The sequence below is a fragment of the Odocoileus virginianus genome, unplaced genomic scaffold, assembly GCF_023699985.2.
Source record: "Odocoileus virginianus isolate 20LAN1187 ecotype Illinois unplaced genomic scaffold, Ovbor_1.2 Unplaced_Contig_25, whole genome shotgun sequence".
Taxonomy (NCBI): Eukaryota; Metazoa; Chordata; class Mammalia; order Artiodactyla; family Cervidae; genus Odocoileus; species Odocoileus virginianus.
The window spans coordinates 258,778-330,866 of NW_027224342.1; the positions used below are offsets into that span (position 1 = coordinate 258,778).

Here is a 72,089-nt window from a genome sequence, read left to right on the forward strand (position 1 = left end):
TGTAGCTTAGTGGCTGACAGGAAGTAGGACTTGCCTCCTGCTGTTCTGTCATTGCACTGTGGGTGCCCAAGTCACTGGATGTGGGGTACAGATCCCGCCAGCTCTCCACACATTTATTTGCCACTTTGTCAGATATTTCCCTTTCTGGCCATGCTTTTTATGTAGAATGTACTGTTCAGGCCCAAAGTGTCTTCTGGGAGGAGAGAAAGTTTAGAGTCACCCACCAGTAATCAGACCTTTCACAGTTTCAATTGTCTAAAACAGAACATCAGACCTAGGAGTGTGTGAAAAAGTTCTTCAAGTGGCAAAAAACTGTCACAGGTTTCTGCAACAGGAGCACAGAGCCTCAAGCCTTCTCTCAGATAATTAGTTGTAAAATAAACTAGGAGTTTAATACAATCATATACACAAATTGAAAAAAAGCAGAAAGCAAAGCTATGAAAACATGGAGCTAGTGGTAAAGAACCTGCCAAAGCAGGAGACATAAGAGACATGGATTTGATTCCTAGGTCAGGAAGATCCTCTGGAGGAGGAAATGGCAACCCACTCCAGTATTCTTGCCTGGGAAATCCCATGGACATGAGGAGCCTAGTAGTTGCTCTAGTAGTTGCAGTCCATAGGGTAACACATAGTTGTACATGACCAAAGTGACTTAGCATACTAAGCTGTGAAAAGGAAAAAAGAAAAGAGCTATGAGAGTTAATGCATCTTTGTCTAGAGTTGCATAGAAATCTGATAGCCAGAGACATGATAGATAAGTCTTTTCATACCTTTAAGTCTCAGTTTTCTTATCTGTAAAATGGGATAAACCTACCTCATGAAGTGACTGGAGGCATTAGAATGCTTTCAAAATGCTTGTGTACAATAAAATCTTATCACATTGAAACAATTACATGTGTTAAGAACACCATATGACTTGATAATCTCTGAATATACATGACCCTTAAGTAAACAATTGCCTTAAGTCATGAAGTAAGAATTAAATATATTCTGAATAATCTGTTTAAGAAAGTGGTCGCTTGGTGAGGGGAAGTAGGGGGAAGAATGCAGGCCGTATTTTAGAAAGATTTCCCTCAAAAGTACTTGTATATATTGGAACTTAGTGCATTTTAGTTACCTCGGTAATTCACATTATGGAAAACCTCATCTTCAGTAATGCTGAATAAATGAAACATGGTTGTATAAATATACTCCAAGATCTCTGATCTCTAAATCAGTCTTTGGAAGACTTTAGTGCTATCACTGATAAAAACCATTGAAAATCATTTAGCCAAAAAAAGTTATTTGAAACTGGGTCTTTTTTTCCTTGGTATCCATGTAAACATAGGAAACCAGGACTGTTTTAGCTACAAATTGTAGCAAATACTTAAAATGAAAGTGTAAGAGCAGAGCTCCATAATGGGCACCTTTCTAAGGTTACCTTAAAGTTGAATCCAAAAAACAATGTTGACCACCTGCCGTTATTGCACGTTGGAAACATGTATGTAATTGCACCTTCCCAAAAGTGGCCACCATGGACTTCCCTGGTGGCTCAGATGGTAGAGAATCTGCCTGCAATGCGGGAGACCTGGGTTGGGAAGATCCCCTGCGAGGAGGGCATGGCAACCCACTCCAATATTCTTGCCTGGGAAATCCCATGGACAGAGGAGCCTGGTGGGCTACAGTCCATGGGATCACAAAGAGTCAGACATGACTGAGTGACTAAGCACAGGAGTGACTAAGCACAGAATTGGCTAAGAAAAAGTGGATGAATAGAATGCAGAAACACACTAAGTAATTAAAGAATAAAAGCCCTATGTGATTCAGCTTCTAGCAAGCACATTTCTCAGCTTCTCTCTCATCCGTGTTATTCATTAAAATCATCTAAACTGATGTTCATGCAGGTCATCCAGCCCTGCCATCATTCTCCAGTGTGAGTTCTGTAGACAGTCTGGCTATATAGGAAGACCACCCATATATAAGTTTCCCTAATCCTGAATATGTTTTTATCTTAGAAACTTAAGCAAATTTGTAATCTTCTGAAACAAGCTACTCTGACTTTCGATTTAAAAGCATAAAATTAGACTTTCAAAGAGTGAAGAGTATGTTTTGTAATTTTCCTTGGGAGGCTTTCTGGGGGTTTTCCATAAGACAATTGCAGTGTTACATACATACTCAGACTTCAAGGATTTGGTTTTTTTAAAAGTTAAATATATCATTAATATTTTAATATGAAGACATATTGAAATTAAGATATTTGGGGTTGAATAAAGTATATGGTTATAATTAATTTCGCCTAGTTATGCCTCCCTTTAAAACTAAGGATACTGGAAAATTTACATATGCAGCCCACATTTATGGCTTGCATAATATTTCTGTTGGACAAATGGGTCTAGGGAATGATAAGGTTGGCTCACCCTGGTTCCCTGTATCGAGTCCTTTTAGGACTAAGAAACTAAGAGCGAAGAGTGAGAAATGGGAGACACTGGTCCTAGACCAGGCTCTGACACTAACTATGCCAGTCTCCCCTGTGCCTCAGAATCTAGATCTGTGGTTTGAGGTAACATAACCTGCCATCCACACCTCACAGGTTGGCTGTGAAGATAAAATAAAATCATGTATGAGAAAAAAGCCATTGGCACAGTGCTCAGGGCTATTGATCTCATCTAGAATACTCTCAATGCAAAATAGTTATCAGCAGGTTTTCTGAGGCTACTTGTCTTCCCTATTCCAGACCACAGAGGACATCATATTATGTTCCCTTTTACCTGGGAACATCACACTACATCCACAGCTCACATTTACTGTCTGCTTTGTATAGTGGGCATTGTGTGAGGACTTGATAAACATTAGCTCATTTAATCCACAAAACCAGCCTATGAGATAGATACTGTTATTACTGAGCATCAGAGCTGTGTGGCGTTTAAGATGATGGGCTCTAGAGCCAAACTATTTGGATGCATAACTGAGACCAACCACTTAATAGCTGTATGACGTTGGGCCAGCTACTTAACCTCCCTGAGCCACAGCTTCCTCATCAGTATGATGGGGAAAATAAAAGACTGTATTAGTTAAGGTACTTTGTCAACAAAGGTCCATCTAGTCAAGGCTATGGTTTTTCCAGTGGTCATGTATGGATGTGAGAGTTGGACTATAAAGAAAGCTGAATGCCGAAGAATTGATACTTTTGAACTGTGGTGTTGGAGAAGACTCTTGAGAGTCCCTTGGACTGCAAGGAGATCCAGCCAGTCCATCCTAAAGGAGATCAGTCCTGGGTGTTCATTGGTAGGACTGATGTTGAAGCTGAAACTCCAATATTTTGGCCACCTGATGCGAAGAGCTGACTCATTTGAAAAGACCCTGATGCTGGGAAAGATTGAGGGCAGGAGGAGAAGGGGATGACAGAGGATGAGATGGTTGGATGGCATCACTGACTCAATGGACATGGGTTTGGGTGGACTCTGGGAGTTGGTGATGGACAGGGAGGCCTGGTGTGCTGTGGTTCATGGGGTTGCAAAGAGTCGGACATGACTGAGCGACTGAACTGAACTGAACTGATATAACCAGCAAAATCAAATGGGCTCACATATTTACACATGTAAATGGGATATTCCAAGCAGGGATCCAGGAATACAAGCTTCTCTATTTCTCCTTAAAATGACTTTCAGAGTCACTGAGCTTGTCTGCAACAAGCTGTAAGAGGAAAGAGTATGAAAGATTTTGTATGGCAGGAAGCTGAGGTTCAGAGAGACGTGTCCTAGGTCTTACAACTAGGCAGTAGAGGCTTTGATATTGACACTTTGCTCTATCTAGTTCTGGAGCCCATATCAACTGCACAGAGCATAACCCTAGCACTGGGGACACCAGATTGATGTGCACAGAGCTGAACTATCACCTGAAATGGGGGCACAGTTGACCGCTTGCCTTAGACTTTACATCTGACAAGATGGAGAAGGATCTGACCTACAGCTCCACTGGCTTCACACTAGAGGATAGAGTGGAGAACGTGCTCTGCTCAGAGAGTAGAAATTGGACACCATTGCTGGTCCTCCTGGGCATCGCCACTTTTGTTGCTACCATTACCACATCCTTTTTTTTTTTTTCTCATTGCCTGCCTTCACTTCCTTTTGGAACCATTACAAACCTTTCATGAGCTTGATAAAACAACTCCTAAGACAGAAACAAAAACTATTCACAGACACAGTTCTGCAAATGAACTGGAGGTCAAGGGTTCCAGTTCTAATTCTTGCTCAGTCACTTACCAAGTGTAGTAGATTTCTTCATAGCTCTAATTCTCCACTCTTCATTGTATCCGTACTCTTTGCTATGTGTTTTTGTAGTTCCTATCACTAGTAGCAGAGAATATATCCCTGTCCTGTCAGTGTTGGACTTGGCCATGATCCTTGATTTGGCGAATGAGCTATTAGCAGACATATTGCAAGCAGAGGCTTGAAGTATGCTTACATCATTAAGCTTGTTCTCTTGCCTGCCTTAAATTCTCCATTAGAAGAAGAAACTCTGGCTAGCCCACTGGTCCAAGGGATGTGAGACACATGGAAAAGACTTGAATTCAACTCACAGTTTGGAACCTAGCCCAATCTAAATCAATCAATCCCTGGTCAAAGAAGAGTGAATGTTTTTTAAGAGACTAAAGTTTGGGGTAGTTTGTTACACTCATTGTTTTGGTAATTGCTGACTAATAAGGGCTTCCCAGGTGGCAAGGTGGTAAAGAATCTGCCTGCCAAAGCAGGAGATGCAAGAGACCCAGGTTCGATCCCTGGGTCGGGAAGATCCCCTGGAGGAGGAAATGGCAACCTGCTCCAGTATTCTTGCCTGGAAAACTCCATGGACAGAGGAGCCTGGCAGGCTACAGTCCATGAGGTCACAGAGTCAGACACGACTGAGTGACTGAGCACATACATATCAACCATGAGTATCCTCAGCAAGTCATTTCTCTCTGGAACTCAGTTACTTCTCTGTGCAATGAAAGCATTGAACAAGACACCCTAAAGCCCCTTTCAGCTGTCCTAAAGACAAAGGCAAGCTATCTTGCCACATTTTTCCCTAAGGCTTTGGGTTTAGGTATAGAAGTGGGACTCTTAAGTGAGTATCCTTTAAATATGATAATTAAGCAACTCTAATTATATTTTTGAGCAGTATCACATTAATTTATTTTCATATTTTAATGAATAGAAGCAGATTTCATTAGTTTTCAAATACCAAAAGCTGGCTTTACCAGCCCCTTCTCCATAACCAGCAGGACTGTTTCTGTGGCCCTTCTGGTCGCTCAGAAAGAGCCTGGAGGGTGCTGAGTGGTGGCAGGTGGCCTCCATTCAATCTCCAGCCTTGAGGAGATAGAAGTATAACTTGAAAGCTATTAGAGACATCCAAGAAGTTGTGAAAAGAGGTTATGTCCATCCACCCATTTTTCAAAGGTGCTTATATTGGAGAGAGGTCCAAGGAGATATACAGCCGTGGAATGTACATATGTGCCTTATTGGTCCCTCAGAAATCTCAGTGACTGTGGTAGTAGATTTATTGTGCATACCACAGGTCAAAGTTCATAGGTTACTTTCCAAATATCCTTTTCATGTGTCTGAGAATTCCTAGAAAGATACACTGTGGCACAGAATACTGTTGAACAAAGTCAGATCACTACTTGCTCCAGTTGGAGCCCAAATGAAAATAAGATAAATGTTCTCTCTGGGGTCTACAGGTCCTGATGAAGTTTCTGGCACTAACTTCCAGGGCCCAGATGGGCTAGAACTCTATTCTGACTGGAGTAGATACATCCGGCATTCTGTACCTGACATATTTCTTCTGACACTTACTTATGCAGCAAAATAAACTGAATCTAGTCAGCTTTCCATTTGATTAAAAAGAATGGTTTCTCCTTGCACCCATACATAAAAGTACATTCCAGGAGAAACATTTTAACCTTAGTTTCACAAGCCAAACACTAGAAATGACAGAAATCTCCACCAATAAATGACTAAAGTAGCCACTGAAGTGGTCTAGGGTAGTGCTTAATATGAAAATACCTTAGGTTAAAGACCCGAATTCAGATTCCATAGTGTTGATTACACATTTGGGATACAGGGCTAGTCATGTAATATCTCTGTAGTTCAGTTCCTCATCTGTGAAATGGGAATGGTACACCTCTATGAAAAATGTTTGGGGTTAGTGGGAATTAAATGATCCAAGATATGTAAGGCACTTAGAACAATGCCTGGAACATAGTAAACATATAAATATATGTTAGCTATTATTATATTGCTAAAAAGAAAAAAGTAGATTTATATACACTATTGAAATGGATACTCACCCCAAAACTTCAGTCAGTTCAGTTCAGTCGCTCAGTTGTGTCCGACTCTTTGCAAGCCCATGAATCACAGCATGCCAGCCTCCCTATCCATCACCAACCCCTGGAGTTTACTCAAACTTGTGTCCATTGAGTCGGTGATGCCATCCAGCCATCTCATCCTCTGTCGTCCCCTTCTCCTCCTGCCCCCAATCCCTCCCAGCATCAGGGTCTTTTCCAATGAGTCAACTCTTCGCATGAGGTGGCCAAAGTATTGGAGTTTCAGCTTCAGCATCAGTCCTTCCAATGAACACCCAGGACTGATCTCCCTTAGGATGGACTGGTTGGATCTCCTTGTAGTCCAAGGGACTCCCCAAAACTTTGTGGCTTAAAATAACAACCACCATTCATTATTTCTCGTGATTCTGAGAGTTGACTGGAATCAACTGGGCTGTTCTTCTTCTCCATGGAGTAACAGCTGTTATCATCTGAAGGCTCAGCTGAGGCTAGAACATCCAAAATGACTCACTCATGTTTGGTGCTGGCTGGGGTTCTTGTCCAGAGCACCTTGGATATCATCTCCATATGACTTGGGATTCTCAACATGGCATCTGTGAGAATTTCTGAAGTGTGAGAAGATGGAAGCTGCAAAGCTTGTAAGATTCAGCCTTGGAATTGACACACAGCTTTGGGAGTTGCTTCCCTGGTAGCTCAGATGGTAAAGAATCTACCTGCAGTGCAGGAGACACAGGTTCAATCCCTGGGTCAGGAAGATCCCCTGGAGAAGGAAATGGCAACCCACTCCAGTATTCTTGCCTGGGAAATTCCATGACAGAGGAGCCTGATGGGCTATAGTCCATGGGGTCATAGAGAGTCAGACAAGACTGAGAGACTAACACTTTGGGAGTTGCACACTTCTGCTGCATTTTATTGGTCAAAGCAAGTCACATGCAGGCCCGGATTCAAAAGAAAGGAAAAAAACTCCAGCTCTTAATATGAGAAATGGCAAATAATTTGCAAGCATCTTCAATTCATCACATATTGTTAAGTAGAGGGGGAAATGTAGAGAAGGTGTGGATGTGTTACTATTTATATAACAAAGGAGCTTTTATACATATATATGTACATGCATATACATAAAGTAACATATAAACCATACCTAAAACAACATATATGTCCACATACATGTATATGAATTTGTATGTGTATATACTGCATTGAATAAATATATTTTGACAGATATATGAGAAACTGGTAACTAGGGGACTAGGAAACTGAACTGCAAGATTGACTTAATTTTCCCTGTGATGTGTGCACGCACACACACACACACACACACACACACACACACACACTCTCTCTCTCTCTCTCTCTCTCTACTGGTATTTTTTTAAAACCGCCAGAGTAGTTCATGTGTCTGTCAGGTTTTCACTCAGAATCAGATTACTGGATATTTGAAAAACATTTTTCCATTCCAATTAAAAATGATCATTTATTTGTGACTAGCATAACATCTCATTTGTGTTTGAAATTGAAGAGCAGAATGACTCCACCAAATCGGGAATCTGTAAACACAGTATCATATTTTGATAGACACATAGCTGTGGATTTCAGCGTCATTGTTTGGTAGCTGTGGTTTTATGCTAGTTCTCTGTGGTATTAGATGGTTGCAAGGAGGTTTAAATTCTTCTCTTACAAGGGAGTAAAAACAGAAAGTAAAGGCACAAATTCCCAGCCATCTCGTGTGCTGCAGTAAGGAAGGCCACAAAGTCATTCCAAGGTGACGGACAGGAATGTTCTGTCTACTCTGCTTCTTGCTGTGTGAGTCCCTCTTGTCCTAAGAGCTAGCTAGTGATGCCACTGAGGTAGAAAAAAGATGATTCCTGGCTCCACAGATTATGTGCATTTTGTTATTATGATGTTTGGATTTTCATTCTGGTCATGTGCTTGCCCGTAACAGAATCCATTGCATTTCATTTTTAAAAATCTTATTCTAAGTTTATGGATTTGGAAGCAAGTGTTGCATATATGTATATATATATATTTGATCATGTCATGTAGCTTGTGGGATCTTAGTTCTCTGACCAGGGATTGAACCCGGGCCCTTGGCAGTGAAAGTGTGGAGTCCTAACCATTGAACCACCAAGGAATTCCCTCACTTTCATTCTTAATTTTTAAAAATATCCATTTGCACTTCCATTTGTGACCCCATTTAGCATGATCTTTTGAATCAAGGTCAGCCAAACTGAACACTAGTGAATTTCACCCACAAATAAATCAAGCAAGGGCCAAAGTGCAATTCATAGAGAATTTTAGAGGTCAGATTCACTTTCTCATTCCCCCTTGCCTTTAAAAGGGAATTTGGGGGTATTAGAAATACTCAGCTTCTCTGCAGTCAACAGGATCATTATTCAGGGCTTACAAATTATGTGACACAGTTGTACTTATAGACTTATAACATTTTGAAGTTGAAAGGGGCCTTAGAGGTTATAATGAAGAAATACAAGTTCATAGAGGTCTAATGACATGCAATCACATAAGCAGTTAATGAAAACTTCCAGATAAAACTTGCAGATTTTACAGCTTGGAACCCATTGCTCCTTTTCCTGTACCATGATGTTATAGTTATTATCGTAGTGTTCAATGTCGCCCTTGCCTTCAGCATGTTTACAATGTTGTGAAACGCACCAGGAATTGGTGTGCTATTGGGCCATTGGGCAAGACTAGGGTAAAAGTGGGGAGGGGATGATTCTGTAATGAAGCTTCACCAAAAACCATGCTGCTTACATCCTTATTTGTATGTGCTTCTGGCTAAGATTTCATTGGAAGAAACAGTTCCACGACTAAAGCATTTGGAAACCACATCAATAGCCCAATTCAAATATAATGCAGGGTATAGGTTTAATAGAACATGTATAAAGCTTGCATACGAAGTGAATTAACATGCCAAAAGAAGTCAGGTTTGTGACTGGGTACAGTTGTGGATCAAATCAGGGTTCTAAATTAAGTAGGCAAGTCCTTTTTCATTACTCTAAGTTCTAATGTCCTCTTTCTCTTCCATTTAATTCAGCAGTTTGCAACCAGAGGGTGATTTTGTCCCTCAGGGAACATTTGGCATTGCCTGGGGGCATTTTTGGTTATGATAATCAGGGAGGGGTCACTACTGGCATCTAATAGGTAGAGGCCAGGGGTGCTGCTAAACAACCTACAGTGCGCAGGACAGCCCCCCTATAACGGAAAATGTCTGCCCAAAATATCAGCAGTGCTGAACTAAGAAATCCTGGCCTAGTTAAACCCTACCTATTAGGCAGAACCAGCTCAAAGCCCACTGCTCCTCTTTGATGTTTTCCTGGCCTCTACCAACACTTTCTGCTCTGAGATTTTATGGTTTCTACTCCCCAGCTTAGCAGTTAGTTGTTTACCTTACTTGTGCATAATCTTTCAAGCCGAGATTAGTCATAGCTGTTCAACTTGGTTATAAGTGTCTCGTGAGAAGAGAGAGTGTTTTGTGAATGTACTTGTTCTGGGTGCCTTATAAGCACCTAACCTTAGCCAAACTTGTAGGAAATGCTTTTCTGGGGGAGATGCAACAGGAGAAAGTTCAGAAGAATGTCTCAGATGCCCAGAGGAGCTACTTAAACAAATATCTAGAATCACTAGTAAAGAAAGTCAGTATATTTTTCTAGTTGGTGTGAGAGTATAGAAGAAGATGGTGGCAAAAAGCAAGAAGGCATGGGGAAGAAGATGGAGGAAAATGGAAGAGGAGTTTGAAGTCCACAGAGGAGTTGATGATAGAACAGGTAGATAAAGGGAACCTCTAAAGATTCATTCACCATTCATCCATTCAACAAATACTTATGGAACATCTTTGAGGTATGGGTACTATTGTAGGCATAGTAAAAAGCAATGAACAGAATAGGGTGTATGAAGGCTGATATACCTTATGCTGGAGAGAGGGATAGATCATTAATAAACTAATGATGTAACATAACGTCTCATCTGTATACAAACACACATATGTGCATGTGTGCATGCTAAGTCACTTCAGTCAGTGTCTGACTCTGTGACCCTATGGACTGTAGCCCTCCAGGCTCCTCTGTCCATGGGGTTCTCCAGGCAAGAATACTGGAGTGGGTTGCCATTTCCTCCAGGGGATCTTCCTGACCCAGGGATTGAACCCATGTCTCTTACGTCTCCTGCATTGGCAGGCAGGTTCTTTACCACTAGTGCTGCCTGGGAAGCCCACACACATATATACAGCTTATACAATGTAAAAGCCACATAAATTATATAAATCTAGATAGTAACAATCAGCACTATGCTAATAAGGGATAATTGCTGACTTTAGAGGTAGGGAGAGCCCAGATTTATAGTGTTTGCCAATTTCAATGGTATAAATACTCTGACCATAGATGCTTTTAAACTACAAATGTGAGGTCACTGAACACAGAGTTGGGAAGAGATGTGTACAGTACTATAAAGAAGATACAACGTGGGTCTGAGAGACAGAGGATGACAAAGACGGTATTTTCTTTTCTTTAATTGAAGTATAGTTGGTGTATAATATTATGTAAGTTTCAAGTGTACAACATAGTGGCTAACAGTTTTTAAAGGTTATATTCCACTGGTGGTTATTACAAAGCACTGGCTATATTCCCTGTGTTGTACAATATATCCTTGTATCTTATTTATTTTATACATAGTAGTTTATACCTTTTAATCTCCTACCCCTATCTTATCACCCCCTGCTTCCCTTTCCCTGCTGGTAGCTACTAGTTCATTCTCTGTATCTGTATGCTTCTTTTTTGTTATATTCACTAGTTTTTATTTTTGTTCTTTAGATTCCAAATATGTGATATGATACAGTATTTGTCTTTCTGTCACTTACTTCATTAAGCATGATTCCCTCCAAGTACATCCATGTTGTTGCAAATGGCATTATTTCATTCATTTTATGGCTGAGTAGTATTACATTGTGTGTGTGTGATAAAGAGGATACCATATCTTCTTTACGCATCCATATGTTCATAGACACATCAGTTGCTTCCATATCTTGGCATTGTAAGTAATACTGCTATGAACATTGGAGTGCATGTATCTTTTCAAATTAGTGTTTTTGTTTCTTTAGATATATACCCAGGAGTGGAATTGCTGGGTCATATGGCAGTCTCTCTTTTTAGCTTTTTGAGAAACCTCCACACTGTTTTCCACAGTATGCAGTAGACTGCGCCAATTTACATTCCCACCAACAATGCACAAGTGTTACCTTTTCTCCACAAACAGGGATACTATTTTCGATGCTTCAGTTATAGAAAATCTCTGAGGCTGTGACATTCGAATAGTGTGGTTTTTATTCAAACTTGTGACTTTTGTTTTATCAATATATTTACTGACTCACAATACTACACCTATTTCACCTTCTCCCTGAAGGGCTGTGAACATGAGGAAAATTATACTTCTGTCAGATCTTCTTTCTGTCCCTCAGAGGAGCAGCTAGTGAGATGCCTCAGAGGAGAAGGCTGAAAAGAGCTCCCTTTCCACATCACAGCCCTGGATCTAGCATGTGCTTGGATATCTGTGTAAGAGTAAAGACTATCACTCTATCTATGGGGGTACCAGGGTCCTACCCAGAGCTGGCTGGAAATTTTGCCTCTTTCCCAGAGATAGACTGTAGATTTTTCTAGGAGTCACTCCACAACACGAGCCTGGGATACTTGGCAAGGCAGTCCGACTTCAAGTCATAACATTCTCTGCATGCTTTCTGGGTTGTTGTTGAAAGAAAACGCATGTAAATAGGATTTTCCATTTTCAAACGAATGCCCACAGAACTCCACAATTACAAACTGGTGTTGCCTAAAAGAGTGGCAATTTGGTTGAGAAATGGGTTTCAGTTTGTAACTTCCAAGGATAGATGATAAATTTCTAGAAGTAAAAAAACTGGAAACATTAGGGTAATGTTTTCAAACTATTCTCAAGCAAGCCACTGATTTAAATGAAAAAAATTCCCGTGAATGCCAAAAAAGCATACTTCAGATGTCCCCATCAACTGTGAGACAGTTGCTTTCCCATGAAGACCCACCATATGGACAGTGTGAGAAATCTCAACTTAAAATAAATTGTTATTCAGAGAGAGCCTTTCAATTGAGCCAAGACTCCCAACTTTACATTTTGCAGCCTTTGCCACACAATTATGAGGTCCAGTTTGGGTTGTTTAAAATGTTTGTAGTATTTAATCTCCCAAGTACAGCAATCTTTGTTTTTATCTCTCCTCTACAGTTCAGTGGCCTTGTAGCCAGTGTGAAAGAAAACAGGAGCCCTGGGCCCCAACTTCTAGCCTCCTGGTTTCCCTTCCCCCACTCTGGCTTCAGACCTCAGGCTGAGCTGGGCTGCTCAGCTCTACAGGACCCAGTCCTCCTTTAAAATGCTGGGCTAGCATAGGCAGGCCCGTAGGGGACAGAGGGGAACGTGGGTTGAGTGGGACGCTTGGTTCTGTCTGTACAGTCAAAGTAATTGACACGGACATTGCCTCAGCCACTAAGGATTTTTACCAGGGAGACAGAATGGTCTTGTTTTGGCGACATTAGTGTCAGGAAGGGGGATGCTTCATTTTCTCCTGTCATGTTGCTTGGTGATTGTAGGTCAAGCTCTTCCTCTGGGATTCGTCTCCTTTGGCCCTTCACTTCGGATGATTTGGCGGGGGGTGGGGGGGGGTGTCACTGGAAATGGAGGCAGGAGGCAAGAAAGCCAAAGGAAAGGTTAAAGTCAATGGTGCTCATTTGCTGAGGCTACTATAACAAGCTAAGCTGATGGCTCAGAAGATTCTTCCTTGCCTTTTTCAGCCTTTGGTAGCCCCATGTGTTCTTCGGCTTATGACATCGTAACTGCAACTTCTGCCTCCATCTTTATATGGCTTTCTCCCCTCTGTCTATGCCCTGATTTTTCCAATGAGTGCTGACTCATTGGAAAAAACCCTGATGCTGGGAAAGTTGAAGGCAAAAGGAGAAGGAGGCAGCAGAGAATGAGATGGTTGGATGATGGCATCATAGACTCAATGGACATGAATTTGAGCAAACTCCAGGAGATAGTGAAGGACAGGGGAGCCTGGCATGCTGCAGTCCACGGAGACGCAAAGAGTCAAACACAACTTAGCAAATGAACGACAGCCCTACCGCAGTATGACCTCAGCTTACTGTCAGTAATTATATCTGCAACCACCCTATTCCTAACAAAGGCCACATTTTGAAGTATTGGGGGTTTGGACTTCAACACATCTTTTGGAGGGAAACAATTCAACCTATGATGCCACTGAAGAAAGGGTAATTTTTTTCCAATGATGATACTCCACTCATACTCCACTCTTAACATATACTCAGTGCCTCGGTGTCAATGCAGCCAGAAAACAAGTGCGTGGGAGAAAACAGCCTGCCAGTCCAGGCCTAGAAGGCAGTTCTCAAACTGCATCTTTGTTGAAATTCTTTTCTTTTTTAAAAATTTATTTTATTATTTTAAAGATATTTTCATTTGATTTATTAATTTTTTGACTCCTCTTCGTGGCATGCGGGATCTTAGTTAATCTTCATCCAGACATTGAACCCATGCCCCCTGCAGTGGAAGTATGGAATCTTAACCACTGGACCACCAGGGAAGTTCCCTTTGTTGAAATTCTTGCCCTAAGTCACAAATTAAGGGTGTTTAGGACAACCTCCTAGTTTGGAAGTCTTAACTCCAAATTTCCCAAGTCCTAGAGATGTAGCTAGACCTGTAATGGCATTTTAACTATGTCATTTGTGATCTAATACAGTCGATATGCAGTGGCATGGATATCCGATCAGCAGGCGGATTAAGAGCTCTTTTGCAGAGCTCACCCCTCCTGGGGAAAGAGGCTTGTGGATGTGAGAGGGTGGGAGCTACCCAGTGTTACAAGGGTCACTGAAGAAGTCTTCTTGGTCAGGGTTCTCTCTCTGTGTCAGCACCGAAAATCCTTTTTCTCTTACTCTGACCTTGACTCCAATTTTTACACTGGAGCCCTTCAACTACCTCCCAGCTAAAACAAGCTGACATGATGGAGTTTGGCAAACAGAGGAAGAGAGAGGGAGGTTCCTTTTCTCTCCAGGTTTAGAGGTGAAAGGGGGCTTCCTGGATAATGGTATAACCTACTCATAAGTAAGCTGCAAAATGAAATGATCTCCCTCATTCATTCTCTTGGTGGGGAGCAGGGCACAATGTAGACATTTCTCTCAAATGACCACAGACATAACATTCACACCCATCACACAGATATTTTCTTTTTCAGTTCAGTTCAGTCGCTCAGTTGTGTCCGACTCTTTGCAACCCCATGAATCACAGCATGCCAGGCCTCCCTGTCCATCACCAACTCCCGGAGTTTACTCAAACTCATGTCCATCAAGTCGGTGATGCCATCCAACCATCTCATCCTCTGTCATCCCCTTCTCCTCCTGCCCCAAATCCCTCCCAGCATCAGGGTCTTTTCCAATGAATCAACTCTTCGCCTGAGGTGGCCAAAGTATTGGAGTTTCAGCTTCAGCATCAGTCCTTCCAATGAACACCCAGGACTGATCTCCTTTAGGATGGACTGGTTGGATCTCCTTGCAGTCCAAGGGACTCTCAAGAGTCTTCTCCAACACCACAGTTCAAAAGCTTCAATTCTTCGGTGCTCAGCTTTCTTCACAGTCCAACTCTCACATCCATACATGACTACTGGAAAAACCATAGCCTTGACTAGATGGACCTTTGTTGGCAAGTAATGTCTCTGTTTTTTAATATGCTGTCTAGGTTGGTCATAACTTTCCTTCCAAGGAGTAAGTGTCTTTTAATTTCATGGCTGCAGTCACCATCTGCAGTGATTTTGGAGCCCAAAAAATAGTCTGACACTGTTTCCACTGTTTTTCCATCTATTTCCCATGAAGTGATGTGCTCAAAATGCAAATGCTTTTATGATTGTAAGCTAAACAAAGAAAAGAAAAGTCATACCAACGACTCCCCACACTCCTGGAAATCAGTTTGAGGCCTCCTGAGATTTTAGACCACCCTCCACAAGACTGACAAACCCTGGCCTAAGCGGTTCCTATCCTTATTTTGAGATATGGAACTCTGGAGGCCTGGGGAAGACTGTAGATCCTTTCTCAGGAAAGTGTTTTTAAATGCATTAAACACAATGCAAAGATTTACAAAGGAAGCCAATTATATTGAATATAGTTACCAAAATATTAAAAAACAAAATTTTGGTATAAGGTTATTTTTTTCGCATTTGTTAATTCTTTAAATAAGAAATTCAGTTCAGTAACTACGGTAATGTCTATGTGGTAATGAGTGTAAATGTTATTTTAGGATATCTGAAACAACAGTAGTGTGTTGTGAAAAAAAATCTGATTGTTGTTGGTGACAATCACTGGTATGGTTAATACTACTGAGATATGTGGCCTATATTCCTAAATGAAGGGCATGCTCAATTTCATCTGGAGGTGAGTAAGTATTAAGGTATCACTTTTTCCCCATTCAAGTTCACAGACCCTTTGGCAATCTGTGGACTCAGATCAGAACCCCTGACCTATGGGCCTCTGGGTCTCCTCAGCCCTTTATGACCCGGGTCCTCCTCGGTGACCTATGTAGATCACATTGTCCATACTTACCATCCCTCCCTATCAGAGGAAGCGGAGCCAAATTCTGAGCCCTGCCTGAAAAGGGCAGAAATTAGGAAGTCTGAACAAGGCTCCCTGAGAGTTTTTCTCTTCAGATACCCCATCCGCCTCTCCTAAGATAGCGCTGACTTCTCTCTCTGCAAATGCCCTTCCTCTCCCTCTCCCTCCCTTGTGGCCCGGGAGACCTCATTCCTGCCCTTGTTGCTCGTCTGTGACTCCTGCAGCCAGACAGGGGTTGGCCCCTGCCTCCGTGTGTGCTGGCCTGTCTGATGCCACCTCTGAAATGAACTGCTCCCCTAACCCCATCTGCCACGGTCCCCTCTGCACCTACCCCATGCTCTTCTGCCCAGCCCTCAGCTCAGCCTGCTGCCCCCAGATCATTCTAACATCCTTGTCCCAGTTAGTTCATACAGAACTGCAAGGCCTCTGTACTTGAACCAAAGAATCAGTAAACTTCAGATCTTCCACCTGTTCCAGAACACCCTCGATCAAATTCCTTTTTAAACCCAGTCTTCTCAACACTCACCATATATTTAATAATTTCCCCCCTCATCTTGGGAAAAATATGAAAATAATAAAGTCCTCATGCATGTTGAATCAAAATTGCATTTCAGTATTTCAAGAAAATCTTATGTAGCAGTATGATGTTCTGGAACTGTTCTGTATATATTGCAAATACTATATCATTTAATTCTTGTAACAACCCTCTGAGGTGAGTATAGATGAAGAGACTGAGGAACAGAGTAAGGTTGCCAAATTCAACAAATTAAAATACAGGATGCCCAGTTAAATTTGAATTTTTAGATAAACAGCAACTATTTTCAGTTGTTTCTTAAATATGCCCCATGCAACATTTGGAACATACTTATACTAAAAAGTTGTTTGTTATTTATCTGAAATTCAAATTAAACTTAGTGTCATATATTTTATCCAGAATCCTATACAGAGAGGTGAAGCAGCTTGCCCAAGATCACACAGCCAGAATGATTCAAACTCAGATAGTCTGGCTCTGGCGTCTTTGTTCTGAGCCATCAGGTTCCCATGGGTTTTTCCTTGAAACAGCTAACCTGGAACCAGAAATTCATCTGGGGTGGCTATTGCTTATTTTAAAAGGTCAAGGTCACTGTTAGTCCCACAGTCTAGCAGCAAAAGGGATACAAGCCCAAAGTTCAACAGCCAGGAATTTCCTTGTGGAGTAGAGTTGGCTTCTGTACAACCTCCAACTTGGTCATTTTCACCAAGAGCATCTGACACTTTGTGCAGACTTAGGGCGCAGGAACCACTAAAACAAGAATGGTGTCGTTCAGGTGGGGTCCAGTTCCCTGAGGCTGTGATCTGAGATGGCACACCAAGGCAGAGGCCTCTTTGGTACTGATCATCTTGAAATTTAGAAATTTGAGTAATTGGTGAAGAACAGGTTCTGGGATACCTACAAACTGGGATTTCTATTTATTTGTCTTGCAAACTCACATGTGGCACTTTTTACGTGACAACACTATTTTACAGTCCATGGGTCGCAAAGAGTCGGACACGACTAAAATGACTGAGCATGCATGCATGCACTATTTTACTTACTTTATAAATATTAATTTGCTTAATCTTCATGACTACACTAAATCAGGTAGTTACTCTTAATATCCCCACTTTACAAATGAGGGTACTGAGGAGTAGAGAGGTTAGGTCACTTGCTCAGAGTCACACAGCTTAGTAACTGACAGGGTTGGAATTCAAATCCAGGGGCCTAACTCCATAATACATATGTTTAAACACTAGCATAATGTGAAGTGGATGAGTTTCTGAGATTAGATGACGTGAGCATTTCCTAAAAAGGCAGATTAAGTCCATGTAATGATCAAGTCTATTCTAGGGGTTCAAGATCTGTCCAGATAATTAACTGAATTGGAATTAAAATGGTCTGGACAGATCTTGAAACCCTGGGGTATTCTTGGTTGTTAACATGGAATTATTCTGCCTGTTCAGGAAATTCTCAAGACATGTGATTTTGAAATCTCATGAATTTTCCACTGCTCTAGTCACCAGTGGCTCAGTGATAAAGAACTGCCTGCAATACAGGAACTAAAGGAGATGCCAGTTCGATCCCTGGATCAGGAAGATCCCCTAGAGAAGGACATGGCAACCCACTCCAGTATTCTTGCCTGGAGAATCCCATGGGCAGAGGAGCCTGGCAGGCTACAGTCCATAGGGTCGCAAAGAGTCAGACATGACTGAAGCGACTTAGCATACATGCTAATGGTTTAAAATGAAAATATTTGGGGAGAACACCTTTATCACTACCAGCAACAGCCTAAGTAGATGTGCTGTGTGCTTAGTCTCAGTCGTGTCTGACTCTGCAACCCCATGGACTATAGCCCACCAGGCTCCTCTGTCTTCATGGGCTTCTCCAGGCAAGAATACTGGAGTGGGTTGCCATGCCTTCCTCCAGAGGATCTTCCCAACCCAGGGATCGAACCAGGGTCTCCTGCATTGCATGATGCTAACATCTAAATAAATGGTTTTGTAAGAAATGTAGATTTCTAACATGTAATGTTAGAAATGTAGATGCTAACATGTAAATAAGTGATTTTGTAAGAAATGGCCAGGGAGCTTGGACCCTTGAGAGAAAGATAGGAAAGTTTTTATTTTGATTATCAGCATTCCAAAATGGATGTGAGACCCAGAAAATGATTGCTGCTTAGTAGGACGTGGAGCACAATTTCTGCAAATAGATGTGGCAAATCATGAGTTAATTCAGGTTTTTCCTGAGTAGTCTCAGTCAGGTCTCTTCTTCTGCTTTCCTTCTAAACACTGAAAAATTGAGACAAGGTAACAGTTTTCCCAGGCAACTCACCCTCATTTTGGTTAATCTCACCTCTTCCCTCTTCCCCCAACAAGGAGGAACATGGAAACCCATTCCTTGTCACCCTGAAATCACACCAGACATCATGGCCACCATCTTCTGGTTTCCCCACTGTAAAGCAGCTTCCAGAAGATGTGCTGTGCGCAGCTGTAAGAATGCAGGCTGCAAAGGCTATTTTACTCTGTTGCGTTCTATGACAGCATGATCCATTGGCTGCTCTTTGGAACACAATATAGTAAAAAGAATTGGCCCCTGCTGGTGCTTAAAAGGTGCTGGAAGGGGAGTGTTAATTTATTGCTAATATACACTGTGTTAAAAATAGCAAGAAAAATGTCTTTTGTTCCCACTTTGCCTTTTGGTGCTCTAGAAGTCGGGTGGCGGGATGCAGTGGTCATGATTAGAGGTCACGTTATGGTCACAACTTAAACCTGTACCATTGCTGAGAGGTAGGGGAATGAAATCCTTTGTTCTGTGCCTGCGGGGAAGCTTCCCGAAGGAGCTGTCATCCACAGAGGCCAGGACACGCTTGCCACACTAATGTTGGGGGCATTTATCTCCTGGCCCCAGACCTTCTGAACTTGCATTTGCACTTTCTGCCTGTCCACCCGATGCTGCAGTAATGGGCTCTGGAAACCTTCTGTGGAAGATCAAGTCTGCTGGCGACAGGCAGAGAGGAAACAGGCTTGAGATCCCAGAGACCTCATTTCAGGGGTCTGGAAACAGAGGCTGGGAGAGAAAAATGGCCCTTTGGCGAGGCGCCCAATAAATAGTCTTTGGATTGAAGACTTGTGGACTCAGAGTGGTCAGATGGGAGCAATATTTAAGGGAGAGGCGAGGAGGCTTCTGCGAGCTTCAGAGAGTGGATTTCCTCCTGCACTTGGGTATTTTTAAAAGCTGCTTATCGGGGTTCAGGCTGTAAGAAACAAGCACAGCCAGAGGGAAAAGCAAGATGTGACTGCTAGATGCTCTTTGACTCCTGCATCTCAGTCACCAATTGCTTCTTCTGTCCCTGGCACTGCCAGCTCCTAAACCATCCTTTACTTTGAGGAAGTCAGTAGACCCCCTGGGAATCATGCTTGGCTGCAGTCAAAATCAGTTTCCATGATTAATTAATTTAATTAACATATTTGGAGTTCTGACTGCCTTTAATATCATTTACCTCTATAAAAACTCCTATGAATTAAGGCAAATATTTTTGTGGAAATAGCCTAAAATAGCCTCCCTGACCAACCTAGAAGAGGGGAAATGATAGTAGCCTGGATCTAACCATCTCTACTGCTCTTTAGGGGCTTTCCAACATATATAATTCTTTTTCCTAGAGAAAAATTCAAGCACACATTTCTTCATCTGATTCCCTCCCTGTTCTCTCCTTTCCCCTCTCCTCTCACTCTTTCTGATTTATCTAAATTCCCTGGAAATGGGCTTCCCTGATAGCTCAGTTGGTAAAGAATCCCCTGCAATGCAGGAGACCCCGGTTTGATTCCTGGGTCAGGAAAATCCGCTGGAGAAGGGATAGGCTACCCACTCCAGTATTCTTGGGCTTCCCTTGTGGCTCAGCTGGTAAAGAATCTGCCTGCAATGCAGGAGACCTGGGTTTGATCCCTGGGTTGAGAAGATCCCCTGGAGAAGGGAAAGGCTACCCACTCCAGTATTCTGGCCTGGAGAATTCCATGGACTGTATAGTCCATGGGGTCGCAAAGAGTCGGACATGACTAAGCGACTTTCATGTTCACCTGGAAATGAACTAGCCTAACCCATACGTGAAAAGAAGGGCAGGTGGATGGAGCGCTTGGTGAGAGGCAGTGGGGAGAATCAGTCTTCCCCCAGGAGGCCAAGAAGCTGGGAGAAGACAGTTAATTTCTCCGTGCTAAGTGTCCCAGCCCCCGGCCTGCGCTCTCGATAGCAACCCACTTTCAGTTCAGTCGTGTTGTGTGTTTTCACTGGCTTAGCCCAAAAGGTCATCCACTCTGCTTTCTGTGCCGTGAAGAGAAATCTATCTGTCAGGGCCTCTCCGAGAGTAGGCCCTTAGCTGTTCATCATTTGGGGTGAGTTCTCCAGCTTTGCGCTGGCCCAGTGGTTTATTAAGCAAGGGCATCACTGGTAGGTAACCTGGGACTGTGTAAGAAAGTTGTGTGTTCTGTCCTTTTAGGAAGAAAGGGGTAGGGGTGGGATGGGGCTTTAGGGAGAAAAATGATACAACCAAAAAGTAAAAATAAGTATGGAATAAAGACCATAATCAGATCTGTTATTTTTATGTCATACAGTCAGAAACCACATTTGAAACCTTCCTCCTCCAATAATAAGAATGTGCATGTCAATCATTGCTGGAAAAAAGACTTTTTTCTTTTGTTGTTGTTGTTGTATTACATTTCATTAGAAGTCTGAGTGACCTTTGAATATTAAACAGCAGCCAGATAACCTGGCCCCAGCTGTAAAGCCTATTTCCCTTTTCTTCTTGTCCTCCCTTCATTCCTACGGAAATAAAGTGGTCCAGACCTACTGGCAGTTCAGGTAGGACATTAATCAAAAACCTAGGAGAAACAAAAAAGTCCTTCCAGCAGCAGGCAAGAGTTAGAGCTGTGAGCCAGGACATTCAAGTTTGCCTTCAAATTGACATGAAAACAAAAAACCTTGTTTAATTTCAGAACCTAATACCAGGCCCAATCTAATCCTCATGGGTCAATCTATTAACTTGTGTTTAGCATCAGTATCATTCACTAAACCCTCCCCACCCCCCACCCCACCCCTGCCGCCACCACCTGCACCCTAGGAAGAGCTATCTGTTTTTAGAAACTGTTCAGTTTATATAGATTATATGTAACTACTATTTCATGTATTTGTGTTTGCTATTTCTGTGCTTTTTGCACTTATAATTGAGGACACACATAACACTCAAAAAGAAGTTCTCAAAAATTTTTCAAAGGACAGGAAGAGAATGAAAATGGTGAAACAGCTTCCCATGAAGATGATAAATTAAGTTGGTAGAAAAATCTTTGGTTTATTTTCCCATTTTTACCCTCTGATACACATGAGATGTATGGCTAATTATAATCATTCTAAAGCTTATGGCAATGAAAGGAATAAAATGTTTGAAGCCCCTTGGTCCTGGCTGCCTTTAGCAACCACACTTAAAGGGCTTCAGTACAGAGCATTTAACAACTGTGACCAGGGCTAGTCCATGAAATGAGCTGGTGGGAATTTTTGGCCCCAAAGCATCATTGTGAGGGAAAATCTGATGCTGAACAGGACAACCTGTCGGCCACACCTCTGGCTCTCTCTGGGAAATGGAGCAGGTCATAGTAACTTCCATAGCACTTGGATTCCTCATCTGTAAATGCAGTAGGATTCTATTTAAAAAGCTTCTAAGTCCCTTCCACTGGAATACGCTAGGATTTTGGAGTAGAATAACATTTTCTTTGACCTCGTTTATCTTCTAGAGAGATGTAAATAAAGTTAAATGTGACAGTTCAGTTGAAGTCAGGTGCCCTCTCTTTGGGCCATAACTCTGATGTCATGGAGATGAACTAGTAAGTAGTTTTAACATTTTGTGGATCATGGGTCCCTCTGAGAGTCTGATGAGAACTCTGGATCCTCTCCCTAGTAAAATACATATATGCCTATTTTTGCTCACTTCGTACAAAGGCCACATCAAGGATGGTGGATTTCTAGGAGCACGTTATTGGATCCCAGTTAAGAACTTCCCAGCTCCTGAGGTCTGTGCTCCATTATACAGCTCCAGGTTGGACAATATTTTTTTAGTATTTACTAGTTCATTAGGCATTTTAGCTTGCAAGATCATCTCAGGACAGAGGTGAGGGACTACACTCAAACATTTACTCACTCTCCCAGATCCTTCCTATTCTACTTTCCTCCTGAGTTATACCCTGGTTAACATTATATATATCTAACAACTACTTACTAAGCACACACTATGTGGCTTATACTTATATTTTAAAAACATTAATGTATTTAATCCTTGCAAAAACCCTATGACATAGATAGTATTGACATAGATAGTATTTCATAATATAAGTGAGAAAACCAAGGGACAGAGAAGTTAAATAATTTGCCCAAGGTCATTGAGTTAGTAAGTGGTGGATCTGGGTTTCGAACGCAGCAGTCTGGCTCCAGAGTCTGTGCTCTTAACCACTGTCACTGTTTTTAAAGAGTTTGGGTAATGGAGATTTCAAAACAAAAGCCATTTTGTGAAAATTCTTCAAGTTGCATAGTTATGATTTCTGCATATTTCCGTATGTATTATACTTCAATTTTTAAAAATTGCTCTAGAAATCTACTGTATCAACTGGGAATACTTTTGGCAGTGTGAAAAATCTCTTGAATAGTGGACTAAACCAGAGGGGTATTGAGTATTTATTTAACAAGGGAGCTGGTGGTCTCGGAGTTGATTTGGCAGCTCGGGTGCAGCCCAGTGACTCAGGCTCTTTCCAGTTTTCCTCTTGCCCATTTTCAATGTTCTGGTAGTGTCTCTCCTCCTGGTCACAGATAGCTACTATGTCTCCAAGCACCACATCTGTGTAATAAGGGATGGGCCATAAAGGCAGTCTCCTCACATACTTCTCTCCTTCTGCAAAACCTCTCGGCAGACTTTCCCATTAGTCTTATTGGTCAGAATTAGGTAACATGGCCACTTTCATATAAGGGAAAGTGGAAACATTAGTCTGACTTTTCCAAGCCCTGTGTGCTGTGATGGAGAAGGGAGAGGGGTAGGAATAAACATGGTAGCTGTGAACAGTGTCTTCTACACAGTCCTTAGGTAACAGCACTTCTGCATTGAGAGAGGAGGAGAGGAATAGAAGTGAAGGGACAGCCTTCTTTGAGATCAAAGGTAACCAATTACTATTTTTTTCTCTCTGCATTAAAAAAAAGCCTCATACTGATTCCTTCAGAAGATGTAGAATATACCTGATAATGGAAACTACTTGGCGCAGCAGATTTGAAAGTCTCTGCCAGCAAAAAATTAAATAAATAAAAAAGGAAGTCTCTGCCAGGAAATTGGAGGGATGAACTCTTACCCGATGGTTTAATTTAAATCTTTGAAAAATGGCTATTTCATTACCTTCTTTAATGGATTATGCATCAAATTTAGTGAATCTCCTGGACACCAGGCTAGATTTAACCAGATGGTGCAAGTTTTCCAAACTTCTACTAATTCTTGTACATTTTAAGCAGTTAAAATGCCTAAGGGGACTGACATTCTGATAGGAGAAGAGCGGTTGGTTAAGTGGTCTTACCCACAATTTTGTACCTGAATGGCAATGATCCTTCCTTTCTTCACATTATCTACTAAACTCCGTAAAATTCCTGTCTGTGAAGAGAACCATTTTTCAGCAGCCTTCAAGAACACTATTACCACAGTGTTTGGTTTGTGGAGTTTTGTCTTAGTTTAAGTTCACCCAGAAGATGATGTCAATATTAAAAAGTTTTAGTCACTTAGTCGTGTCCCAGTCTTTGCAACCCCATGGACTGTAGCCCACCAGGCTCCTCTGTACATGGAATTCTCCAGGCAAGAATGACTGGAGTGGGTTGCTATTTCCTTCTCTGTCAATATCAAGGGTTGTGGTATAAATATTTTCTTCGGGTGATGTCTGGTGGGGGTTTGGGGAAGTGATACAGGGAAGGGAAAGCAGTGAACAAAGGATGCATTATCAAATAAATTACCATGTTGATTGAGTGGAACTTGATCTCCCTGGGAAATTCTGAGGAGATAGCATAAAACACATAGTTCAGGGTTCTTCTACCTGAGGGCAAGAGAACTGGGGTATTTATACACCAACTCTCTAGTATTATTGGAGGAGTTCCTTCCAAATGGTGTTCATTCCCTGGCATTTCTGTCCTGCCACAAAGGCAGACAAATCTGACTTCAATGGCTACAGATAGTCCTCAGACAAAGAAATGTAGCTGCTGCCGGTTGGAAGTGGTGAAGGTAGGAGGATGTAAATTTCTTAGAATTAAAGTCCAGAACCCTCTGCTCTTACTTCCTCATCCTCATTTTATAATCAAAGTAACTGTGGTCCAGGGACTTCCCTGGTGGTCCAGTGGTTGGGAATCCACCTTCCAATGCAGGGGATGTAGGTTCTATTCCTGGTCAGGAAACGGGTCCCACATACCACGGGACAGCCAGCCCCATGCACCACAAGTAGAGAGCTGGAGTGCCACAACACAGACCTGACACAGCCATACATACATAAATAAGTATTTTAAAGAAAAGTAATTGTGGTCCAGATAGGTAAAATCTTACAGCTAAACAGTGGCTGGGTTACAATGACAACCCTGTTCTCTCATCTTTTCATCTTAGATTCTTTCATCCTCACCATGTTATTCACAAATGGGGGGATACTTAAAATAATAAAGGATTATTGCTAGGTTGGGCTTTCCTCGTAGGTCAGCTGGTAAAGAATCTGCCTGCAATGCAGGAAACTCAGGTTTGATTCCTAGGTGGGAAAGATCCCCTGGAGGACAAGGCAACCCACTCCAGTATTCTTGCCTGGAGAATCCCGTGGACAGAGGAGCCTGGACAAGCTACAGTCTATGGGGTTGCAAGAGTCAGGCACGACTTAGCGACTAAACCACCACCGTTGTTAGGTTGAATTGTTATGAAATTCAGAAAATGTTTTTTCTTTGTGTTATTCGTGCTGTGTGTGCTTAGTCGCTCAGTTGTGTCTGACTCTGTGCGACCCCATGGACTGCAGCCTGCCAGGCTCCTCTGTCCATGGGATTCTCCAGGCAAGAATACTGGAGTGGGTTGCCATGCCCTCCTCCAGGGGATCTTCCCAACCCAGGGATTGAACCCAGGTCTCCTGCATTGCAGGCAGATTCTTTACCATCTGAGCCACCAGGGAAGTCGTGTGTGAATATGAACAGAATATAATTGTCAAAATTAATAATTGGTTTTGAAATAAAGTGAAAATAATCATGAACACCCCTTTCTCTGCACATATCCCTCTTGGACATTTGATGATCTTCCCACAGCTGTGAGAAAGACTCTTCTCAGTTCTCGGTCCTTCTGCTATGCCTTTTGGATATTCTCTGAATAAAGCCTGTCTGTCCATTTGACTCTTAAATACAAGACCGTGTGATGTAGCCAGTACCATCCTCTTGTAGCACCCTTAAGGCTTCTAAAAAGTGCAGTGAGAAAACTTTCTAGTCCCACAGGGAACTGAAGAAACCCTGCTGGTGGAACTCCTAAAATATAGGAGTAGTTAGAAAAATCTTAGGGAAGAGCAAAGTTCAGCTTCACAAGATCTGAAGAAGAACGTTTGGCTAGTTTTTCTCTCCAGACTCTCTGCTCCAACATACTCAGACTGTTCTTCACACACTTCTGGGGTTCCTAGGACTCATGAGAGTCTGCTCCGTTCTGATTTGCTTCCTGTTCTCTAATTTTGTTTTCACCTCATTCACTCATTTCTCCTACTCTAATAAGGGCTTAATTCTGGGTCAGAGATCAAAATAATTGGAATAGAAGCAAGGTGTTCAGAATGACTTTTCTTTGTTAGGTGGGTTTTGACATCTTTATACCCAAAGGTTCATGGCTGTATTTTCCAACTAAAACTTTCAAAGAACTCTGCAGCTTCTCATTCTTTTGCTTATATTATGGAATAATATGCATAATATAAAGTGTAGGTATTTCAGGTGTATAGCTCAATGAATTTTAACACCAGATGAATGCACACCAGGTCAAAGTGTACATTATCAGCACCCAGAAGGCTAATTCATATGTCCCCAGGTATTGCCAACACCCCACAAGTAAAGATAATCTTTCACCAGATTTGTTTTGCATATTTTTGAACTTCATATAAATAGAACCACACAGCATGTGCTTTTGTGTGTCTGGCTTCTTTTGCTCAACATTAGGTCTGCAAGACTTGTCCTTGGTGCATCCATGGTGTTGTGAGCAGCAGTAATTTCTTTTTTAATTTCTGTGTAGTATTCAAGTGTGTGAATCAACAAGTTATTCATCCACTTGGGTCATTTACAGCACCTTAGTACTGAATTCCATAAGGTCATTGAGATGGGGTGAGATCATATTTATATTTAGACATTTATGCCTAAAAACACTCATCGGCAGGTTGACAATGGCTAGTCAAGTCTATTTATTTAGCTAACATGTATATGGAGCTTATGGGATTCCCTGGTGGCTCAGGCAGTAAAGAATCTGCCTGCAATGCAGGAGACCTGGGTTTGATCCCTGGGTCAGGAAAATCCCCTGGAGAAGGGAATGGCTACCCACTCCAGTATTCTTGCCTGGAGAATCCCATGGACAGAGGAGCCTGGCAGGCTGCAGTCCATGTGGTCGCACAGAGTCTGACACGACTGAAGCGACTAACACTTTCACTTTTCATATGGAGCTTTCTTTGTGTCAAGCACTAACCTAAGTGCTTTATAAATATAAACTCATTTAGCTTTCATACCGACACTCTGAGATAAGTCAGTTATTGTTCCCATTAAACAGATGCTGAAGCTTAGACACGAATTGATCTGAAGTCACTGTCTAAAGTCACAGAGCTAATACAGCATACAGAAAAAGTACTGGCCAGTGGAACTGGCTTAGATCATATCTCCACCGTGACCCTTGGATGTATTTTATTACAGCACCCAGAACACTGTGGTATATGTCCTTATTTACCTCTGTTTTTGCTCCTCTGGACTATGAACTTGAGCACAGCATCTGTGTCTTATTTTTGACAGTGTTGGTTTAATGAACAAGCCAGGGCTCTGCCGAAGTAAATGCTTGTGTGAGGAGGGAGTTTAATATGGGGCAATGAACTCATGGGCGCCTTTTGTTAAAATGTCTAAGATTTCCTTATATTTTCCTGGCAAAAACTGGGAGAGCAAACTGAGGAGCTAGGTAAGAGAGCAGAAAAGGTGAAAAGGAGAGAGGGTGCATGCCCATCACTTGTGGATTAACCATGCAAACTGCTCAGTACTGTTTTTATAACTTAAATCAGAGAAGAGAGTGAGGACGAAGAGCCTAGAGCTGTACTGACCAATAGAAATAGAACACAAGCCACATGTGTAATATTAACTTTTAAGAAGCCCCATTTTAAATACTGAAAAAGAAAGAAGTTAAAATAATTGTAGCAATATATTTTATTTAACCCAACATATCCAAACTGTATCATTTCAATAACACATTGTAGATTCTTTAGATTCTTTTTTTTTTTTTACTAAATCTTTGGAATATATCGATATAACACACCTTAACTTGGATCAATCACATTTCAAGTGCTCAGCGGCTACCAATGGTTACTGGCTATTGTGCTGGACAGCCCAGGCCTAGAGCCTGGCTACTCAAAGTGTGGTCCTGGGACCAGCAGCATTACAAATGCAGTTTGCTAGAGACATAAGACTCTCAGGCCCCACCCCAGCCTTACTGCCTTTTAAAGAGCTCCTGGGGTGATTTGTTTGCACATCAAAGTTTGAGAAGCCAACCTAGAGATCAGCTGCCCTGAAAGGGTATTTTCTAATGAATGGCAGATAATAACTCCCGAACCCTGACATCACTAGCACAGGGCCTCTCATTAACTTCATTTGTCAGCTCCCCTCCCTCTTTCCTTTCCCCCCTCCCTTCCTCACTTCCTTCCTTCCTTTCCTGCTTCCTTCGCTCTCTTGGTTCCCACATTAAAAAGAATACTTTTTCAATTATGACCGCTGCTTCTCTCAAATAACAGTGCCAAGCTATGAAATTCTGCCAGCTCATCCTTTGTGAATGAAGGGAAGCAGATCCAGCCACAGTCCTATCTTTCTGCTATTATCCTGTATTAAATGTCCTTCAATTAGTGTGTGCTTTGGGTCCCTGTGAGATCCCCTGCTGCTTTATGTCACTTGTGCATTAACCTCATTGGTTACCAAACATCCCTATTATTAAGCCATTAAAAGCCAGTCTTGTTCACCTGCCAGCCCTTTAGTTTCCTTTTCCATCTCCTGGATGATTTTCCCAGATGGAATTTTTGTGAGTCTCTCCATATCCATCCTCTCTTTTATCTTTCAGGAATTTATTTCCCTGCAGCCTTCTCTTCTTTCTGTGTCCCATTCTTCCTCTCTCCCCCTACAGTATGCTGTCTTTCTGCAAATTTTTAATACCACCCTCTCTCCCCAGGAGAAAGTAATTACTCGGTTGAGAACAGGTTGCTTATAGCTGTGTGTGCATTCACCAAGCTGGAGCCTCGTCAGCAAGGCTGTTTCCAGCCCTTGCTGGCTCAGGCGACATTTGGCAAGTCATCGTTTCCCAACCCTATCCAATTGTTTCTGCCAATTTGATGAAATTGCAAAGCAGGTTGCAATATTGGCAGTTCAAAAATGGATATTGCATAGAGTTATAGAACCATATTTTGAAAACTTGTTTTTGTATATCTAGTCCACCTTACCTGTTTGTTTTTTAAAGAGCAGTACAATACAGTTTTAACAATGTCTGTATAGTATTAAGCATGAATTTTTAGAGAGAAAATTCAGGATGCAGACAAAAATGCCCAGCCCCATGGGATTATGCTTTATTTTCAAGTTGACATTTCACCAAGGAGGCAGTGGAAGCTTTCCATTTTGTTCTCCTCACACTAGTGTCTCATGTTGCCTATAGTAGGAAACAGCCAACAATGGCTGGTGGGCCAAATCTGCCTGCCTCCTGTTTTTGTATGGTTGGTAGCTAAGAATGGTTTTTACATTTATCAATGGTAGGGGAAAAAATCAAAACACAAATATTTTGTGACACCTAAAAACTACATGAAATTCAAATTTCAGTGTCCTTATTAAAACAAGTTTTCTTGGTGGCACAAACCATGCCATTCGTTTATTGTTGGTAGCTGCTTTTGATCGGTCATGGCAGAATTGAGTGGTTACGACAGACTCTATGGCCTGCAAAGGCCAAAATATTTACTGTCTGTAGCTTTACAGACAAAGCTTGCTGACCCCTTGTCATGTGGGCACCAATTCCTTACTTGGACTGCATCTTGGGGAGCTTTGAAAAAATGCAAATGCATGTGTCTTGCCCCTAAAGATGCTGATTTAATTGTTTGGGGGTGTACCCCAGGAATTGGTCATTTCCAGGTACTTCTCCTCTGTAGCCAAGGTCCAGAACCATATAAGCCAATATAAGGAGATGTAACACTTTATTCATTCATGGTGATTTGAGGACCTAAAGAATATTTACTCCCTTACTTAACATGAAAATACGTACTTCATTTCCCTTCCTTACTCTTATCGGGTTATTTCTGATTCTTGCCCACTTGCCTAGTTCTGATTTCTTTTCTTTTGACTGAGTGGCTTTTTTAGCTCACATGTTTTCAAACACCATTGAACAAAAGCAAGGAAAACAAGGTTGAATGATGGTCACTTCTAATTTTAGGATCACCTCACTGGGGTCTTGACTGGGAATTCATGGTTCCTCTAAGTAGAGGAAGGCCATGGTGGCTGATGAGTGCATAGCTGAGAAAATTCCTTCTTCCTTCACCACCTAGCAACACTCCATTCACCCTTCTTCCCAGGTGAAGCTTAAGAATTAACTTCTTATGAAACCCTTTCTGCCACTTCCCACTCCAGACCTGGCAGTGTTGTCCCTTCCAGCCTTTGCATCCCAACTGCAATCCCCACGAACTCTCCCCCCAAGCAGCTGGGACACCATCTGGCATTTACTGGTTTTATATGCCTGTCTCCCTCCACTAAAGTGTTATTTGCTTGGTGGTAGAGCCATGTCTTATTAATCTATGTGGTCCTTGCTCCCAGAATCATGCTTATTATCCATCGGGTACTCAATAAATATAACGAAGGAGGCAAGGAGGTAAAGAAGCTGTTTGCTCAGGAATTCAAGGTGTTTCCTGAAATGCCTTTACTGATAGTGGCAGTTGCAGGCTGGAGACATAATGTGTTGTTGGGGATAGCATCTTAAGGCAAATCACTATAAGATGAGCTCCTGGTTTTAGCAGAAAGCTTTGGTGGAAAACACCAAAATGGCAAGGATAATCATAGGGACTGTTACTGAATAGTGTCAAATTAAATAGGACTACCCACCACACTGAGGACCAGGCTTTACTGAAGACAGGACTATTCCAGAGAGGCACTCACTCATAAGCGGTCCAGAGTGGCCCCACTGGAAAGCCTGCTTTGCTCAGGAGAAATTCTTGGCAATTACCTATAATGAATTCAGCTAACATCTTATCTATCCTTTGGTTTGAATGAGCCCTTTCCATTCCAGCTCAAATGGTCAATTTACCCTCTCTCTGAATCTTCAGATCACCTCTATTTACATCTTTACTGTTTTTCCTCTCCAGCGGCCTAAAAACTCCACAAGGCAAGGGATTATGTCACTTAATTCACCACTGAATACCTGTATAAAACATGGTGCCTAACACGTAGTGGGTGTGTGACAAATAAATGTTGATTGATTGAATTAATGAACGAATCTGCAGGACCTAAAACTCCAATTTCCCTCATTTACTGTGGTGGGTCATGGTTTTCAACCCCTCAAGATCCAGATCACTTCAACTGATGAAGTCCAGGTTTCAGATGTCCTTAACCTTGGACCTATCGACCTTGAATTGGTCCAAGGATAAAATTTGAGCCATCTATGACTGTGCATGGAAAAAATACCTCTTTATTTTCACTAATCTTTAACTGAAACGTAGCTTTTCCTTTAATTATAAATGTGGGCAACAAACCACAGAAGTATATTAGCAGGAGCTTTTATATATGATATATATAATATGACTCTGGCACTAGTGGAATCTTTTATGCTCATCAGCAATTCAGAATTATTATAGTAATTATATCTACTACCAGATTTTGTTGTTTAATATGTTGATAAAGAAGCATACATATTGTTATATCATGAATTTATTGAATGACAAAATTAATGTTAATTAACCTGAATGAATGTATTAAAATGCTAGTAATGCCATTTGTAGATAACTGGATTTATTTTTATTCTTCTTATTTTACTTTTTATGTTAAAAGAATTCTTTAAAAGGGTCCCTAGGCTTCACCACACTGCCAAAGGATTCCCTTGCACAAAGTTTAAAATGCTTTCTAGTGCTGGTTATAAAGGACCCAGTTTGTAAAAAAAAAAAGTGCATCAACCTATAGACATATTTTGAGGTTCATTATACTTGAGTAAAATGTCTTTTTGAAAATTGGTCTGAACCAATCATGGCAATCCCATATCAGTAATTAATTTCAGTTCAGTTCAGTAGCTCAGTTGTGTCCGACTCTTTGCGAACCCATGGACTGCAGCACGCCAGGCTTTCCTGTCCATCACCAATTCCCAGAGCTTGCTCAAACTCATGTCCATCGAGTCGGTGATGCCATCCAACTATCTCATCCTCTGTCATCCCCTTCTCCTCCTGCCTTCAAACCTTTCCTAGCATCTTTCAAATCTTTCCCAGCATCAGGGTCTTTTCCAAGGAGTCAGTTCTTCACATCAGGTGGCCAAAGTATTGGAGCTTCAGCTTCAGCATCAGTCCTTCCAATGAATATTCAGGACTGATCTCCTTTAGGATGGACTGGTTGGATCTCCTTGCAGTCCAAGGGGACTCTCAGAGTCTTCTCCAACACCACAGTTCAAAAGCATCAATTCTTTGGTGCTCAGCTTTCTTTATAGTCCAACTCTCACATCCATACATGACTACTGGAAAAACCATAGCTTTGACTAGACAGACCTTTGTTGGCAAAGTAATGTCTCTACTTTTTAATATGCTGTCTAGGTTTGTCATAGCTTTTCTTCCAAGGAACAAGTGTCTTTCAATTTCACGGCTGCAGTCACCATCTGCAGTGATTTTGGAGCCCAAGAAAATGTCCCATATGTCCCACTCTGGGCCAATGAAACATAAGAGGAAATTCTGCCTTGGAGACTGGAAAGGAGACACACAGAGAGAAGTCTACTCTTGACCTGGACTTTGTTGTGTCTGCATGTTTTATCTGGAGCTGCTGTGGCCAACCCACAGAGTTGGACAAAGCAAAGTGGAGTTGGAGATACAAAATAAGGTGCTTGAAGTCTGTCCTGACTCTGGACACCTTGTGATCAGGCTCATATATTTTCTCATTGTTTAAGTCAATTTGAGACCACTTTCCATTACTTGCAAACCCATGCATCCTTCAGTCAGTCAGTCAGTCAGTCAATTCAGTCACTCAGTCGTATCCGACTCTTTGCGACCCCATGAATCACAGCACACCAGGCCTCCCTGTCCATCACAAACTCCTGGAGTTTACTCAAACTCATGTCCATCGAGTTGGTGATGCCATCCAGCCATCTCATCCTCTGTCGTCCCCTTCTCCTTCTGCCCCCAATCCCTCCCAGCATCATGGTCTTTTCCAATAAGTCAACTCTTCGCATGAGGTGGCCAAAGTATTGGAGTTTCAGCTTCAACATCAGTCCTTCCAATGAACACCCAGGACTTATCTCCTTTAGGATGGACTGGTTGGATCTCCTTGCAGTCCAGGGACTCTCAAGTGTCTTCTCCAACACCATAGTTCAAAAGCATCAATTTTTCGGTGCTTAGCTTTCTTCACAGTCCAACTCTCACATCCGATACATGACCACTGGAAAAACCATAGCCTTGACTAGATGGACCTTTGTTGGCAAAGTAATGTCTCTGCTTTTTAATATGCTATCTAGGTTGGTCATAACTTTCCTTCCAAGGAGTAAGTGTCTTTTAATTTCATGGCTGCAGTCACCATCTGCAGTGATTTTGGAACCCCCAAAAATAAAGTCTGACACTGTTTCCACTGTCTCCCCATCTATTTCCCATGAGGTGATGGGACCAGATGCCATGATCTTAGTTTTCTGAATGTTAAGCTTTAAGCCAACTTTTTCACTCTCCTCTTTCACTTTCATCAAGAGGCTTTTTAGTTCCTCTTCACTCTCTGCCATAAGGGTGGTGTCATCTGTATATCTGAGGTTATTGATATTTCTCCTGGCAATCTTGATTCCAGCTTGTGCTTCTGAATCCATGCATCCTTATTGATGCACAAATGTGAACACAGAAAAGCGAACAGTTCTACTCATACTGTACACGGACAACACAAAAATGATTAATACTTGTGAAATTAGTAAGATAAATTCCAGTACTGAGTGTAAAACACTTACCAAGCACAGATGATGGTGGAGTCTCCTATAAACACCCTCACATATTCTGCTTCTAATATGAGATGGTTTTTCAGCTCAAGAGCTGATTCCCTGCTGGCTACTGATCTCCTGTTCACCTTTGTGCATGGAGTTTGGTTGACCACCTGTGGACCACAACCTGACTGACCACACAAGTGAGCAGCTAATATGTGCTGATAGAATAGTCTGGGCCCTATTCATTATCCATTCTTCCCTTTTGTGACATTGGCAGTTACCCAAACTTTGATGTTCCAGTCTGGTCCCTGGACTTGGAAAGCTTCCTGACATCCTCTATTGTATCAACTGTATTAATCTTTACAAAGAACCAACTTTCAGATTCATTGATTTTTCTCTATTATTTTCTATTCTCTGATTTCCTTTATTATTTCCTTCCTTCTCTTTTTTCTTGATTTGATTTGTTGTTCTTTTACTTTTTGAAATGGAAGCATAGATCACTGATTTTCAGCCTATATTTTCTAGTACATATTTTTAAAACTATAATTTTCCCTCTATGATACATTGAAAGATTGTATGATACATAGATACATTGATACATTGTATCTATGATACATTGATAGGCAGTGTATTTCCTTATCATCAATCCAAAATGTTTCTAATGTCCATTGTGATTTCTTCTTTGACTTATGGATTATCTAGGAGTGTATTGCTTAACTTTCAATCAGTTGCAAATTGCCTAGTAATCTTTTTCTTATTGATTTCTAGTGTTAAGATCACTATGATCAAAGAATATACAGCTGAATCTGAATGATTTGCATCCTTTGAAATTTATTGAGACTTGATGACCCAGTATATGGTGAAGTGTTCTGTTGCTATTTTGAACCTCTGTCCATACTTCGTTACAGTTTTGACTGGTCCATCATTTCAGGCACCAGTATCATCTCCTGCAATGGGACTTCCTGCTGAACACTTCCCAGTCTCCAACACCCAGGCCACTGAATGCTTCCTCACCCCCACACAGGGCGACTTGCATGGAATTTGGACGACCGGTGCCTTATCTCTAGTTCTTACCGGGCAGTTGGGGACAATCACCCTGCATCGAGGAGAATTACTTTAGTACTCAGATCTAGAAATGGAGCAATATCGTGAGAAACTGCTTCACTTCTACAGAGAGTGATCCAAATATCCACCTCCCAGATAAAGACACACTTCCCCATATACACATAGTATCTGTCTGGGGGCAGGTGGCAAGTGTCACAAATGGCCATGGAGGGGTTGTGCTTGGGGAACCTGAACTCTAACCCATATATCACTGCCACATATGCAAGATAAAGTACATGTGGCAGCGGTCGCATGGTTATTCCAAGTGCCTCTGGGTGGCTGTTGTTGAATCCTAAAGATAAACTGAAGTAAAGGCAGATCCTCCATATATGTTTTCCACAATCAGAATAATTTAGGATAAAATATGCACAATAGTGAGGGACAGGGAGGCCTGGCCTGCAGCACCCAATGGAATAGCAAGGAGTCAGACACGACTGAGCTACTGAACAACATCAACATGCATAATTGTGAGTCAGTGCTGAAGAGAATAACTAGAGAAGAGAGATAAGGGTGCTAAAATAGGTGACAAAAGAGCAATACACCGCTCAGGATGATATTAGGGAGACGGAGGCAAAGCACATTTGGTCTCATAACTTCATCTCTATGGAAGCAGCTGTACGGAAGACGGGTTCTTGCGTTGAATGACCTTGAAGACCTGAGGTCAGAATCAAATCTCCGTAATCTCACTTGATGGGAGGGGATGACAGAGAAATGGTTCTAGGCAATTCAGGCTTTTCCCTTTGTAGTTGACACACAAATTCACTTCTCTGTTCAGGTTTCAGGAGCTAGCAGTTAGCCTAGGGCCAGTGAGTCTTCCTGAGGGGAAACTTACAAGAGAGAGACTAATGTGAGGAACTCCAGTCTCCAATGTTGCAGTTGGACTTGGGACTGCAAATGGTATTTGCTGCCTTCGTAATCTACCATCCTTTCTAAATGCCCTTCACTCTCAGCTACCATCTCTGCTGGTCTCAATGGCTTTCCCTTGCTCCTGAGGAGCCTAAGCCTTGGCGACTGTTCTCTTCTCAGACTGAGCTTGGTGCACATGTCTGTTCACCATCAGAGTCAGGTAAGGGGGTACCACAAGGTGCTCCCAGGGACTGCCACGTGTGTTCCTTCCTGCCCTGGCTGGATAAAAGGATCCCAGCCTTTTTGTGCTGAGCAGGGTCAGTTGCCGCTGGAGGATGATGACTCCCTATTTGCTTGCTGGCCCTAGGACCCAGGGAGTGCAGGGGGACAGGCAGAGCTCGCTATGTCTTCTGAAGGGGGACTTTGGTGGCAAGAGTATGACCCCTTTGGACACACTACTAAACAGAGCCCAAAGTTGAAGGAATGGGAAGCACAAAGTCCCCCAGTGGGTCACTGGCAATAACGTCAGGTGAAATCACTCCTGCTTCCATCTCTTGATCCACCTACCCACAGACTTTTCCTGTGGGGGATGTAGTGCCACATCAACACCTCCGATTCAGTGTGTTTACTGAGTCCTGGAGAATGGCACTGCAGCCTTGCCAAGTCTTTCCTCTGAGCTGGCACTTCAGCTGTACTTCAGCAGGCAATCCTAGCACTCTATGATGGCCAGTTGTATTCTGAATGGTACAGCGTGTAATGCAACCGGTGCCTCCTATGGTTATGAGCCCACTCCCCCACCTCCTTCATGTGAAATGAAGCATCCTGGTCAGATGCTATGTTTTATGCAGTCAGGCATTTTGTAAGCCTCTGAATAGTGGAGTTAGTTGAGGCTCTGCAGGCAGAAAAGGCAAGCTCATATCTGAAAGAAGTATTTCTGTGAAAATGAACAGCTAGATTGTCCAGGATGGAAAGGAGTCAAATGATGTCAGTTGCTATCACATGGCCCATCAGTCTCCTTCAGGAAAAGCACCTTATCGGAGGCTCAGCATTGGCCTATGATGCCAACAGGTCAGGCAACTGAGGTGGCAATAACAGCTTCCTGTTGGGCCCCCATGTGACCTCCATCTCTGACACCATTGTTGCTCCACTGTTTCCATTGTGCCAGTTCTGTGGTGGCCAATGACAAAAGCTGGATGGCATCAATTGCCGGGGTCATTTTGTCAGCTTAATTGTTCAGTGCCTTGTCCGTGGTTGATGCTTTCTGGTGGATCTTGTGGATCTTCATACTTTGTACCCATGTCCACATGTCCATCCACATACCAAAATTAGTCACCAGGCTCACCCAAACTGGAAGTGTATTCCAACTAATTTGCTCAGAAAACGGAGAGCAGGAAATATTTGGAGAATAGCAGTAATGATTACCACAGTCTGCATGTGTTATACTCGGCTAGAAGGGTCTCAAGGCATGCTCTTTCTCTAATATTCTACAGTTGTAGTGAAAGTAAATGTTTACTTACAGCTTTCTTTCTTCCTAGAATCCAAGTGACATTTCCTTAGAGCTGGGTTAAATACAGTATAACTTGTGAGTTTTACTCAGAACACTATTCCCTTATGCTTTGTTACTGGTAAAATGTTATTTGTGGGTTTTTTTTTTTCTTTTTGTCCTGTTGCAGAGGGATTTTTCTAAAAGCAGCTGTTCAATACCCATGCAAATAGGCTTCCAAGTGAGCCCACCAAACCGATCTGGCAGTCATGCCCATGCACATCTGAATCCCACTGAGACACAAGTCTGGCCTCCCACCATGCTTATATTACTACTTATATATTTGTGGCTCTCAATTGATTCTCTCCCCAACTACTGTATAAGCTCCTTGAATACTGAGACTGTGTCTCCTTTCTCTTTATAACCCCAGATCCTTGGATGGTATCCTACCCCTTCAAATGCTATGTAAAAATTTGTCATTGATGATGAAATTATTTTAAAAAGCAAACAAAATGAGCTTTATGACAACAATAGCCATCCATGCAAATAATTCAAGGCGAACAGTTCTCAAAGGTTAAATAGGACCTAGAGTGCTTTTTACCAAGAGTGCCCACTGCTCTGTCCTGTGGCAAACAGAATTCTGTGAGTTAGAGGACCTGTTTGATTTTTCGTGTGGCAAATGTTCAGAAGGTCGCAGCTCCTCGGGCAGACTTTATTGAATCAGAATCCCAGAAAGCAGGACAGCCTTAGCCAAGTCTATGTTAGTTAAAAGAGTGTAGCCATTTTATTTTTCATGCAAGACCTTAAGGTGTGAAGGCCACCATTTTCAGTCCTCAAGGCCCTTGTTTTCTATTTCTATTCCTTTCCCCATTTTAACTTTTACCCCCAACCCAGATTCACAAACCAAATGCCTTCTATTTGGAGAAACCAAGAAATTGTTTTGATATTTTGTTTTATGACACAAACCTATATATTACTCGCTGCTGAGGCATTATTTCTCCCTACATACTCATCATTCATAGCTACAGGGGTGAAAATATTCCAAAATAGTGTGTAATGTCTGTTATACATTTAGATGCATAAATTTTCATTGTCATGATGGTGATTTAATAAAAACTTATAGATTCATAGTAGAATATTTTTAATGCCTAGGCTTTTTTTTAAAGTGTGTGTGTGTTCTTTTCATTTCTCTCTTCTTGGAAGTGTTATTTCTTTGTAATATAGTCTTTATTTATCATGGCTGGGTCTAACAAATTTTAGCAATAGGTTAAAGAAAATTCAGGGAAAAGCATTTATTCTCTTAAGAGTCAGGAAGTAAAGCATCTTGGTTGCATATCCATCATGTCAATGATAAACCCAAAGTCTCAAGTCCTGTGACATCAGGCATATAAGTTGAATATGGGATTGCTCATGTTAATGTAGTCTTTCTTAGGGACTATAAATCATAAACATTGGATTAGCCCTCCTGAGAATTCAGGTTTGTGCTGGCCTGTATTATTTTGAATATTTTTAGTCTAATTTTAAATTTTTTATTTTTAGTGCTTTTAGAAATGTAGTTTCTTTCTCTTTCCCTTCCTCTCTCTCATTTACTAGCTCTTGTCCTCACTCTCGCTCTTGGTGTTAGTTTGCTGTTACTGATTTCTGCCACTAATTCCCTCAGTGATTTTGGCAGGAACTTCTTTTCAAAAAAATATAATCACTCTTCTTGGCTATAAAGTGATTTTGGCCCAGCAAGATTATACTGAAGGGAAACTAAGGTGTTCCTCAGGTGTCACTATAAATAAGTTGTCTCTATATGTTTTTAGAACCATTGTAATACTTTCAAGCTCCTAAAAGCAAAGTTCAATATTTTTATCCTCATGTAGGTAGTCCAGAATGAAAGTCGAGATATAAACTGCAAGATATTTTTCCACTCCAGTATTCTTGCCTAGATAATCCCATGGACTGGAGCCTGCCAGGCTTCTCTGTCCATGGGATTGCAACAGTCGCCACCAAACCATTTTTCAAGTAATCTTAATTATTCAAATTCAAATTAACTGGGGATTTAAGTTGTGAATGCCTTTGCTACATTTTTTTGAAAGTTAGAACAGAGTGAGTTACGGTAGTAAACAGCTGACATTTCTGTGCAATGGAAAAGGCAATGGTGATTTTACTTCATTGTGTTTAGTAATTCATCTTCAGGAACTGAGCCCTTCTTACCAGCCAAGGCTAGGGACAGGGAGAAAAATCAGACAAGAATGCCACTAGAAATTGTACTCTACCTCATCCCATTGGCTGTCATTTCAGACTTCAGAAAACACCACCGATGCAAGACAAGCAATCAGAATATTGTAGAATAATATATGATGGGAGCAAAAAGGAACCATAAGGCAGCCCTGTTCAATGCAAATATAATGTGAGCCACTTCTGTAATTTTAAATTTTCTGGTAGCCACATAAAAACAGTGAAAAGAAACAGGTGAATCGAACTGTAATAACATTTAATTTAACACAATATATTTAAGGTATTCTCATTTCAAGATATGATCAATATAAAAAATATTAATGGGATACTTTATATTCTTTTTGGCACTAAATCTTCAAAATGTGGTATTGCACATTTCTAGCATATCTCAATTCAGACTTGTTACATTTCAAGGGTTCAGTACCCACACCTGGTGAGTAACTACCACAGCAGACCCAGCAGACACAGAGTATATCTCATTCAAAACCCTCTCTCTGACCAAATAGGACGCAGGAACCAGAGAAGTTAAGGCACTTGCCACACTCAGACTGCCGGGTCAGAGAGCAAGATTCAAAACCAGATCTTCTAGTTACCTATCAAGGCCACTTTCCATGACTTCAAAAGGCTCTTTTGTCCTGAAATCTTATTGACTATCTCCCTCCAAATTTCAATTTCCATCAAGAAAAATAATCTTACAGTAGGAATGGGGGAAGCAGACAGATTCATATGTGAGACTTCAGCAGTGATCTCATACAAGGCTTAAGAGGAAGTGAAGAGATATTAAACAATATTTTAAAATCTCTTATCTGCTTTAACTGAATTTAAAAATCTTGATTCCTGGGCAAATTATATCTGGGATCATTGAAAGAATAAGGAGATGAGATAACAGAACTGCTATTGGTTACAAGGAAAATGATGAAGAAGGTAATAAACACTAGTGAATTGGCATATATCCAGATTTTTTCCAGTTGGAAAAGGCAAATGATACCAGTTGCAAACACGTACGTAGTACTTACTAGGTGCCAGGCACTGGTTCAGAATGCTTTACAAATGTGGCTTCACCAGTTCCTCACAACAGTCTTATGAGGTAACTACTAATACTGTCTTCACTTTTCAGATGAGAAAACAGAGAAAAGAGGGGTTAAATAATCTGTTTAAATAATCTGTCCAAGAAATACTGCCAGTAGATGGTGGAGCCAGGATTCGCCTCTGAAGTCTAATTTTTTGAATTGGCTTTGCACCATGCTGCTCACAGATTTAAAATTTCAGTATCTGCCTACTTCTGTGCCCTCTTATTCTCTCTTTCCCTGTGGCTGGGAATCATGTGATATCCTCTTAAAAATTCAGCCCAAGCTAGGCTCTGAGACAATAGATGATTTCAGTAAGAGAAGTCCTAACTTAATAGCTTTGTAGTCCACCACCATATCCTGTTGGCTACCATCCCCACCCTGACGTTATGCCTCAGTTTGGGGTCCTGGATCCTTCCTTGCATTGAAAGTGAAAGTGAAAGTGAAAGTGAAGTCGCTCAGTCGTGTCCGACTCTTTGCGACCCCGTGGACTGTAGCCTACCAGGCTCCTCCGTCCATGGGATTCTCCAGGCAAGAATACTGGAGTGGGTTACCATTTCCTTCTCCAGGGGATCTTCCCAACCCAGGGATCGAACCCAGGTCTCCTGCATTGGAGGCAGATGCTTTAACCTCTGAGCCACCAGGGAAGCCCATAATTCCTTGCATTAGGCGTCCCTCATTTAAGTACTGGAGTCTGTTCTTGTGCTCTAGCTTGCAACTCGTGGACAGAAGACTCTTATATCCCAATCTCTTCAGGTCATTGTGCAGAACCTTCTCCTTGCCTCTACTTGCCTACTGTTTCTGTTCCCTGTTACCTCTTGAGAGACCTCCATGACAACAATTGCTTTGCCAAAGCATTGTGTGAAATTATACTCTCCACCCACCATGTTGCACCCATGGGTCAGAGCTTCCTCCAGTCACTCAGATCACTTCCAACTCCCCATCCATCCCAGTGCCTGAGTCTAATTTCAAGGATCAGCCCCTCCCAGTTTGCTTGGGTTTCTGCATGGGTGAAACCTTCCGATTCTGAGTGAAACACCGTAGTGCCAAGTCACTGAGCTAGGCATTGGTCCCTGGAAAAATTACAAGTACATTACTAAACAGTTGATTTGGAAACAGTTACAATGGAAAGTGATTAAAAAATCCTTCTAAAACCAAACTTAATTCCTCTTCCCCTCATCTGGATAGTGTTCCTAAAATTGCCAGTAAGAAGAATGACTTAGATATAGTATATCTGGATCTCAGCAGGCTATTAAATGAGGCTATCATATTTTTGTGGATGAGAAGCAAAGAGGTGATAGAATAGATATGTGAATTCATATCTGGTCTTGAATGTCAAGTTGAGCTAGATTCCAGTACTGTTGTAAGAGTCTTCCTCTTAACCCTGTCCTATTATACTTCTTATTAAACACTCTAATAAACTCTTATGAGGAAAGCTCAGTGAATGTGTAGAAAATGCAGAGCAGAGATGAAAAGATTCCATAGCCAGTGACATGTTCATAAGTCAGAGGGTTATCCACAAGGTAGAATGAAGAGTTAAAATGAACAAGATTAAATATAATAAGGATGCATGTAAGTGTATATATTTTGTTTAAAATCAAACTATACAAAAACAGTATGAAAAAGACACAGACCAGCATTAGTATGGTGGTGATAAAGGGGGAGTCTTGCAAGTGAAAGTGGAAGTTACTCAGTCATGTCTGACTCTTTGCGCCCCCATGGACTTATATAGTCCATGGAATTCTCCAGGCCAGAATACTGGAGTGGGTAGCCTTTCCCTTCTCCAGTGGATCTTCCTGACCCAGGAATCGAACCAGGGTCTCCTGTATTGCAGGTGGATTCTTTACCAACTGAGCTATCAGGGAATTTTATTGTAAACTCATTGTGAGCCAAAGTGTGCCTGGCTGCCAAGGATTGAATGTGATCTTGGACTACATTAATTATAGTATAATGGGAAGGTTAACTCCATTGCACTTGGTACCTGCCAAATTCTGTCTAGGTTTTTGTACTCAAATCATGGCAGGCTGACAAACTGCAGTAGATCTGGGACAGGTAGCCAAGGTGGAAAAGGGTCTAGAGCTAATGGTACACTGGAACTAGTTGGTACTCACTTGTTAGAAATTGCTAGGTATTCAGGAATTTTGTGAACTGGTTGCTAACCCCTTGGTATCCTGAAACAGGCTATGGTGGGATTATTTATTTACACCATGGTAATCAGCAAATGTTACAAACCTCCATCCATAGTTTTTCAGGCACCCTGTCTACCAGATCTTGTTCCCTGAATCTATTTGTCACCTCCACTATATAATCATAAGGGATTTGATTTAGGTCATACCTGAATGGCCTAGTGGTTTTCCCTACTTTCTTCAATTTAAGCCTGAATTTTGCAATAAGGAGCTCATGATCTGAGCCACAGTCAGCTCCAGGTCTTGTTTTTGCTGACTGTATAGAGCTTCTCCATCTTTGGCTACAAAGAATATAATCAATCTGATTTCAGTATTGACTGTCTGGTGATGTCCATGTGTAGAGTCACACAAATTTGGCCTTTGAGTACAAAACGAAGTGTTGGAAGAAAAGAGTGTTTGCTATGACCAGTGTGTTCTCTTGGCAAAACTCTGTTAGCCTTTGTCCTGCTTCATTTTGCACTTCAAGGCCAAACTATACTCCTAGGATCTCTTGACTTCCTACTTTTGCATTCCAATCCCCTATGATGAAAAGGACATCTTTTTTTGATGTTAGTTCTAGAAGGTCTTGTAGGTCTTCATAGAACCATTTCAACTTCAGCTTCTTTGGCATTAGTGGTTGGGGCATAGACTTGGATTACTGTGATGTTGAATGGTTTGCCTTGGAAATGAACTGAGATCATTCTGTTGTTTTTGAGATTGCACCCAAGTACTGCATTTCAGACTCTTTGTTGACTATGAGGGCTACTCCATTTCTTCTAAGGGATTCTTGCCCACAGTAGTAGATATAATGGTCATCTGAATTAAATTTGCCCATTCCCATCCATTTTAGTTCATTGATTCCTAAAATGTTGATGTGCATTCTTGCCATCTCCCACTTGACCATGCCCGATTCAACTTGATTTGAGGACCTGACATTCCAGGTTCCTATGCAGTATTGTTCTTTACAGCATCAGACTTTACTTTCACCACCAGACACATCCACAACTGAGTGTTGTTTCCACTTTGGCCCAGCCTCTTCATTCTTTCTGGAGCTATTTCTCCACTCTTCCCCAGTAGCATATTGGACACCTACTGACCTGGGGGCTCATCTTCTGGTGTCATATCTTTTCATGTTTTCATACTGTTCAGGGAAAGTGGTTATCTGAGGAGGCCTTACAAATAGCTGAGAAATGAAGAGAAGCAAAAGGCAAAGGAGAAAGGGAAACTTATACCCAACTGAATGCAAATTTCCAGAGAATAGCAAGGAGAGATAAGAAAGCCTTCTTAAGTGAACAATGCAAAGAAACAGAGGAAAACAATAGAATGGGAAAGACTAGAGATCTCTTTAAGAAAATTAGAGATACTAAGGGAACATTTCATGCAAAATGGGTACAATAAAGGACAGAAACAGCATGGACCTAACAGAAGCAGAAAAGGTGGCAAGAATACACAGAAGAACTATACAAAAAAGGTCTTAATGACCCAGATAACCACGATGGTGTGGCCACTCACCTAGAGCCAGACATTCTGGAGTGTGAAGTCAAGTGGCCCTTAGGAAGCATTACTATGAACAAAGCTAGTGGGGGTGATGGAATTCCAGCTGAGCTATTTCAAATCCTAAAAGATGATGTGGTTATAGTGTTGCACTCAATGAGCCAAAAAAATTGGAAAACTCAGCAGTGGCCACAGGACTGGGAAAGGTCAGTTTCCATTCCAATCCCGAAGAAAGGCAATGCCAGAGAATGTTCAAACCACCATATAATTGCACTCATTTCACATGCTCAAGTAAGGTCATGGTCAAAATCCTCCAAGCTAGGCTTCAGCAGAGCATGAACTAAGAACTTCCAGATGTACAAGCTGGGTTTAGAAAAGGCAGAGGAAACAGAGATCAAACTGCCAACATCCACTGGATCATAGAAAAAGCAAGAGAATTAAAAAAAAAAAAAACACCTTCTTCTGCTTTATTGAGTATGCTAAAGCTTTTGTGTGGATCATAGCAAACTGTGGAAAATTCTTAAAGAGATGGGAATGCCAGACCACCTTACCTGTCTCCTGAGAAATCTGTATGCGGATCAAGCAGCAACAGTTAGAACCGACTGTGGAAAAACCAGCTGGTTCCAAACTGGGAAAGGAGTACCTCAAAGCTGTATATTGTCACTCTGCTTATTTAACTTATATGCAGAGCACATCATGCATATGCTGGACTGAATGAAACTCAAGCTAGAATCAAGATTGCCAAGATAAATAACAACCTCAGATATGCAGATGACACCACTCTAATGGCAGAAAATGAAGAGGAACTAAAGAACTTCTGGATGAGGGCAAAATGGGAGAATGAAAAAACTGACTTGAAACTCAACATCAAAAATACTAAGATCATGGCATCTTGTCCCATCACTTCATGGCAAATAGATGGGGGAAAAGTGGAAACAGTGACAGATTTTATTTTCTTGGGCTCCAAAATCACTGTGGATGGTGACTGCAGCCACAAAATTAAAAGACACTTGCTCCTTGGAAGAAAAGCTATGACAAACCTAGACAGCATATTAAAAAGCAGAGACATCATTTTGCCAACAAAGGTCTGTGTAGTCAAAGCTATGATTTTTCCAGTAGTCATGTATGGATGTGAGAGTTGGACCATCAGGAAGGCTGAGCACCGAAAAATTGATGCTTTCCAATTGGGGTGCTGGAGAGGACTCTGGAGAATCCCTTGGACAGCAAGGAGATCAAGTCAGTCAATTCTAAAGGAAATCAGTCTTCCCTGGTGGCACAGAAAATAGTCAACTCATTGGAAAATACCCAGATTCTGGGAAACATTGAATGGACAAGAGTTTGAGCAAGCTTTGGGAGATGGTGAAGGACAGGGAATCCTGGCATGCTGCCGTCCATGGTGTCGCAAAGAGTGGGACACTACTGAGTCTACTGAACAACAACAAAAGGAAATCAACCCTGAATATTCATTGAAAGGACTGATGCTGAAGCTCCAATACTTTGGCCACCTGATTCGAAGAACTGACTCATTGGAAAAGACCCTGATGCTGGGAAAGATTGAGGGCAGGAGGAGAAGGGGGTGACAGAGGCATGAGATGGTTGGATGGCATCACTGACTCAATGGACATGAGTTTGAGCAAGCTCCGGGAGATGGTGAAGGACAGGGAAGCCTGACATGCTGCAGTCCATGGGTCACAAAGAGCTGGACACGACTTAGTGACTGAACAACAATGAACAATCAGCAAATGCTATAAAGACTTATTGTTTTCCAGACAGTGTGTCTGCTAAGATGCCACTGTCAATAATGCCATGATTTGAAGAATGATTAAAGGCAGACAAACTTGTACACTCAATAAAAAAAAACCCAAAAACCAAAGTGAGGAGAGGATGAGGACTTCAGAGCAGTCTTTAAATACTTAGAGTTTAGATCTTTTTCAGCAAATCAGCGCAATCTTCTCCAACACTTCTATCTTTAAGGACAGAACAGCCTGCACTCTATAACCTCCTGACCCATCCAGAGGTGTGGCCCCAACTGCCAGTCATTAGTGGGTTTCTCATATTATCTTTTAAAAGTTATGCAAATTTTCTATTTTGCTCCACAAATGATCCATATGACTCTGAATATAAAAAATAATGGATTGAAGAGGGACTTCTCAAACTTTTCTGCATACAAATCACCTGGGGAAATCATTAACATGCAGGTTCCAATTGAGTAGTTCTGGAAGAAAGATTGAGATCCTGAATTTCTAACAAGTCCCCAGGTGGTGCCAAAGCTGCTGGTCTGTGCATACTTTGAGTAGCAAGGGTTTCAACGATGGACCCATCTCTTTTCTTGATTTCTTTTTCCCCAACTCCAAATTATAGTAAATTTAGCACCTAGGGTGTTTAATCTGTATTTAATTTCTGTCTCTGATGGAGACATAAGCTTCTAGGAGTATACACCTGTGCTACTGAAAAACTTGGAGTTAAAGCTTTTTCGACTTATATTTCACTTTTTGTCCTCTTGTAGAATTCCTTTTTACTGAATAGCACTTCAGCCTTTGTACTTTCTGCCTATATTGAATATGATTATGAAAAACAGTGGAGGAAGTTCATTCTTTGACCCATTGTAGGAAAATTGTCAAGGACCTCATCCACTATGTTACATTCTGTTCTCTGTTTGAGGACTCAGCAGGGAACAAAACAGACACATATTTCTGCTCTCATGGAGCCTTTCTTCCATGTCTCTTCCCTCGGGTTTTTAGGAGATACGGAATCACATTGGCGGCCACCTCCAACAACTCTAAAAGACCTGGTAAAAGATATTTCTGGTTTAAATGTGGCTCCTGGTGTATGAATTTCTAACCCTCATGTTCTCTTTACCGGATTGTCTCAACTTTTCATTTTTCTCTTTGGATACCCTGTGCATATTATTAGTTGTAAGTCGCCTCAAATCCTCTATGGAATGAGGCAGTATATAAATAACTCATTAAATATGTGGGGCTGGAAAAATCAGAACTAAAGCCAATGCAGTAAAGTTATAGGGAATCAAACTTTAGCCTCATATACAAATATTCTGATGTCCTGAAAAGAAATGGCTCGACTTATAATACAGGGGCTTTGTGGACACTAATATTGGCAGTTCACTTTTGGGGAATTTTGACATGATGCCTCCCAACGTGAAGGGCATTCGTACTAGATAATACCTCAGGTGTCTTTCACTAATCTGACTGTAAGGAAATATCCATGATTCCAGTTCTTCTGTAGATAAGAATAATAGCTCCTCCTTTGCCTACTAGCCTCAGCATCTATGAGAGAAGATGAATCTTTAGGGATGGTGGTGGCTCTGGGGAATCCCACATGTTGGGGACAGTTTTGGTGTGAGAGAGAGGGGCTTCTGCTAGAAAAGCAGCCCAGGGCTCAAATCTTCCACCTGGGATATGTTTTGTGACACTCACTAAAATCTAAACTCCTGTTTTTTCTTCTAACTTGTCTTGATCCAATTCATGGTTTTCTTCAGATGAATAAAATATCCTTGTATTTATAGTGGATGCTGTAAACCAGCCAGCCGTCATATTTTTTATATCATAAGCAGCTGCTCTTTGAGCCGACACAGAGTAAAAGAGGCCGATTTGTATTTTTACAACCAGATATGAAACCAGCTTTCAGTAATTTGGGAAGCACGTGCTGCCACTCGTGATCCTCAGGGTGCTCATGTTTAAATACGTCCCTAAAGGTTGCAGAGACTACAATTAATATAATGATGAAAGCGTTAGTCACTTACTCGAAAACAGGAAATTTGAAAGAATTAATTGATTTTAACTTCAATATGAAATATTGGCACTTGTAATGATACTACTCTGTGAATAGATAGAGGCAGCATTTATGACCTTTTTAACTACATTCCGTTCACTGAAAAATGACAACTATGCTAAAGAAATACTTTCCTCCTTGCTGCCGGCTTCTCCCAACGAGAGCTTTTAGCAAAGGGCATAGAAAGTCCTGCCAATAAATAACAAAAATTTACTATCCCCACCATCATTTTACAATCTTGCCCTCCCACAAGAGGAACACAGAGAGCAGACTAGATGAAATCAACCTGCTTTGCTCAGCACCAAGGACATATTATTACTCAAACTGGGCACATAAGCCTGCGGGGGTGGGGGTGGGTGGTGGGAATTAGTCTAGAAGAAATATACAGACTGAAAATGATGTTGCCCTACACATGCTTTGTGGCGATTGTTGTCGTCATCGTCATTATTCCTATTTTCTACCACTAATGGATATCTGCCCCATTTTTTTCCGATGCCACAAAAATTAGAATTGTCTTCACCTTCCGAAGACACTGAAAGACAGAAATCCCTTGAGTCGAAAGCCATCTAGAAGGAATCATTTCTGTATTCCTTTTGTGGGACTGAGCATTCCTCTCCTGTAAGAGAGAGACTAGGAAGCTTTAGAAAGTGCGTCTTCAGACTGCTTGAATTGAGGAAGGAAAAGAGACAGAGCCAGAAAGAGCTTAACTGGAATGAAAAGCATTTTCCTGGATGCTGCTCTCCTGAATTAATCAAGTCCAGCATGGGAGGCTTAAAGAGCTTGTTGGGGAAAAAATTCCTTTCTTGTATGACTATTTCTAGCCAGACTGCAAGCAGAGGAGTGCATTCTAGCCTCTGGTCCGGGCCATTGCAACCAGAATCCAAACAACTGTTTGTTATTCCTACAAGGATCTTTGATGATATGAAAGGAAATAGCAGGATGTACAAAAAGACCCAAATTTCTCTCCATTAGTGGTTTCAAGGGCTCTTGGTATAGTGATTCTTGAAATTACAATTACAGTTCATGAAGTTTCTCGGACAAAGCCCAGCTATTAGATTTGGTTTAAGAAAAGGAGTAGGAAGTGCTCAGCCTCTATGTCAGAGAACCTCAGCTTTACCCTCCTTATTTGAGTCTTTAGGAAAATAGCTTGCACTGGGGTGGGGGGGGTGGGAGGTGGAAAAAAATGTCTTTCTTCCTTAGTAAGCACATTAACTCAAGTTCTCTTTTGTCTCCATGTTCTGGAGTTTAATTCCTATATATGGGTTATTATTGTCATAGCTAATCCCTTGCTGCCCTAAATACATCTATTATTATGCTGCAGATTTCAACAAATTCTTATTACTCTTTGAGTTACAGCAATGATATACCCAAACTCTCCCCAAGTAAAACATGCACAGGAGCAAGAGGCAAGTCACCAATGAGAGTTGGGTGTTTACAGTGGATCAGGCACTGGGCTAAATGTTTTTACCAATGCGATTTGAAGCCTCCGTCCATATGCTGTGGGCTTCCCCAGTGGCTCAGTGGTAAAGAATCCACCTGCAATGCAGGAGACACAGGAGATGCAGGTTCGATCCCTGGGTTGGGAAGATCCCCTGGAGGAGGGCATGGCAACCCACTCCAGTATTCTTGCCTGGAGAATCCTGTGGACAGAGGAGCCTGGTGGGCTACAGTCCATGGGGTAGCAAAGAGTTGGACACAACTAAAGTGACTGAGCATGCACACACCATATGCTGTAAGGATAGTATAATTAGCCCCACCTTAGGGATGAAGAAACTGAGGCTCCCTTCCAAGGACATTCAGCCATTTCCTCCAATTTCTACAGTTTGCACACAGATAGTCTGACCACAGAGCCCATGCTTTCTGATATGCCAAACTGCCTCTTGCTGAGGACAGATGATATAGTCTCCATTTGGCAGATGGAAATATTTAAGGCTAAGAAGATTTTTAACTTTCCCAAACTCCCAGGGTAATCCTTGCCAGGTTGATGTTCCTAGAAATCTGTTTACTGTACCAAGCCATTCAGTACAGAGACTCAAGACAGATCATCTGGCTGAATCAAAGTGTTGCTGGAGCAGCGTATAGACTATTTAAAGAGAAGCTCTGACTTGATTATGGAACCTCTCAAAAGGTTCCATCATCTGATACAGTCTTCATGGGGGATTGGTCCCAGGACTCTTGCAGGTACCAAAATCTGCAGCTGCTCAAATCCCTTATATAAAATGACTCAGTATAGTCAGTCTGCTCTATACACAGGTTTCCCATCCATGGATTCAACCAACCATGAGTCAACATACCAAGGGACAGCTGTACTCAGTGTAAAGAATAGCTTCAGATCAAAGCTTTCCTCAGGGATGGTAGATTCCTTCCCACTATGACATCTACTAACTTGGTTATGTTATACTGTCTCATTGGTGGCCTGCAACCTTTCATCTTTACTATTTTGTTGCACTAGCTCATTAGTGGGGTTTCCTATATTCATGACAGCAGTGGGGGATTCTGATTTCCCTCCTGAGCTATACAGGCATGGTACCCATCAGTATTGAGTCATGAGTCAAAAGCTGTGTTTCTACACTATTCCTGGGACCACAGCTCAAAGAATAAATATGCACTCCAATAGGCCTCATTGGAGCTGTTCCTGGATACTCCCAACCATAAAAGGTTAGCAGAATGGGACAAGGACACCTTCCCCATTACTTATACAAACTTACCCTGCGCATCTCTATCTGCGGGGGACTCCCTGGATTTCTGCATACCTCATAGGAGACTTGGGTCAGGGCAGTAGATAGACTTTAGTAGGTGAAGGCTAACAGCTGGTCACTAAAATCCATCTGTCCCATCAACCAAAATTGTTGCCAGACATGTTGAATACTCTTCCCATGTTCTTCTATTTGAGCCCTTCTGTATGGCTAACACTATATTTAAACATGACTGCTTGGCTACACATTTCCCAGCATTCCTTGCAGCTATTTATGGCTGTCTGACTATGCTCCATACCAGCGGTTCTCAAAGCATCAGCACCATCTGAGAGTTGGTTAGAAATGCAAGTTCTTGGGCCCCACCCAAGAAACTCTGAGATTAGGGCCCACCGTGTGTGTTTTAACAAGTCCTCTGGGGGATTCTGATGCAGGCTAATGTTCTTGAAACTGGAATGTGAATAGAAATACTATGTGTCCCTTCAGTGCCTACTCCAGGGGATCTTCTCAATCCGGGGATGGATTCCAGGTCTCCTGCATTGCAGGCAGATTTTTTACCACCTAAGTCACCAGGGAAGCCCATGAATACCAGAGTGGGTAACCTATCCCATGGCAACCCACTCCAGTATCTTGCCTGGAGAATCCCCATGGACAGAGGAGTCTGGCAGACTACAGTCCATGGGGTCGCAAAGAGTCAGACAGGACTGAGCGACTAAGCATGACTTCAGTGCCTAGGTCTAAAGATGAATATGTCTCTTCCATGCTTCTTGCTTCTTTCAGGCTAGAACCAGAGAAGCTTTAACCATGTAGGTGGTGACATGCAGGTAGGGAAGGTTTTATGATAAGTGTTATGCCAGTTTGATGAAGCTAAAGAGTCTTTCAAATTTAAGTTTAAATGCATAGGGTGAAAAATATAGGATTAAAAAGAAAGCCATTTGTATTTATCAAGTCTGTGAAATTGTACTGTATGTACATTTATAGTAATGCATTAGCTAACAAGATCTGTAGTGGGTCTAATGACTTCCATAAATCCAACTATCTGCAATAATTTTAATATGAGATGGAGAGTATCTGTGATTTCTATTGGTGACAAAGTCCCATGTGCGTATGTGTACTCAGTTGTGTCTGACTCCTTGTGACCCCATGGACTATAGCCCACCAGCCTCCTCTGTTCATGGAATTCTCCAGGCAAGAACACTGGAGTGGGTTGCCATTCCTTCTCCAAGGGATCTTCCCAACCCAGGGATCAAACTCGTGTCTCATGTCTCTTGCATTGGCAGACAGGTTTTTTACCACTAGTGCCTCCTGGGAAGCCCAACAAAGTCCTAGGTACTGCTAATACTACTATGAGTTGCTGTCTGCATTCATAATATAAGGAAATGCTGTTTCAATCAGGGATTTGTGGTAGACCCAATACTGGCCCCCAAAGGTATCCATGTCCTAATCCTCAGAACGCGTGACTTTTGCCTTACATGGTAAGAGAGACTTTAATGAAAATGTGTTTAGGTTAGAATACTGAGATGGGAAATCATCTTGGATTGTTCAGGTGAACCCTAAACATAATCACAAATGTCCTCCTGATCTCCAGAACTTTAAGAGAATACATTGTGTTGTTTAAAGTTACTAAGTTTGTAGTAATTTGTTACAGCAGCAATGGGAAGCTCATACAAGGTTAGTTAAAATAATGATAATTTTCCCCCATGCAAGTTCATGAACCTCCAGAATTTGATCCATGAACCCCCAAGTTAAGGATTCAATACTTTGGCCACCTGATGTGAAGAGCCAACTCACTGGAAAAGACCCTGATGCTGGGAAAGATTGAGGGCAGGAGGAGAAGGAGATGACAGAGGATGAGATGGTTGGATGGCATCACCGACACAATGGATATGGGTTTGGGTGGACTCTGGGAGCTGGTGATGGACAGGGAGGCCTGGTGTGCTGCGGTTCATGGGGTAGCAAAGAGTCGGACATAACTGAGAGACTGGACTGAACTGAACTGAACAGAACTTTCTGGTTGTTGAGTTTCTAGCCCCGACTGCTCACCAGCACTGTTTGCTCCTTTGTCTGATGGACTGAGGTGTTATGGATTCTTTCTCCTGTACACATATGATTTCTTTACATCTATCCCCTATCCTCTTTTTTTTTTTTGATCAACACCACAGTTTATTTGTAAACATATTATAGTGTCAATAATCAAATTGACAACACTTTATACATTTCATTGTATAATATTAACATCATACCAGAAAAAAATCCACCGTACTCAGTTACAGTTTTGGTATTTTAAAATCTTTAAATGCAAACTGTATTTGAAATACTGAACATAAAAGAGAAACACAAATGGCAGAGAAAAAGTGGAAACAAGTAAAAGAAAGCACTATTTCTGGAAAAAAAAAAACCCACAAACAGAATCATCTGATTACAATTTTAAAAGAAAAAAAGGAATCAAGGAAGTCAGATGATCTCAACAACATAAAGTTACATTTCTTCAGACCTATGTGTAAGGTGAAATTGTACCATATTAAATTCTATCCTCTCTTGAGGAATTTCCTACTCATAATAGTTAAGGGAAGCTAAGGTACTATAACAAAGAGAACCCAGGCAGCTCTGCCTCATAGAGTCATTTAGGGACTCAGGTTCCTTCCATTTTGTAGTTTGCCAAACCCCTAGGGGAAACAAAGTACTGGAGTTTTAGCTTCAACATCAGTCCCTCCAATGAACACCCAGGACCCACCTAGAGCCAGACATCCTGGAATGTGAAGTCAGGTGGACCTTAGGAAGCATCACTACGAACAAAGCTAGTGGAGGTGATGGAATTCCAGTTGAGCTATTTCAAACCCTAAAAGATGATGCTGTGAAAGTGCTGCACTCAATATGTCAGCAAATTTGGAAAACTCAGCAGTGGCCACAGGACTGGAAAAGGTCAGTTTTCATTCCAATCCCAAAGAAAGGCAATGCCAAAGAATGCTCAAACTACTGCACAATTGCACTCATCTCACATGCTAGTAAAGTAATGCTCAAAATTCTCCAAGCCAGGCTTCAGCAATATGTGAACCGTGAACTTCCAGATGTTCAAGCTGGTTTTAGAAAAGGCAGAGGAAGCCAGAGAGATCAAATTGCCAACATCCGCTGGATCACTGAAAAAGCAAGAGAGTTCCAGAAAAACATCTATTTCTGCTTTATTGACTATGCCAAAGCCTTTGACTGTGTGGATCACAATAAACTGTGGAAAATTCTGAAAGAGATGGGACTACCAGACCACCTGACCTGCCTCTTGAGAAACCTGTATATAGGTCAGGAAGCAACAGTTAGAACTGGACATGGAACAACTGACTGGTTACAAATAGGAAAAGGAGTATGTCAAGACTGTATATTGTCACCCTGCTGATTTAACTTATATGCAGAGTACATCATGAGAAACGCTGGGCTGGAGGAAGCACAAGCTGGAATCAAGATTGCTGGGAGAAATATCAATAACCTCAGATATGCAGATGACACCACCCTTATGGCAGAAAGTGAAGAACTAAAGAGCCTCTTGATGAAAGTGAAAGAGGAGAGTGAAAAAGTTGACTTAAAGCTCAACATTCAGAAAACTAAGATCATGGCATCCAGTCCCATCACTTCATGGCAAATAGATGGGGAAACAGTGGAAACAGTGGCTGACTTTATTTTTCTGGGCTCCAAAATCACTGCGGATGGTGATTGCAGCCATGAAATTAAAAGACACTTACTCCTTGGAAGGAAAGTTATGACCAACCTAGACAGCATGTTAAAAAGCAGAGACATTACTTTGCCAACAAAGTCTAGTCAAGGCTATGGTTTTTCCAGTAGTCATGTATGGATGTGAGAGTTGGACTATAAAGAAAGCTGAGCGCCGAAGAATTAATGCTTTTGAACTGTGATGTTGGAAAAGACTCTTGAGAGTCCCTTGGACTGCAAGGAGATCCAACCAGTCCATCCTAAAGGAGATCAGTCCTGGGTGTTGTTTGGAGGGACAGACATTAGCCAAATATGAAGAAATAAAAGAATATCTAGTTTTAACTATACAGGTTAATTTTTCATATCAATGAATGAAAAATGTCTAAGTTCACTCTAGCTTAAAAATATATAAATTATATTAGAAAGTGATTATAATTTAATTATAGTTTTATTTCCTTTAATGCCTCAAATGCTTTCATATAAAGTTAGGGGGAAATTATCATTTTTTTTCTTGAATGTAATTGTGATTTTGGAGCTTCCATTGGTATACAAATGTCAACTTGGTTTTTATACATCAAGAGTTTTACATATCAGGAAAATAATTCTTAAAACTATACCAATTATACTGATAACAGAAGTATATATTGTATCTATGAATAAATCTAATAAAAATATTTAAGAATTCTATGAAATAAATTGTAAAATTTTATTGAAAGGTGTTAAAGAAAATCTAAATAAGTCATTTATGAACATAACTATGAACATAGATAGGAGGATTCTACTGTCCCCAAATTGATCTATAAATTCAGTGGAATTCCAACAAGCTTGATCTTGGCATACTGTTTCTAAAGCATACATGAATAATAATACCCAAGGATAGTCCAGATGCTTCTATAAAAAAGAGAAAGCAGGTGGAGAAATTTGACTCCCCAAATATCATGACTTGTTATGTAACTATAGTAAAGACACTGTACTCTTGACAAGGGCTAGACAATGAAACAGAAAAGAAACCCCAGACAGAGACTCATACATATATATGAAAACCTGATATATGACAGTTATAATTGCAAGTTGGGAAGAAAAAATGAACTATTTGATACATGGGTTTGGGAAAATCGGCTATCCCTGAGAGGAAAGAATGAAAACGAATCCCTATGTCATTTACACCATATGAAATGAACCGTTACATCCATTCCAGATGGATTAAGAACTTAAATGTGAAAGGCAAACCTTAAAAACTTTTAGAAGAAAATGAGAAAATATTGATATGACTACCCTGGGAGTAGGGAATGATTTCTTAAATAAGACACAAAAATTTAAACTTTAATGAAAAAGATTGATGCATTTGGTTACATTAAACTTCAGAACTTCTTTATGTAAAAAAATTAATAAAGTGAAAAAATACCCACAATTTTGATGAAGATATTTGCAAGACATAAAACTAACAGTTCTTATCCAGAATGTATGTATGTACGAAATCCATTTTTATACAAGCTCACACATCTTTATGTGTGTTTGTATGTTTTATATTGCTGTGTAACAAATAACCCCAACATTTATAAGTTTAAAGCAATGTAGATTTATGACCTCACAGTTTCCATAGTTCAGGAATCTGGACGAGGTTTAGTGGGGTCCTCTGCTTCAGGCCCTCTCACAGGTGGCAGTCATCTCAAAGACAGACTGGGCAGGATCCTCTTCCAAGCTCACACTCATGTGGTTGTTGGCAGGACTCGGTTCCTCGCAAGTTGTTGGACTGGGGCCTCAGTTCCTCATGAGCTGTTGGCAGGAGGCCTCTCTCAGATCCTTGCCACGTGGGCCAATCTACAGAGCCTCTTGCACGTGGCAATTGACCTCATCAGGGGAGCAAGCAGAGGGCAGCAGAGGCTGCCAGCAAAAGAGAGCATGCTAGCAAGACACAGTCACGGTGTTTTGGAACCTAATCTTAGAAGGGACACCTCACCACTTTTGACATACTCCGTTTGTTGGAAGCACATCACTAGGTCCAGTCCACACTCAAGGGGAAGGGTTACAGAAGAGCATGAGTATCAGGAATTGAGGATCATTGGAAGTCATCTTGGAAGTCTGCCTATTACAATACATATTAACCCAATACATTGTACTATGTATTACAATACATATTAACCCAAGTCTTTCATTATGTGAAAGGCTTTAACAAATATTTTATAAAAAGAGAAACACAAATGACCAAACACAATTGAAAAGCTGCTCATATCATTAATAATTAATCAATTAATTATTAATACCACCCTGAGATACCATTTCATGCCTACCAAAAAGCAAAATTGAAAAGTGACCATAACAATTGTTGACTATTTGTCTCTTAGAGCAATACTATTCTGTATACACTGTTGATAAGTGTGTAAATTGGTACAACAAAATTTTGGAAAAGAATCTGGCATTGCCTAGTAAAGTTCACACGGAGAAGGCAATGGCACCCCACTCTTGCCTGGAAAATCCCATGGACAGAGGAGCCTGGTAGGCTGCAGTCCATGGGGTCGCGAAGAGTGGGACATGGCTGAGCGACTTCACTTTCACTTTTCACTTTTATGCATTGGAGAAGGAAATGGCAACCCACTCTGGTGTTCTTGCCTGGAGAATCCCAGGGATGGGGTCACACAGAGTTGGACACGACTGAAGTGACTTAGCAGTAGCAGTAAAGTTCACATGCAGAAACCTTCAGCCTAATAATTTTACTCTGAAGAAACCCTTGTGCATGTCCCCCAGGAGAGATGTATAGCAATGTACATAGCAGCCTTATTTATGATAGGCAAAAACTGAAAAAGCAATGTCCAACACAGGTAAAATGAATAAATAAATTGTGACATAACCACACAGTAGAATAATACACTGCATTGAAAATGGATAAATGATGCCTTTATGCATGAACATGAAGAAACATTAAAAAGTAAAACATTGAGTGAAATAAACAATGTACAAAAATATTTGTATAGTATGATTCCATTTATGTAAGATTCAAGGAAAAGAAAAGCCAAATAACTTATATATCTGTATCTCTATCAAGGACATGATTAACATGAGTAGAATAATGGTTTTCAGAGGTGAAGGATGAAATAGTATCAGAGAGGAGACATACAGGAGTTTCAAAAGGGTTGAGCAGTGTGTACTTATGTGGTTTTTGTTATTTATTATCTTAACAGTGAATCCACAATGTGTTATTTTGTGTACATGTTTTTTCCATGCTAAAAATGTATGGAAAAATAACCATAGCTGATATTTATTGAACATTCCTCTATGCCAGTCACTTTGCAGATGTTCTCATTGAAAGAATGAATTCTGTGCTTTTATTCTTAATTATTTATTTTACTTTTAGGAATGTTTACCTAAAAACAAAATAGAACATATTGTGGTTAAAACAAGGGAGAAATGATGTGATAATAAAAACAATGAGGAAAACACTAATAGCCGATTTGAGAAGAATTTTGCCTTTATACAGAATATAGAATTTTAAAACCATTTAATCTACCCGTAGAACCCTTTGAACCAAAAGTTGCCACATGGACAATGAGACTAGATTAGAGTTTCTCCACCTCAGCATTATTGACATTTTGTGCTGGATCATTCTTTGTTGTCAAGGGCTGTCCTGGGCACTGCAGGGTGTCGAGTAGTGTCCCTGGCCTCCACCCACTAGATGCCAGGAGGGCCCTTTCCCTAGTTGGGACAAAAATGTTTTAAGACATGGCCAGATGTCTCCTGAGAGGCACAACTGTCCCTGGTTGAGATCCACCCAACTTAGATGGTCTTGGCATGTTCAGTGGAAGTATACATATAGGAAACCTACTGCATGTCTATTTCACATTCCTTTGGTTCTTGGCCATTCATTTATTTGCCCAACATTTATTGAGGTACATTCTCTAAGAACTAAATATTAAGGAGCTTCAGTAGTTATGTCACCATCCCAGGTATCTTGAATATGCCTCACTTGCCAGCAGAGGTGCCAGCTCAGAAAGAACCCAACAGTTTATAATCACCATCCTGCACTTTTTAAGTTTCAAGTTTCTTTAAAATGAAGTAGAGGGACTTCTCTGGTGGTCCAGTGGATAAGAATCCACCTGCCAATGTAGGGGACACAGGTTTGATCCCTGGCCCAGGAACTGAGATCCGACATGCCTCGAGGCAACTAAGCCTACACATTACAACTACTGAGTCCACAAGCTGCAACTACTGAAGCCCGTGCACCACAACTACTGAAGCCTGCATACCCCAGAGCCTGTGCTCCACAGCAAGAGAAGCCACACCATGAGAAGCCCATGCACCACAACTAGAGAGTAGCCCCGCTCACCAAGCAACTAGAGAAAGCTGGTGCACAGCAATGAAGATCCAGCACAGCAAAAAATTAACTAATTAATTAGAAAAAAATAAACAGTGAGGTAGACTTTGGCAGGATTCAAAGATGCATTAGTAACCAATAGGTTTTTACTGACCTTAAAGGGAGCCACTTATGCCCTCCATAAATCAGGGCTAATGCGGTTTCTTTGAAGTTTTGTTCAGTTTAGCATATGAGGAGCTTCCAGCTATGTAAATTCAGTGGTTGCTTTAATTGATTTAATCATAACCTGAGCTAAGTGAATATGCTGAAAGCAAGATTGACCTGTATTAAAAATTTAAGGAAAGGACATTTTAAAAGTTAATGCACGCACTTATATGCATGCATAGATAGTTTTTCTATTCTCGTATGAGAAAGATTTTCAGTCTCTTCTGTACATAGTAAGTGTGGGCTGCAGACTTTATCAAGCCCTTTGGATACTCAGTTTCTTTGCTTAGTCATTTTAAAGACTCTCCTCTAGCTGTGAATGATTTGCTCTTTCTCTGTCCTTGCTAATATTTTTAAATCGTGCCTTTACAAGGAATAAAAAAAACTCCTAACTTGCAGTGTAATTGTGCACAAGGAGTGTATTTTGGTCCCTGCTGCTGTGTCAGAGCCTTAGAGCAAGGATGCTGTTGCCATGGAGACAGAGATGTTGAGCTGGTTTCATCACCTTTGCCCTGCTATTTAAAATCATACTCACAGCAAAGCTCTGGCAGACATAGGGCTTTCTCTGGTAGGTCAACCACCTCCTCCCTTTTTCTCTTTTAAAAACAACAACTTGGCAGATTAATGCCATTTTCATTTATGACTGTTATAAAACGTAATGTAAATATCCTCCTGCACAGAATGAATGGGTAGCTCTTTGTGTTGTCTTGTTCCAGCATGAAGCTGAAATTCCTTGAGAGTTTGCCAAAACCAGTTCCTTTAATGGATTCTGCTTAGGGTTCTACCCTCTTTCTTAGCTTTCTGAGAGTACCAGAGCAGTGGGCAAAGACCAGAGAGACACCAAGGACATGATAGGATGAAGTGAAAAGCAATAGAAAGGAAGTTAATCACAGGCTTTCAAAATGTTGTTTAAACAAACCCCCACTGTGCTTGGGAGTAGGCACTCTCATACACTGGTGGTGAATGATTGGGCCTGTACCGCCTTTCTGGAGGCAATTTGGTAACACACATCAAAAGCCTTAAAAATGTCCTTTGCCCTATCAGTGACAATTCTAGCAAGCTATTCTAAGAGAACATGCATGAATGTAAACAAAGATTTGTGTACAAGATTGTTCTTCACAGTTTTATTTTTTATTTATTAGATATGAGTGAGATCACGTTTTAATAATGGAAGGAAGTTAATTAAAAATCTTCAGGTCTGTTTTGCTTTTGTTTTTTGGTCATGCCACGTGGCTTGCAGGATCTTAGTTCCCTGTCCAGGTTTTGAAATCAGGCATTCCCCAACAAAAGCTCCAAGGCCTAACCACTAGAGCACCAGGAAATTCCCATCACAGTTTTATTTATGATGGTGGAAAACAAAAAATAATCAGTTTCAAGAACATGTCCATAGAAAGGGATTGATTAAATTAATTCTAGTACATCACACAATGGAACACTATTATATTAAATAATAGTGCAGAAGCTTATTTACTAACTTGAAAAGATGTTCAAGTGATATTATTTATTGAACAAAAAGCAGGTTACAAATCACTAATACTAAGCATGTTCATATTCCATAAAAAAAGAATAGAAATATACACATATACATTTGGAGAAATGAAGTTTATATGTCAAATTTTTGTTCTTTGAGTGCTGTAATTTCCTCTTTTTACTTCTCTAATTTATCAGTTTTACAGTGATCCTCCATTACTCACATAATTTTAAGTCTATTAATAAATAGTTGTACTTATGTGAGATATTTTTTAATTAAAAAAGCACTAGAAACTTTCTTTAAGAAAGGAAATTTTTACTCAATATCTCGAGAATTCCAAGACTAACTCACTGCCTTCTGTTCTCAAATTGATTCTTTAAAAATTTGGGGGGGGCAATTTATTATTTTGGATCCCATGAAAGACAGCTAGTTAAATCCAGTTGAAAGCATTGAACCTACTGAATTTTTGAGTTACAGTCAACCATTGTCCAGAATAGCCCCCAAGAAAGCAGGTCTCATACTATCCATCACTGCGCAGAACTCCCGGCTCCTCAAATAATGACCTCCCTGAGTACCAGCTCTGTAGAGGGGAGGCACCAGCTGCCGAGAGAGCTGAGATGAGCTGCAGATGAGGGGATTTAATAGTCCCATCTCTGCCCTCTGCAAACCCTGCCTTGGGGGGTGCAGGGATGGGGGTGGGGAATAAACCTTGAGCAAATCATAAATAAACTTCCAGTTTCTGCCTAGGATGTGATTGCAACCCTCCATGCGTGTTCTCTCTCTCTCACACACATACACACACACCACAGATGAATTTGTCATTAGCAATGGCAACTTTTTCCAACTCGATGGAAGGAGGGTGGCAGTGAAAGAGTGAGTCTTCCCTTATGGCCTGTATTTATTTCCTTTCCTAATGGAGAAGACTTGAAAATTGAAAGTGAAAGTCAGTTGCTCAGTCATGTCCAACTCTTTGCAGATTCCCATGGACTGTAGCCTGCCAGGCTCCTCTGTCCACGGAATTTTCCAGGCAAGAATACTGGAGTGGGTTGCCATTTCCTACTCCAGGGGATCTTCCTGACCCAGGGATCAAACCCGAGTCTCCTGCATTGCAGGCAGATTCTTTGCTAACTGAGCCACTGGGGAAGACTTGGAGGGTCCAAAATAATGTGCAGAAGTGTTTAATGTGAACAGTTGAGACACAACTTCAGTGTTCATTACTCGGGTAACTCCCTCACTCCAATTTTCTCAGCACCATCACACCAAACAAATAAACTCTTGGGGGCACAACGAGGCCTACAATAGCCTGAACGAGATTTTCATGAGCCCACTGTAATGCATGGATGCCACATTAACTGTGGAAATCTTGAAACTGCCTGATGAGAGAAGTGGCCCTTTCCAATGCCCCTTTGCTACTCTGCTCCTGGATGGTCATGGCCTTCACTCTCTGCCAGACCTAACAGGGAACCTGAGAGCCCTGAGCTCCCTGGACCTGCCTCAAAACTTCACTCTCAGGGGAACTTCCCTGGCGTTCCAGTGGTTAGGGCTCTGGGCTTCCCTACAGGGCGTGTGAGATTGATCCCTGGTCAGGAATCTAAGATCCCACATGGAGCATAGTGGGACAGAAAGAAAAGAAAAAAAAAAAACCTTCACCCTCAGGTTTCCACTGACTTCCTGCCCTCCATGGGTCCAGAGGCAGCCCTGTCGCTGGGCAGGTGAGGCAGATCAAAGGCAAAACACCTCCTCAGGTTGCCACTTTAATCACGAGAACATCACCTGCATGGGCTTTGGACTTTGAAAAATAATACTGACCAAGAGATACCAGACAGAAAGGTCTAGGAAAAAGAAAAATCACACTAAAACACAGGGGAGAAAACATATGTCCATACTAAATATAAAGCAGGCCGTTGCTTTTTATTTCCCCAATTTTGCTTTATATATGGTACTTTTCTAAAAAAAATAAATGTCAGAAAGGATCTGTATTTCAGGTTAGTTCAGCCAAATTTTACTTAACCTCTCTATGCCTCACTATGCTCCTCCATAAAATAGTAATAGAAATAGAAGCTGCCTCGTAGGGTTGTTCTGATGGTGAAATGAATTAGTCTGTGTAAACCCTCGAAAGTCCCTGGCACATGGTGAATGCTCAGTAACTACCATTGTCACTATCATTACTAAGCATCCCCTGCTACCAGGCCCTCTGCTGAGACTTGTATATGTAAAAGTTGAATTTTTTTTGTCATTTAAAAAAACTTTTTATTTTGTATTGAGGTATAGCCAATTAACAATGTTGTGATAGTTTCAGGTGAACAGCAAAGGGACTCAGCCATACATATACATGTATCCATTCTCCCCAAACTCCCCTCCCATCCAGGCTGCCACATAACATTGAGCAGAGTTCCATGTGCTATACAGTAGGTCCTTGTTAGGTTATCCATTTTAAATATAGCAGTGTGTACATGACCATCCCAAACTCCCTAACTATCCCTTCCTCCATCCTCCCCTTTCCCCAGTAACCATAAGTTCATTCTCTAAGTTTGTGAGTTTGTTTCTGTTTTGTAAATAAGTTCATTTGTATAATTTCTTTTTAGAATAGTTGACTGTTTTTTCTTGAACTGTATCATTCCACTGTATGAACACTATCCATTCTCCTATCATTGAACACTTGAGTTCTTTTTTTTTGGTGGGGGAGCTATTATTGATAATGCTGCTATAAACCATCCTGTGCTTGTCCTTTGCAGGACGTATGCACCCATTTCTTTAGGGTACACATCTTGGAGTACAGTTACTAGACTCAGTTTCAGTAGATTCTGCCAAATAGTTTCCAAAGTATTACTAATACTTTCGGGCTTCCCAGGTGGTGCTAGTGGTAAAGAACCCGCCTACCAATGCAGGAGACATAAGAGACACAGGTTCGATCCCTAGGTTGGGAAGATCCCCTGGAGGAAGGTATGGCAACCCACTCCAATATTCTTGCCTGGAGAATACCATGGACAAAGGAGCCTGGCAGGCTACAGTCCATAGGGTCACATAGAGTCGGACACGACTGAAGAGGCTTAGCAGGCATGCCAATACTTATTATTAAGCACGTATTTTGTGTCAAGCATGGAACCATGGAACTGCAGGGTAAACAGGACACAGTCTCTACCCCACAGAGTTAGAAGTGTTACCCCCACCGAATAGCACTTGAAATGTCTTAGCTTTTACTCTCCCCCTTTATCTTCCAGTAGAACAGTATGGATAAGAAAAAAATAGAATTGTTGAGAAGCAGAGAATATCAGCAGTGTGCTCCCAATCTCCCAGATCACAAAGTCAGTTAGCAGCAGAACTAGAATTAGGAGAGGAAGAACAACAACAAAAGTCCTCTATGCAACTTGGTCAGAAACCTTCAAATGGATGCCATACTGGGCTTTACCCAGTAGTGGGTAGTTCCTGCCCTGCCTGCTTTTATTAGATCAATGTTCGATACATTAGAAGAGTGTGTCTAGGACCCTGAGGGAGCTCCTGAAATCCTTTTCTGTGCTCTTGAAAATCCCAGAATTGAGCTAGCTGAACTAACCCATAGTGTGGCTCCAGGAGAAGGCAAATGAGAGGAACATCAATCAATACCTACCTTTCCATCAGCGTAAGGAACTTGGCCATCTTAAGAAAAAAGAGAAATAAAATATTCTAATAGCTACAGTTAAATGTTCTCCTCACTACAGATCAATACATTCTAAATTCAATGCAGGGATGAGTGGATCTGAACAGTCCTAGGTGGAGGGGATGGACCAGGGTTTCCCCGCCTCAGCACTATTGACATTTTGGACTGGATAACTCTCTGTTGTTGGAGGCTGTCCTGTATATTGTAGGGTGCTCAGCAGCAGCCCTGGCCTCCACTCATAGATGTCAGTTGTGACAGGAAAAAATGTCTCTAGACATTGCCAAATGTCCCTTTGGGAGCAAAAGTATCCCTGCCTGAACCACTGGGATGTACTCACGGTAAGAATGTGGGGCAGTTGAATTTTTATAATTTTCATCATTTCAAATCCTGAAGTTGTAAAGACTGTAAAGCAAAAGGGCTGACATTTAATATCGCAGAACTTTGATATTCTCTAGACAAGTGTCAGGAACACTTAGTTTTTTACTTCTTTAAGGGAAGTACTCTAGAATACTAACACAGAATAATAAACAGAAAATTCTATCTCAATTTTTGAAAAGTCTGAATTATTCAGTTTTTCAATATGATTTTATTTCAAATTCAGCAGAGTGAGTCCTTCAGTTACCTCTTTGTTGAATGATGATTTGCAATGCATGTTATTTCCAAAGAGCTTTAAGTTCTTTGAAAACAATTTCTTCTCTTAAGTGCTTAGTTCTTGTTGATATTATTGATATATATGATACTCTTATTGCTGAATAAAAGCTTTGGTAAACAGATATTAAATATTATTTGGGCCTTGTCTAGTTATGGTCAGCTGGGTCAGAGGATTATTTATTCCAAAGAAGGAATTTCTTTCCCATAATGATGAAGTTTTCATAGTGTATATATCTCGTATTCATTCATTCAGTTAAAGTAGTTACTGAGCACTTACTAGGTGCTCTGCCCTGGGGGGTATAATGATCCACGTGACAGGCTCATGGAGCATGCTGGTGGTGTTAGGTGGAGAGGGTACTGTTGAGCCACCAAGAGTGGCAAGTTCTTAGTTCTGATCTGAGACCTTTGGAGGGACATGCTGTCTTTCTGGAACCATCTATTAAATGAGGTAGGTAGATTAACTGAAAATGGCTGCCCTGAGCACTTAATGATGAGGCTCCATCTTCCCTCAATGGCAGAGAGGGCTGTCATTGATTATTGGCATCTGCCATGGGAAACAGATAGCACCCACATGAATTTGCCATCCCTGAATTCCTAAGGCTTCAGATTCTATGATTTGCAATCTATCTCCCTTCCCACCTTGGTATTGTTTAGCATGGGAGAGCAAGGTTATTTAAGTTCTTTACTTCAGAAACAGGCTTCCTTTTCCCTTATCCTCCACATGTAATTCTCTTGGTCCTAGAGAAGAATTGTAAATTATTCCACAATATAATTCCCCCAAAGGTTAGTTTGCAATATACTCTGACATCTTGTTGCGTCTTTGAAAAGATCCAATTAGACAAAATTTGACCTCCGTTCATTCAAGGCCTTTTTGGGTAAATGATTTTCCAAGACAGTGAGAGATGACTGTTTTCTTAATTTTGAATAGATGAAAATAGACACCAATCAACAAACCTTTGGCTAAGAAGAAAAATCTTTTAAACTCACATTTTGCTTCAATTACATTGAGGACAAAGGAGCACATTGCACCCTCTGCATGAATAGATGCTTCATTATTCAAAACAAGCATCAAAGAGCAGTCCGTCCCCTATAGAAAATATGCAATCACTGTTTAATTCAATGGTAGGATGCAAATTTAAATTCCCAGAAGGGGAAGACTGTTAATGCCATTTAAATTGGTTGTAAATTACAGATAATACGCTTGAGACCCCCGAATACAGATTAGTGGAGTATTGCTTTAGGAATTCAATTCTAGTTTGAACTTATTGTGTATTTATCTATGAAAAATAAAGCCATGAAGGCTTGTTTACAGCTACATTTTATTGCCTATCTTTTTTATTTCTGAAGCAAATATTTCACTTTTAAATGCCACGGAGATGGTTCGGCACACTATAAGGAAATGCCACGATGTTAAAGACAGATTAGCACTCTCAGAGTCAGTTCCTCATTAAAAAACAAACAAACAAAACAAACCTAACGCAGGGACACTACAACGGAATTTAATCAAGATATCACACTAGCTGACTCTTCTATCTTTTTACCTCGTTTCTATTGGTGTTCCTGCAGTTTAAAAATCCCAGAGTCACAAGACAATCATGAGTTTCAGAAATTAGGGGCTGTGATTATCTCTTGCTGCTAAAGTATATCAGCCACTTAGAGGTTGTTTCTCATTTTCACAGATTAACTAATCATGAGTGAGATACCTGATGGGTGAGTTTTGGTTGGAAGAATTAGTCCTTAAAAACAAGGGCTTTTCAGAAGGAGAAAGTGTTAGATAAAAATGGACACTTTCAGCCAAGGTTTCAGAGTTCCCAGCTTGAAGAGTAGAAATTTCCCCCTTGGTTCATAGAAGTAAAAAACAGTTCCTCCCTTGATGTGGTTTCATGTCTCAGGTAGGAAATAGGTTACTCAGGGTGATACAAATAAATCAGCTTTGAGCTCGTGTTCTCTCCTCTGGCAGCCTATGGGGTGTGTTTTTATTTTGTGTGTGTGTGAAACTGAAAGATATAAAAAAAAATTGCCATTGATATATACACACAGAATGGAGCCAAGCTACAAGCCCCACAGAACAATGGAGGAATGCCTAATTCATTATGCCAGAAAATGGATTGTTACCATCAATACCACATGGAGTTAATCATTTCCAAAGAACTATAATGCCAAGTTATCCATAACACTGCACCTAAATGGAATAATGTTTTATTTTTTCTTTGATCTGTCAAAGGTGCTTCAAGCTTTGCCAGGACCTTAGTGACGCTATCAACATTTCATTGTATAGTTCCTATGAATTACACAGACCTTGTGATATCGCTGAGGTTAACTGGATTTTTAAAATCCCTGGTGTTATCTTTTTTTACTTGTCATTTGTTTATGCTTTCTAAAATAACACAGAACCGCCCCATGTTTCTTTTTTTGGCTATTGGCAATTAGCTTAAACAGAAGTTTTTTTTTCTTTTCTTTTCTTCTCTATACCTAAGGATAAGGATGAAAACAGCTAGTTGAAACCAAAAGCTTCAAAACAAGGTGGTTGAAATTGAGGTAATCTCTGCCTGTGTTAGGAGACTCTGACAAAATGTGTGTGTGTGTGTGTGTGTGTGTATTAGTAGTGGGAGTGGGATTTCTCTGCCTTTTCCTTGATAGGATCTGGGTTGGAATAGTCCTGATGCACACAAAGTAAATGAGGAGACTCCGGATTTTGTCCTTAAATCTTCGGTGCTCCGAGCATTTATACATCTTATCAGATGAAGCTGCAGACTGGCCTCCAGCCCAAACTGTGTCCACCTGCACCAGCAAGGAGTGATCAGCACAGCAATGGCCATTTATCTTTTGTCTCTGTCCTGGGGGGCGCGGGGTTTGGAACACGCACACTCTGTCTGAGAGAAGCCATGGGCCAGTGTTCCAATATGATGGGTGGGCAATGCCAGCCTGCTCTGCATCCCCATCACCTTACCTCCAGTCCCCCAAGTTAACAGGAACATGGAGGCAGGGCAGAACAAGTGCCAGACTGGGGGCCAGGCCACCCGGGTTCTTGTCTGGCCTCTGTCATCCTCTTTATCAGATCTCTGGGTCTCAGTTGAGAGTTATGAGTTTCCTCGAAAACAAGGAGGGCCATTCATTTTAACTAACATTTGATGAGCACTTAACATATACTCTGCCTTGGATCATGGACAAAAATAAAAGTAAGGCAGGATTCCTTTCCTCAAGGGGTTTAAGGTGAAGAACCAGGGCAGATACAGACAAACTTGGAGACAGATAATAGCAATTGAATGCGGTAAGTTCTTAACCCTAGTATAAACAGAATGCTGTCAAAGCCTAGAGGGAAAACCACCAGGTCGATTTAAGATCGCTTCAGCATAGCCATTAAAAGCATATACTTTCAAGCCAGACTGCCTGGGTTCAAGACCTGGATTTGCCTTTATAGGCTATGTGACCTTGAGCCAGTCCTTTAACCTCTCTGTGTCTCATTTTTCTCATCTTTCAAATGAAGGTGATAATCATACCTACATCTTCATATTATTCAAGCAGTTATGACAGTGCCTGGCATGTAATGGGCCCTACATATATTCATATATTATGGTAATGTTCTGGAATTCTTACAAATCCATGGGGCTGCAAAGGAGTTAGTAAATGAAAAGGAATCCTTAATTATAAAAAATGAAATGTATTTCATAGAGAATGAAGATGAATAAGCATATTCCATGCTTATTAGGAATCAGTTGGTTCACTAACATCCCTGCTCCCCTGAATGCCCATAAGTCAGGCCCAGGCTGCCAAATAGCATTTGGCATGGTTAGGGGTGTTCTGCAGTAAGACTAGGGAAGGATGGTTCTTTGATCTGCAGTGGGCTCCTGGGAACACACACAGAGAAGCTAAGCATCCCCTTGCCCACCAGGCTCAGGCCGACTGTGGGAGAGAACAGTCAGCCTCACTGACTCCAGCGCCTGAGAGGGCAAACAGGAGGATGGGTGGGTCTTTGTGCTTGGAAGTTGCAATGAAGGCAAAACTTGGCCCTGGCAGGAATGAGAGCCAGGCAGAGGGCTGGATGTCAGCGGACTCAGGCCAAGTGCAGGCAGCTGTGGGCTTCTGGGGACGGTCCTTCCGGCAAGTGGGAGTCCAAGAGAGAAAGGACAGAGACATTGGAGACTGGGCTGGGGTTTTGATAAGGAATTTGGGGGGAAGGAGACCATGTTAGTTAAGTAGTGAGAAGGACAGGAAGATAAGTCACAGGCAGCAGACACCTGAGACATGCATGGAGCAGAGATGGTCAGACTCATGGGAATAGGGATGCACTATTCACTTTCACTTTTCACTTTCATACATTGGAGAAGGAAATGGCAGCCCACTCCAGTGTTCCTGCCTGGAGAATCCCAGGGACGGCGGAGCCTGGTGGGCTGCTGTCTATGGGGTTGCACAGAGTCGGACATGACTGAAGTGACTTAGCAGCAGCAGCAGCAGCAGCAGGAAATATTTAATAACCAGCTCCCTTCAGGAAAGAAGGGGAGAGAGGGGACTCCTTTCTAGAAACCTGCTGATTTTCCCAGTATAAATACTACCTGACTGTAAATACGAGTCAGCTATGGCTGACTTCAAGCTACCAGAGTGATGTCACTAGATACAGAGTTGGGAAGAGTTGCAGGGTGGCATCCTATTGTACATGCTTCCCTCCCACCCCCCGAAACATGCAACAGAGATACAGGTAACCTCAAGTGCCAGGAGAAGAGTAAAATGGCGTAAATGGGTTAAGGAATTATGAATTTTGAGTATTTCTTGACTTTGTTTGAATATAATTTATTTAATTATAAATTTCTACAATTTCACTTTTTAAAAAATGACCATCATTTACAATGGCTTCCAAAATTCTTGAAAATTTAACAGTTGGCTTTTGAAAGCTGCTTCAACCTGGCTCTAAAGCATATCAATTTTCTTCCTGATAATCTAGGAGCCCCCTTATCATCGTGCTGTCTAGATCACAGGGTTCTTGTGAGGATCAGAAAAGTATGTGAAAGCCTTTCAGGAACTGTAAGCAGCATGTAAATATTATATACAAATAAAAATTATTCTCAAGAGAAGAGTATGACCTAGTAGTTGAGAAGGCAGTCTCTGAAGCCAGGTTGCCTAAGTTGAATCCGGCCCCTACTCTTTTTTAGCTGTGTGACCTTGGGCAGATCCTTGCCCTTTCTGAGCGTCAGTTTTCTCATCTGTAGAATTTCTGAGAGGCTTAACTGAGTTAATATTGTAAGGCACCTGGAACCATGTCTAGCACACAGTGTTAGTTAGTCACTCAATCATGTCCAACTCTGCAACTCCATGGAACCTGCTAGGCTCCTCTGTCCATGGAATTCTCCAAGCAAGAATACTGGACTGGGTTGCCATTTCCTACTCCAGGGGATCTTCCCAAGCCGGGGATCTCTTACATTACCATCTGAGCCACCGAGCACATGGCGAGCACCATTTAAACACTAACTAAAACTGTTTTCAACTTGAATAGCAGTAAGCCAGCAATTCTTCCAGAACCAGAAAGTCTTTTAATTGGGGAGCCCAAGAGCCTGGCCTCCACTCTGCTGCTTGGTTTTAAAGGGACAGCTCTCCTCTATGATAATAGAATTGCTACTTTGCTAACACCAATGCTTTTTAGATAATGAACCCTGAGGCCTATTGTGGAGATAAAGATGCTGTTAGAATCAGATTCCATGGCCACTCACTGCAGTAGTGGGGGGGGGGGGTGGGGGTTGGCAGGGGAAGCAGGGAGCGGGGAGAGCTATCTTATTACATGCCTGGCTGGCTCAATTACTTCAGTCCTGACCTAGGCAGAGCCCCACAGTTCCAGGGACCATTAGCTGCCCCGCAGAACTTGTGTCTCGTTTTCTATCTCAGGACAGGAAATGGAAGTAAAGCCTGCTCCCCACAGGCCCCAGGGCTGCCCAGGGTGAGAAGGTAGACAGACAGGTCGAGAGAGCTGGAGGACAGCCTAAGGCAGGAGACAGGAGCCGTGGCTCCCACTCCTTCAGGGAGTCTGGGATGTGAGGCAGAAGGTTCTCAGGCAAATTCAGGGACAGAATGGGTGTTGAGGTTGGAGAGGAAGGTGGTCGGGAAGGTGGTCAGGGTCTCCTCGTCAGGGACAACGCAGTCAAATGCCATGAAATGAGAGGAGAAAAAGTCAAGGTAGGCTGGTTGGGCCAGGTTTTTCCAACGAAGGCACTGGCAACCATTGCAAGAGTCCTGACTCCTAAGGAGTGGGTCAGAACCAGCATTCCCTCTTCCTTAGAAAACTACAAAAAGACATATACTAGACATAACTAGTGTGGCATAGACTGTCTGGGTGTGCATTGCTCCCACTTCCTCTTCCTTGGGTGCTCAGACCATGTTTCACGGTGGCCCTTACAGTTAGGGTGCAGCCTGGTTATTAGTTTCTGGCCATTGAGTGCAGGCAAAAGTCAGATAAGCCATGAAATCCCCTGAAGACTCTGTGTGTGTGTCTCCCTGTTCTGTTCTCCTCTTCTCACTCCTATCTACCACAATCCTGTGTTGAAAATGGTGGCATCGTAATATGGAAAAAGCCTGGATCCCTGGAGTAGGAAGGAAGCCACGAAGTAGAGCTGCCTGATGTGCCCTGGGCTAGGACATGAGCATGAGAGAAACGTTAATTTTGTTAAGCCACTGAGATCTAGGGCTTTAGCGCCTTAGCATTGCCCTGACTAATAAAAATAACAAAATGAATTGGAATGGAATGGAAAGGAAGGAGTATAATGGACTAAATTAGAATGGAGTGGATTATAATAGAATAGAAACTATCAAAGTGCACTGAAGTTAATAAAAAGTAAATTTGTTGAAATGTTTCAGTTCATATATGTACTACTTCTCAATATAAGTTTTATTTTTTGCTGAAGGAAGAAGTTAAAAGTTTTGAAAATCACTGCCTTAGAGCTAGAAGGAGGTTTGTGGGGTTTGATAGAAGAATAAGCTTTAGGTAAGATGGGGGTTGCATATTTACTACCACCCTTTTAAGAAAGGTGCTGTAGACTGGCTCAGCACCCCTTCTTCTGCCTAGTTATGGTAGAAGATTGTTATTTGTGCCTGCCCATCTCCTTTCTCTTCCACTGGGATAGCATCTCAGTCTTAGTCCAGAGAGTTTGTCTGGGGCTGGCTCTACTGAGATCAAGGTGGGGGACACATGTATGAAGCCTGGAAAATCAAAGTGTTTCATTCCTGGAGGCACAGCGCTGATTCAGGAATGAACACAGGACCCAAGTTGATCCACTCAGAGCTGAAACTGGGACTTTGCCTGGAGTGATAAAAGTAAGTACTTTGTTTCCCCTGGTTTTGGAGTGGGGATATAAATCTGAAATTGCTGAGGACCATCCTGCCATCACAGGGGAGAACTTGCCAGAGAATAG

The 72,089-nt window shown here is 41.5% G+C and overlaps 1 non-coding gene across 1 annotated transcript; it reads right to left on the bottom strand.

Moving 5' to 3' along the window:
* Positions 1-41,158: 41,158 nt before the first annotated feature.
* TRNAW-CCA (transfer RNA tryptophan (anticodon CCA)) lies at positions 41,159-41,230 on the bottom strand. The gene has a single exon. It is a non-coding gene; the product is annotated as a tRNA-Trp (tRNA).
* Positions 41,231-72,089: the final 30,859 nt, after the last annotated feature.